This window comes from Lycium barbarum, chromosome 3 (genome assembly GCF_019175385.1).
Source record: "Lycium barbarum isolate Lr01 chromosome 3, ASM1917538v2, whole genome shotgun sequence".
Taxonomy (NCBI): domain Eukaryota; kingdom Viridiplantae; phylum Streptophyta; class Magnoliopsida; order Solanales; family Solanaceae; genus Lycium; species Lycium barbarum.
The window spans coordinates 40,869,981-40,942,069 of NC_083339.1; the positions used below are offsets into that span (position 1 = coordinate 40,869,981).

The 72,089-nt window shown below is 39.1% G+C and overlaps 1 protein-coding gene and 1 long non-coding RNA gene across 2 annotated transcripts; both read right to left on the reverse strand.

Moving 5' to 3' along the window:
• Nucleotides 1-30,777: 30,777 nt before the first annotated feature.
• LOC132631047 (uncharacterized) lies at nt 30,778-34,566 on the reverse strand. Its single transcript, XR_009578806.1, has 2 exons — nt 34,328-34,566; nt 30,778-31,051 (listed from the first exon to the last, which is right to left on the reverse strand). It is a non-coding gene; the product is annotated as an uncharacterized LOC132631047 (long non-coding RNA).
• Nucleotides 34,567-38,516: 3,950 nt separating this feature from the next.
• Nucleotides 38,517-39,998, reverse strand: LOC132631048 (non-specific lipid-transfer protein 1-like). Its single transcript, XM_060346648.1, has 2 exons — nt 39,588-39,998; nt 38,517-38,777 (listed from the first exon to the last, which is right to left on the reverse strand). The coding sequence occupies exons 1-2, from the start codon at nt 39,920-39,922 to the stop codon at nt 38,768-38,770; spliced, it is 345 nt and encodes a 114-aa protein (XP_060202631.1). The 5' UTR covers nt 39,923-39,998; the 3' UTR covers nt 38,517-38,767.
• Nucleotides 39,999-72,089: the final 32,091 nt, after the last annotated feature.

Here is a 72,089-nt window from a genome sequence, read left to right on the forward strand (position 1 = left end):
GAGTTGCCACTTCTTGGTATATTCTTTTGTGCACATATTTGGGGAATAATGAGGTCCTTTCCCGTTCTTATGTTTTCCGCATTCCAGTTAGAGGCTCGTAGATACTTATGTGTGGGTAATAGGTATTATGAGACTTCTTTAACCTATACTTTGTGTATCATTTTATAGCCTTATGGGCCTATGTATGCACACATGTTTTGGGAGATATTTGCAGATCGTCTCATGATAAGTCTTGTGTTGAGAATGATATATGTTCAGGCTGAATATGATAGACAGCATGATGAGTATTGCTCGGTAGTCAGCTCCAGGTACCCATCATAGCCCACTAGTTGGGTCGTGACAAAAGTAGTATCAGAGCAGTTCCGTCCTAGGGTGTGTCTACGAGCGGTGTCCAATAGAGTCTTGTTTATGGGTGTGAAGCACGCCACACTTATAACAGGAGACTGCGGGGCATTTAGGAATAATGACCGTCTTTCTTCTCCATAGATCGTGCGATAGAGCTATGTTATAAGGTTTCCTTTTTCCCTAATTGTGCGTTATGATTTCAGCGTTGCGGTAAGGAGGAAAGCAATAGCCGCCCAGAAGGGCAAGATTGCGATAGGAAGGCGGGTTTAACAGGAGTCCCTGGTGAATATAGAACTGGGTGAGTCCCATAATGAGGCTCCATCTCGGACTTCTCATACTCCGCCTATATTTGAGGAGCATGAAGGGGTCTCTACCCCAGCTCCAGTGCCTCCAGTTCCTCCACCGGGTGCTTCTGGTCAACATATGACCGAGGCTATTCAGCTACTGACTCAGCTAGTTTCTGCTCAAGCTCAGCAGCAGAGTGGGAGTCCAGGTGACAGACCGGCTAATGCTAGAGCCCGTGATTTTATAAGTTTGAACCCGCCAGAATTTTTCGGGTCAAAGCCGGATGAAGACTCACATGATTTTATAGACGATATGTTGAGGACGCTGAGGATTATACATGCTTAAAATACAGAGTAATTGGAGTTGGCGTCCTATAGGTTGCGGGATGTAGTCGTTCTTTGGTATAATAATTGGGTATCTTTGAGGAAGGAAAATGCACTTCCCCTCGGTTGGCAGGAGTTTGTTGACGCTTTTATTCGCCATTATTTGCCACCCGAAGTCCGTTGAGCTCGAGCTGATAGGTTTCTGAATTTAAAGCAAGGAAATATGAGTGCTCGGAAGTATAGTCTTCGTTTCAATTTATTGGCCCGGTATGCTCCGACCATGCTAGCTGATATAGGAGACCGAGTACATCAATTTGTGAGTGGCTTAGGGCCACATTTGATCAAAGTTTGCTTGGCAGCTTCACTACAGGAGGGGATGGACATCTCCCATATACAGGCTCACGCTCCGAATTTAGAAGAGCAACAGCAGCTGCAAAGGGGTGAGTGTGATATGGATAGAGGGCAGAGCAAGAGGGCCAGATCTATCGGTGCGAGTAGTGAGTATAGAAGGGGTCAGCAGCAACAGTACTCCAGATATTCAGGCCAGTTTGTGACTAGTGCACCTCCTCGATATGCGGCCAGGAGATTTGATCGCCCTATTTATTCAGGACAAGGTCAAAGTTCGAGAGTTTCGGGTTCCCAGTTTGGAGGCGATCCCAGTCAGAGGAGACCACCATTACCACGATGTAGCCAGTGTGGTAGATTACATTCAGGTCAGTGTCGCCGCAGTTCAGATGCTTGCTATGCCTGTGGTCAGGTTGGGCATATGATGTGTGATCGTCCGTCAATGGGTGGTAGAGTTGGGGATCAGCCTACAAGATCAGTAGCAGGTTCTTCTTCGTCCGTGTGCCCCGTAGGGTAGACTCCCCAGGCTTCAGCAGGCCGCGGTAGAGGCAGAGGGGTAGTATCAAGTTCAAGTGTCTCTTAGCCTCATATTTATGCATTGGCCGGACGACAGGATCTTGAGTCCTCCCCTGACGTCATTATAGGTCTATTGGCCGTATCTTCTTACGGTGTTTATACATTGATTGATTCGGGTTCTACCTTGTCTTATATCACTTCTTACATTGCCGACCGTATTGGGGTGAAACTCGAGCCGATTAAACCTTTTGAAGTATCTACTCCTGTTGGCGACCCTATAGTAGCTAGATAAGTGTATAGAAATTGTGTGATTGCGGATGTGATCGTCAGACTACAGTTGATTTGATTGAGCTGGAAATGTTGGATTTTGATGTGATTATGGGCATAGATTCGTTGGCCTCTTGTTATGCTAATGTGGATTGCAGAACAAAGACGGTTCGATTCCAATTCCCGGGAGAACCAGTGCTTGAGTGGAAAGGTAATACAGCGTCTCCAAGGGGTAGGTTTATTTCTTATCTCAAAGCGAGGAAGATGATTGCAAAAGGTATATTTATCATTTTGTCCGGGTTCATGACACCGAAGCAAAGCCACCAACTCTTCAATCTGTCCCGGTAGTAAATGCGTTTCCGGATGTATTTCTAGATGAACTTCCAGGTCTTCCACCGGAGCGGGAGATTGATTTTACTATTGATGTACTGCCGGACACCGAACCTATATCTATTCCCCCTTATGGAATGGCGCCAGTGGAATTGAAAGAGCTAAAGGCACAACTGAAGGACTTGTTTAAGAAGGGATTCATTAGATCTAGTTCATCGCCATGGGTTGCACCTATCTTCTTCTTAAGAAAGAAATATGGTTCTTTGCGAATGTGTATTGATTATAGGCAGTTGAACAAGGTGACGATAAAGAAAAAGTATCCGCTCCCGAGAATCGACGATTTGTTTTATCAACTGCAGGGCGCTAAGTGGTTTTCCAAGATTGATATGAGATCGGGATATCATCAAGTGACAGTTAGAGAAGAACATATCCCGAAAACGGCTTTCAGAACCAGATATGGCCATTATGAATTTCGGGTTATGTCATTTGGCTTGACAAATTCTCCGACAGCATTCATGAATTTGATGAACAATGTGTTTAGGCCTTTCTGAGGTCTATTTGTAATTGTGTTCATCGATGACATTCTGGTATATTCTCGGTCAGAAACAGAGCATGCAGATCATTTGCGTATTGTCCTCGGAATTCTTCGGACTCGTGAGTTATATGCCAAATTTTCAAAATGTGAGCTGTGGTTGAATTTTGTAACTTTTCTAGGCCATATTATCTCAGCTGACGGCATTCGAATCGATACTTAGAAAATTGAAGCTGTGAAGACTTGGCCAAGGCCTACCACACCTACAGAGGTCCGCAGCTTTTTGGGTTTAGCAGGTTACTATAGAAGATTTGTCGAACGATTTTCTTCTATTTCTGCACCATTAACGAAGCTAACTCTAAAATCAGCAAAATTTCAGTGGATCGATGCTTGTGAGTGTAGCTTCCAGGAATTGAAAGATAGGTTGACTTCCGCCCCGGTCCTGATGCTTCCAGAAGGATTAGAAAGTTATGTTTTTTATTGTGATGCCTCTGGTGTCGGATTGGGCTGTGTGTTGATGCAGTATGGAAAGGTTATAGCCTATGCTTCCAGACAATTGAGGAAACATGAGAAGAATTACCCGACCCGTGATCTTGAATTAGCTGCGGTTATTCATGCGCTAAAGATATGGAGACATTATTTGTATGGTGTACATGTTGATATCTATACAGATCATTAGAGTCTCCAGTATATCTTTAAGAAGAAGGAGTTGAATCTGCGGCAGAGGCGATGGCTAGAGCTATTGAAGGACTATGATGTAAGTATCTTGTATCATCCTGGGAAAGCAAATGTGGTGGCCAATGCTCTTAGCCGGAAATACATGGGAATTTTATGTGATATTCAACCGGAGAAGAAGGAATTAGTTCGTGAGCTCCACTAGCTAGCCAGCCTAGGAGTTCATTTAATGGATTCAGGCAATGGAGGAGTTGTTGTTCATAATCCATCTGTTTCATTCCTAGACATGGAAGTGAAAAGGCGCCAACATGAAAATCCCCAGTTGAGTCAATATAGAGATACACTTTCTCAGAAAGAGAAGTCAACATTTGAGATTTTGGCAGATGGGATTCTCAGGTACCGAAGCAGGCTACGTGTCCCGGATGTTGGAGAACTACGTCGTCAGATTCTGGAAGAAGCTCATTACTCCCGTTATTCTGTTCATCCAGGAGAAACAAAGATGTATCATGATCTTAATTCAATATATTGGTGGGATGGAATGAAGAAAGATATAGCAGAGTTTGTAGCTCAATGCCCAAATTGTTAACAAGTTTAGATTGAGCATCAAAAGCCAGGGGGATTGTTGCAAGCTATGGAAATTCCAACCTAGAAATGGGAAGTGATCAAGATGAATTTTATTGTAGGCCTACCTCGTTCTCGGTGTAAGTTTGACTCCATATGGGTAATCGTGGACCGACTTACAAAATCAGCTCATTTCCTTCTAGTCAGAACTAGCTACTCAGTAGAAGATTATGCAAAGTTATATCTTAAAGAGGTAGTGCGAATTCATGGTTTTCCAATATCTATTATCACAGATAGAGGGGTGCAATTTATAGCTAAATTCTGGAAGTCCTTTCAAGAAGGCTTGGGTACTCAAGTGAGACTCAGCACAGCATTTCATCCACAGATCGATGGACAAGAGGAACGCACTATTCAGACCTTGGAAGATATGTTGCGGGCGTGTGTATTGGATTTCAGAGGCAATTGGGATGATCATTTGCCAGTTATTAAATTTTCCTATAACAACAGTTATCATTCTAGCATCCAGATGGCTTTGTATGAAGCTTTGTATGGAAGGAAATGTAGATCACCAATTGGATGGTTTGAAGTCGGAGAGACCCAACTGATAGGTCCAGAATTGATTCAGCAAGCGATGGAAAAGATCAAGCTCATCCGAAACCGATTGGTGACAGCTCAATGTCACAAAAAGTCTTATGCGGACAATCGCCGACGGAACTTGAAATTCTAAATCAATGATTAGGTGTTCTTAAAAGTGTCGCCAATGAAAGGCGTAATGAGATTCGATAAGAAGGGAAAGCTTAGTCCTTGATATATTGGACCCTATAAGGTTGTACGTAAGGTGGGCCAAGTGGCTTATGAACTAGATTTACCTCCAAAACTTGAATCAGTCCATCCAGTTTTTCATGTGTCGATTCTCTATAAATGTGTTGCAGACCCTTCTACAATCGTGCAAGTGGATGATGTTCAAGTTACCGAAAAGTTGTCTTATGAAGAGGTACGCATTTCCATACTAGATAGGCAACTGCGAAAACTGAGAAACAAGGAAGTAGCCTTAGTGAAGGTCTTGTGGAGAAACAATAATAGAGAGGAAATGACTTGGGAAGCAGAAAAAGATATGAAGTCCAGATATCCGCACTTATTTTCACCCCTGGAAGAGATTCAAGATGAGACATCATTGTAATAAGGTATGTAATGCTTTCTTTTACTGCTTTTGGTCGTATGTGTGGCTATGTTTTCTTGCCCCTGTTGTAGCCCTGTGAGGCGATGTTATTTTGGGTTGTTGTGACAGGATGGTAGTGCCATATTACAGGGAAAACTTTGGCGAAATTTTTGTAGAATCCCCGAGAACTTAACATTCGAGGACGAATGTTCCCAAGGGGGGGAAAGTGTTACACCTCGAAATTTCGGGTTGTTGTGCGGTGAATAGACTAACGCAAGTTAAGGTGTGTATGATGCCCCTACAAGTAAGAAGGGATACTTAATGATTCTAATTAAGATTCCAAAGACATTTGAGGCGAAAGAAGAAAGCTCGTTGGAGAAAGTTAAGGTAGAAAGTGCCTTACCCCGTGTACAAATGTACCAGCAAGTATTCTCGGTAATTTACGGGGTTAGAAGTTGAACGAATCGAATCGACTCAATCTGAACTAATTCAGGAAATTTTGCAGACACCAATTAGTGTCGATGGGCCGTCGAAATGTCGAAGGACTGTCACTTTGCACCGTCAACACGTTTCTACAATCGGTGATCTGCAGGCACAAGTCGACGGAGCAAGTCGACGGACCGTCGACTGATCATCGGCCCGCCTCTCTGGAATATTCCAGTTCCAACTATAAATAGACGACCCTTGTTCTTATTTTTCACATCCCACATTCTCCATAAGTTCAGAAAATTCTAGAATATTCCCTCCACCGTATTAACACATATCCAAGAGAAATCAAGGATTAAACACCAAGAATTGGTAGAATCAAGTGTATGGATGCTCACTAGGGTTTGTAAAGATCAAGAATTCCTTTTGTATTGAAGTTGGGGGTTTTCTTAAGGGGAGTATCTTCATCCAAGGGTCATTCCTACATAATTAAAGGTGAGTTTTCAATCTATTTCATGTTCTTACAAGTAGTGAGTGGTTGAAAGACTTGGATTAGAGAAGAAGGTAGAATATGGAGCCCAAATGTGGACATAATGACATTCTTGAATAGTAACTTGACTTGAATCATAGTTCTTGATGTGCCATGAGTATAATATTGTTGTGAAGGGCACAAATGACATTAAAGAAGTATTATATGGGAATGAATATGATGTTATGTCATAGTTGTGGATATGGATGACCTTGAAAGGGTGTTTTGAGAAGTGAATAATATTTAACTTGAAGAAGTTTATTGATTATGACGTTATGGGTATTATTATTGATGCTTAGGAGTTTTTATTATATGAAGGAAGTTGTTGAAACAAGGGAAATGCTACCCGAATTTCGTTAGCCTCCCAATTTTCGTTAGCCTTAGTCGCTTTAGCTTAGAATTAAGCGTGTTTCTAATGATCTAACCTTAGTAAAAATTCTCTTGAATGTAAAGTTGTGAGCTTGGAAGGAGAGTGCTTAGTCGTCAAGGAGACGTAAAGGTATGTAAGTGTCACGCCCCAAAACCCACCCTAGACGTGACCGGCATCCGACGTCACGAACAACATCGGAAGAACCTAAACAACACAATAATGATACTTGAACCCGCCAGGTTCAACATTCGCCTCCAACAATTTATAAATTAAATGCAACACATCATGAACACATGAATTAAATCAGCGGAAGTCTTTATAAGTCATAGTCATAAACGTGGCAAACACCCATTAAGTCGTACGAGACTTTGACAATCTACCCACAATTCTGACAACTATCTATGGAGCTTCTAAGAGACATAACAATCGTCAAACTTCGGGACGCAGCCCGGAAATCCAGAATAATAAACGAAACAGGAAGTGTCCCACGAACAAGAATGTGGGATCACCAAATCCACAGCAGTAGCAAGTCCTCTTAAGCGTCGAAAGTATCACGAACCTGCTCTTCTTCGTTACCTAACATACCATCAAAAACAACAATGGTATGCCTGAGTACTTTCGTACTCAGTGAGTGCCTCAGAGACAACAAGTGTTATGAAAATAAAATATAATAATATATAAAGAAATCAGTTCTGAAAAAGATAGCATAAAACAGTCATTCCGCTTTGTGATTCTCAATATCATTTATTAAACAGTTTACAAATCCATTAATCAATATATAAACAAGTATTCAACATATGTATCTCCATAAGAATTATCAAAACCGATTATGAAGTCTTTTGTTAAGTTACAACTTTTAATTATGGCTTTCAAGTGATCATGATTGTCAACAACAGTTCCATGAGATATTACGAATATTACACATGCCAACACAGGCCCAAGAATCAATCACATCGCGCATAGCGCACCACACATGAACATATATCATTTGTTTAACAGTTTATCAAGTCATTTCAAAATCCCAGTTGCAATTTTGCTTAGTTCCATAATAAGGATGGATATCATAACCGCCCGTATAAGCCCAAATCAATATCAACAACACTACGTAATACACTGAAATATGAATTCACGGTGGCTACTCTTCCTCCCGAATAGCAAGGCACACTGCGCAATACACCGGAGTATGGATTCACGGTGGCTACTCTTCATCCCGAATAGCAAGGCCATTAATGCACCCCAGGTAGCGAACCCAGAAGTGGCCACTCTTCCTCCCGAATGGCAAGGCAATTAATACACTAGGATCCATAGTGGCTACTCTTCCTCCCGAATAGCAAGGCAAACACATCGGAATATAAAAACCTCGGTGACCACTCATCCTCCCGAATGGCTAGGCATAAACATAACAATAAAGTCCATAGCATAGAAGCCGATTCACCAATTGTCTCAAAGCAGTCATACCGTCAATAACATTAAAGTTCATTACGCATATCGATCAACGAAAGACATATCAACTTAACTCTTTACCATTTACCATGCCAAACATTTCACTTACGAATCCAATATAACCACAAGCCACTCACAGGAAACAAGATATGAAGCAAGCCACTCATAAGCAAACTAATCAATCAATCGATACCCGGGTTAGGAAACCACAGAGGCTAATCGTCCTCTGAACTAGCACAACTTTCCCATACAGGCCCAAAAACATAAACAAAATACAAATCATGTCATATTACCAAATTATCAATCATGGCTTAGAGCTGAATCTCACTTCTCAAGTCATCTTCTCAAATAGAGGCATTTCAAGTTACAACCGATTGAGAATCTTATTCAAATATCTTATTCAATTTCACGTTTAAGAAACCCATTTTACAACAAAACAAGTTGAAGGTCCAACCTTTAGAAGATTAAGATCAATAATCCAATAATGGGGAAAAAGCGAGTTTCACAAAGTAATATAGTTCGTGTAAGGTTCGATATGGGCTTGACCCTACGCACGCATGACCTTGTTTAAAAGAAATCATCTTTATAGTCAAATTATCATTACGGACCATTATGCCATATTGAAAGGATGAGTCATTCCAACCAATGTTTGAAAACGTATAACTTCTTTACGAAGGATTTCCATGTTTTAAATCATCAATGATAATATCATTACCAACCCTTAACCATCATTATTAAACATATCTTATAGAGGAAAACATTCATAATATCACATACATATATAGGGTTTGTTAAAATCTAGGTTAAATGTGGGTTTGTCCCCTCACACACATTAACCACTATTTAAACATGAATTAGAGTTCAAGGAACATGAAAAGATTGCTTTTCCTTTCATTCATTAAAGAATCTTGAAATTTAATCCATCCTTAAATTACTCCCAAAATATCCCAATATACCTTATATGCCAATGCTTGTATACACTTTTTTATTTCCGTATATCCATAGTATAACAATAACAACAACTACAGCCAATCCCACGATAATCCAACCCACGAAACAGCTCATAACAACCACCAAACAGTCCCCAAAATATCATCACAAAACAACCACAAAAATCATATAAAACAGCCCCCCAAAATATCGTCACAAAACAGCCCGGTATACGCTTTGTATACAATATCTTCATACACTTTATTCTTCCAAATTTCAAGAACAACAACTTATAAACAATATCAATAATTATTTTATATCAATATCCAACTAATCCTACCCATTTAATCATACCAAAACAGCCCACAAATCATTTGATATCCAAAAATTATAACCGAACTTCAAATGCCATTTTCTCTATTCTAACTCGTCAAATCTATCAATGATAAGGATAAAAACATCATTAAAATCTTAGGCATACCTTATATGAGCAGATACCACGAAAACAACATCCCCCAAGTTCAATTTTTAGCTTAGAACGACGGCAACAACTTGTTCTACACTTTATCCTTCACGAGCCTCGGGTTTCGGGGCCTTGAACTTGATTGATTCACCACTTTCTCTCTCTAAATATCCTCTCTCTCTCTCTCTCTAAAAATCTGAAGTTTTGGTAGGGGAAATGTGGCTGCTAGGGCTGAACATTTCCCTTAAATACCAAGGGAAATGGGCCTGACCCGGTTTTGAATTGGGTTGGGCCAACAACTTCACCTTCCTGTCTTAAAACGCTCATATCTCCTTATCCCGATGTCACCTGGGGGCCTACGACCTATGGTTGAAAAGGTATTTCAATTATCTACAACTTTTGTTCTTTGCATTTTCCCAAATTCTCAATAAATAATGGGGTTATGGACTCCCGAAGTCAGATCAGCCAAAAACGTACTTGACGGGCCAAGTTACGGCCCAAAGGGACGGTCCGTAACACGTGTTACGGCCCGTAACTTGGCACCGTAACTTGGTGAAAATTTCCAGTGAGTTTCTGGAAATTTTTGGGACGTTAAGGCCCCAAGGGACGGTCCGTAACGCAGACCAAATTTCCAGTGCGGACAGGCTTCAGTAAAACAGTCATAACTTTTTTTATATAGCTCCGTTCAAGACCCATAATATACCGTTGGAAAGCTCTTTCAAATATCTACAACTTGTATTTGAGGAAACTTTTCCAAATCCTTAACAGATTTTCACGAAAATCGCCCAGAAGACAGACCTATCAAAACTTAGGCGAATTTAAGAGCCCTTAAGAACCTCGATTGTTGGTTTGACTTCAAAACGACCATTTTCCACCCGAAATCATCAAGAATGGGTTCATATAGATAAAATATCATCTTGACACTAGATATTTACATACTCACACCTAGTTCAAGTTTACGGGGTGTTACAGTAAGGCTAGTCTCTTCTTTCAAAGGCATGACTCCTCTACTACGATTCCTTTCTTACATTTCCATGACCTTCTTACATTCCAAAGAGGAAAGTTAAAGATTATTAAGATCTTCTTATGAAGAAGAGATAAGATATGTTCTATGATAATGATGATGAGAAAGATGCTTTCATGAATTTGATAATCCTATTTTTTTTTTTTATTTCGTTGATGTTACTTCTTGTTTTTGTCTCACCTTATGGTATTATTTCTTCCAAGGTGAGGCATAGCGATGATGATTATTCCATAATATAATCGGAGGTTCCCGACCTTACATCACTCCGATAGAGTTACAGCTTTTACTTGAGCTCACATGCATGCTTCATATTATGTATATGTAAGTTTACACAACGTCTATTTGGCCGGGAAGTCTCCATTACGATGGGCGTAGTGGGAGGCTATGATGATGATTACACCATGCTTATATGGCCGGACATACACCGCTAGTGGGCGGCTTGAGATGTTTACCCCGGACGCGAGCAAATGATAATCACACCGTACCTATATGCTCGGGCAGTTTATATATATGTATGCATGATATGATGTTTCTTGTTAGCATGCATTATCCCTCCTTAAGAGGGTATCAGTTACAGGTTATCTCTTCATCTCATGTTCTCTTACTTCTTTATTATATTGATATACATGCCTTACATACTCAGTACATTGTTTGTACTGATGTCCTTTTTCTTTTATGGACGTTGTGCTCATGCCCACAGGTAGACAGGGAGACGGCGCAGACACTTAGGAGCTTACTCAGTAGATTTGCAGGAGCACTCCACTACTCCGGAGTTGCCACTTCTTGGCATATTCTTTTGTGCACATATTTGGGGCATGGCGGCGTCCTGTCCCGTTCTTATGATTTCCGCATTCTAGTTAGAGGCTCGTAGATACTTATGTGTGGGTAATAGATGTTATGAGACTTCTTTAGCCTATACTTTGTATATCATTTTGTAGCCTTATGTGCCTTGTATGCACATATGTTTTGGGAGATATTTGGCGATTGTCTCATGATAAGTCTTATGTTGAGAATGATGTATATTCAAGCTGAGTATGATAGACAGCATGATGAGTGGTGCTAGGTAGTCAGCTCCGGTTACCCATCACGGCCCACTAGTTGGGTCATGACAACAACCACACAATTTCTATATACCCGTATAGTTATCACTGGGTCACCAACGGGTGTAGACACTTCGAGAGGTTTAACCGACTCAGGTTTTACCCCAAATTGACCGTAAATATAAGGAGTAACATATGGAAATGTAGAACCTAGGTTAATCAATGCATATACATCATGTAAAGATACTGATAATATACCTGTGATAACATTGGGGAAGACTCAAGATCCTGTTGTCCAGCCAGTGCATAGATACGGTTATGAGGACTGCTTAAAGTAGATGCTCCTTCTACCTCTACCACGACCTGCCGGTGTCTGTGAACTCTATCCCAGACGGCGTATGGATGATTAAGAACCAGCTGTTGATCCCGTGGTCGGAACTATACCTCTACCACCTCTTGATGGACAATCATGCATCATATAGTCTGGCTGACCACAGGCATAACAAGCATTCGTACCTAAACGACACTGTCTAGTATGCAACTTACCACACTGAGTACATCGTGGTAACGATGGTCTCATCAGGCCGAAACTACCCCTATACTGCGAACCCGAAGCTTTGGAACTCTGACCTGGTCCGGAATAAATAGGGCTATCAAATCTTTTGCCTGCAAACCGCAGAAGTGCACTAGCTGCTGAATGGCCTAAGTGCCTAGAATATTGCTGCCTCTGACCCCCTCTAAACTCACTAACAGCACCTAAGGATCTGGCCCTCTTACTATAACGCCTCTCATGTTCACGCTCACTCCAGAATATGAGAAATATGTATACCTTCCTGAAGTGAGGCCGTCAAATAATCATCAATCAAATGTGGCCCCAAACCATTCACAAACCGGTGGACGCGATCTCCTATATCATCTAGCATAGCTGGAGCATACCTAGACAAGGAATTAAAATGAAGGCTATACTCTCGAGCACTTATGTTCCCCTATCTGAGGTTCAGGAACCAATCAGCTCTGGCCCGTCAAACCTCTGGCAGCAAATAGTGTCGGAGAAAAGCATCTACAAACTCTTGCCTTACCGGTGGAGGTGCATTTACGCCTCTAGAAGACATCTATAAGAGGCCAACTCTACCAATTCAACATCAGAAACATACATTACCTGCAATGTCCTCAATATCTCATCTATGAAGTTTCGCGAGTCCTTGTCTTGCTTTGACCCAAAGAGTTCTAGAGGGTTCAAATTAATGAAATCACGGACTCTAGCACTGACAGCTCTATCACCACAACCCGTACCATGCTGCTGAGCCTGAGCTACTACTAACTGGGTCAGCAACTAAATAGCCTCCCTCATCTCCTAGCTTGAGGCATCCGGTGGAGGAACTGGGGGTGCTGGAACTGGAGCTGAGGCTCCTCTATGCTCCTCTGAAGCAGGCCGAGTGTGAGAGGACCGAGATGGAACCTCATTCTGGGACTCGCCCTCCTCTATATCTGTAGGCGGTACCCGCTCAGTTCTCCTTCCTACCACTGACTTTCCCTTCTGGGTCGCTGTAGTTTTTCTCTTCACAGGCATCACTGAGATCATAACACACTGAGGAGAATCCTTATAACATAGCTCTATCATACGATCTAAGAGGGGAAAGAAAGGTCAATCATTCCTAAAAGCCCCGCAGCCTCCTATTTATAAGTGTGGCGCGCTTCACACTTATAAACAAGACTCTACTAGACACGACTCATAGACACACCCTAGGATGAACTTCTCTGATACCACTTTTGTCACGACTCAACCGGAGGGCCATGACGGGTACCCGAAACTAACCTACCGAGCACCTCTTAACGTACTTCTCATAATCATACCTAGGTGGACCACATGGCTAACACATAATTATCATAACCTATAAAAGCATAAGTTCAAAGATAAAAACACACCTATGTAATCGTCAACAACTGTGCCCATATGTACGAGCCGACAAGGCTGCCAAAAATGATATACAAAGATATGAACCGATGAGGTTATAGAACATCTAACTATATACCTCTATCTACGAGCCTCTACATGAAATGCATAGAATCATAAGGATGGGACAGGACCCCGCCATGCCAAAATATGTACTAAAAAGAGCAATACCACTAGACTGCAGCTCCAAAGCAAATGGATCACTCCTGTGCAATCACTGATGAAGCACCTAGGGATCTGATCCGTCTCCCTGCCTACCTGCAGGCATGAACGCAGCGTCCACAAACAAAAAGGACGTCAGTACGAATAATGTACCGAGTATCTAAGGCATGAATAATAACATAATAAGAATATGAGAAAGCATGAGATAAGAGAGATAACCGGCACATCTCTAACTGCCTCTTGATGAGAATACCATACATGCTTAGCCTTTTAAAAAAACATTTTCATACATATATAATATAAGTGTTAGTGCTATGGAACGTGCGGCCCGGTCCATAAATTTTAGTGTTGCGGAACGTGCAGCCCGATCAATAAATCATATCATCCCACATCTGGGGCATCCCGTGTCAGGGTTATTATCATAGCCTGCTGTAACGATCCGTAATGTCGTTACCGTGATTCTTCCTTTTTTGCTCTCGTTGACCAGTTCCTAAGTCTCGTTAAAACTATTTTGACCCGAGAAGATAGTTGGCATGACTTCCTAGGCATCGTTTTGGGCTTTGGAATGTTTTCTAGAAAAAATTTGCTTTAAGCGAAAACTGTTTGATCAGGAGTTGAATTTTGGGTGAACGGATTTCATTCGGAGATCAATCAATTTCGAGAGGTTCATTGCTGATTTATGACGCATTGGTGGGACTGGTTCGGCTCCCAATGCACTCGGGTGCATTTTGGGACTTGGTTTGGGAATGGTTATTGAGGTTTGGGAGTTGACTTAGTCAACAGTATCTCCATTAGGAAATCCAAGGTCACGAGTGTGTTCGTAGAGTGTTTTTACACGTGGACGCATATTTCATTTGTTGAAATCGGACCTCGGATGATTATCAAAAATTGGGTTGGAAAGTTGGTTCTTGGCTGCTCGGGAGTTGACTTAGTAAATCGTATCTCCGTTGGGAATTTTAAGTGCGCGAATGATTTTGTAGCGCATTTTTACCTATATCTACATATTTGGTTTGTCAAAATCGAGTTCTGGATGAGCTTTCGGAGTTTCGTGGCGAAAATTGAAAAATCGGGGCATCTGGTGTCTAGTGACCGCTACAGCAGACCCTTTACCATTGGGACGGCACCGATAAAGCGCCCTTAGGACCGCTGCAGTGGTTTGACAGCTGAAGCGGTAGTGGTTGCCACTATAGTGGTAGATATCGAATTCTACTTGTTGTCCTGATTCGGATAGGATTGACATACCCGTTGTTAGTATTTGTACTTGGATATATTAATTGCGTACCCACTATTGGTATTTGAGTTATTGATATATGTTGGCATACCCACTATTGGTATTGTGATGTGATATGTTGTTGGCATACCCAGTGTGGTATTTGTGATATTGAACTCCACTGTTGGTATTGTGATGTGATACGTTGTTGGCATACCGTTGTAGTATTTGTGATATTGAACTCGACTGTTGGTGATTGACATATACATTGCACACATTCTCTCATATTTATCATGCGTGGCTGATACTCGGTGATGATCCGGTATCGTTGATGTAACGAAACTGATATTTGATAAACTCTTTTACTTGAGTGATTGTGAAAAGACCGATGTCCGAAGATCCATTTCAGAATCGTTGTTTATATGAAACTTATACTTGATAAACTCTTTTACTTGAGTGATTGTAAGGAGGCCGATGTTCGAGGTTCAATTCTGAAATCGTTGATTTGTGAAACTGATATTTGACAGACTCTTTTGAGTGATTGTGAGGAAGTCGATGTGCGATGGTATATTCGGGCATCGTTGTTGCATGGGCGATTTTGATGTTTTTCCGGAATCATTGTTAGCGCATGGACTCCGCACATCCCCCAGGGTGGTGCCGGTGAGACTCCCCCTGTGAGCAATTAGCCAGGGTCCTTTCTGTCTGTTTGGCAAAGATTCGGGATGGGTGGCACTCAGACTTCATAAGTCAAACTAGTTTGTGCTACTGAGACCTCGATATTTCCGTCCGGAGTACATGTGTACACCTCATTTGCATGGCATGGCATTGCATCCATACATTTTGCATTGCATTGGATTGCATTGATACATCTTGCATTGCATTATTGCTTGTTTGAGATGATTTGGTGTTTACTTGTGATGATTGGATTACTATTGATTTATTCAAACTTGGCACATTTGGGATTAGATGTTTTACTTGGGCAATGACGTGTATTTGGATCTGGATTTAATGATTGAACTTGTTGAGGTATCCTATAGATCGTCCGTAAGATCAGTTATATGTTTGGCCTCTATGTGATGTAGGATAATGAGTGTCTTAATGATGAGTTGACTACTAGACTGAAACGATCAATTTAAGGTTGTGTGAGTTTCGATATCGTTGTGAGCTTGACTGGTGAATTATTAGAGTGAAATTAAAGCTTAAGGGTATTGATATACAGTGTGTGGTAGATAGCCTTATAATTTGATTAGATTATTATCATGTTTATCTATGAATTCTTTTACTGATATGTATTACTAACCATTGTCGGCCTATGATGCTTACTCAGTACGCGTGGTTTGTATTGATATTGCACTTGCTAAACCCTTTTGGGGTATAGATTGTTTCACGTGATTGATCGAAGCATATGTGGAAATACGCGGTGCCTATCTAGAAGACCTCCTCCCATTTTATTTCGGGACGGAGATTGAGTCTTAAAATGTGTGGTAATCTGAAATCATTAGTCGCTCCTGTACTAGTCTAGACCAGGTCATGGGAAATTGTATCGAGTCTCAAATCATGTAATATTGTAATCACATGGATTATCTATTGATTATATTATGGAGTTCCGTAGTATTTGCTAAATATCTAATGCTTCAAACGATTTATTATTCAATCGATGTGTGATAGAAATGAGAGGGTTCACCTACCGAGGTGGGAAAGGTAGGTGCCCGCACGGTCCTAAAATGGGTCGTGACAAGTTGGTATCAGAGATTAGATTACCGGTCTACTATGTACAAAAGCAATATGTAGTAGAGCCTCATGGAATGGTATAGAGACGTCTGTACCTATCCGCGAGAGGCTATGAGGCATCTAGCAAATTCTCTTCTCTCTTTCCAATCGTGCTACTTGGGTCCAATTGGTATCTGGTTGATTCCAATTGGTATTAGTGTGCCTTGTCTTATTCTCTCTCGACTGGCGAAACTCGTGCTAAGTCTGGTGTGATCAATTTCATGCATTGTGCTGCAGTATGGTATGAGAGGGATCATCTCATTGCAAATGCGTAGTCTAGTTCGGTGTCAGCTTAGGTTTGCGATTCTATTGAGGAAATATGGTTAAGACTGTCTCATGGTATTGGTTCTTTGAGAATTAGAGGGTTGGTGATATTAGTCAAAAGGTCATCGTGTTTGTAAGTGTTGGTTTCTCGAAAATGGTTAGTATGATTAGGCTTAGTAAAGAGGATTTGCTTTATGAGAGGATTGATTGTTGGCAAAAGGTTTCAACTTCGACAAGGGTATGATAGTAAGTGTAGCACGAGTGAGTTTATGGCAGGTAAATGGTTGAACTCTTGAGAGTTGATATGCAAGAATGAGTGTGAGTTCGCTAGGGATCATGAGATTCGACGAGTATAGTGATTGTGTGTAGTAGATGAGAGGAGTTGAGAGTAAGTTCATAAAGGACGGCCTTGATGATAATAGTGTAAAGGATTAGAGTTCTTAAGATGAATGGGCATTAGTACCTGATGCGTAAATAGGACTGAGTCATGATAAACAAGAGGTGGATTGAGAATTTTGAGTACTAAGGTGGGAACAATTGGTATCTAGCAGACTTAGTGGATTATGGTTGTGTTTGATATTAGAATGATAAGGATTTTATGGATCCAAGGTATAGTTGTTTATATGGATAGATCTGCTTAAGTTCGACAATAAGGGTATTCATATTCGTGGATCAGGGATTAGGTTTTGACTTATTCAAGTAGGTGGATCTTTGAAATTCAAGATAAGGAGATGAAATGATGGAATCTTGGTAAGGTAAGTCGGTCATTGTGGACCAAATACGAACTTCGTTAGACTTAGAAGAGATTGGGTTTGAAGTTTGATGCATTGAAGGAAAATTTAATGTATAGGGTATGTGTGTGAATCTACCACCTTGATTGATTCGATTGGTTGCGGGGTCGTATGATTTCATGGCATGATTGTGTCGTAATTTGTGACTGGTATGTAGAGGACTAGTGGAATGTTAGCATAGCCAGTTGAAGCTAATATTTTAAAGTTCCTTAGAGTGGCACAGTGGAAGCGTGATGGTTTGAATGATTTCTGAGCAATAATGAAAGTGGCTTAAATGTGTTATGAAGACAGAATGATTGAGATAGGATGTCTCACTATTGATTTTGAGGATTAGAATTCATAGGTTCGAATTTTAGGCGGCACTTCTACCAAAATCGTGAATCAGTCGTGATACCCTTGTGATGGATTTTTTGTATAGACTGTGAAAGCGGTGAGTTCGGCTAAGGAATACTACTGAGTTGTACTAAGAGGTCTATAAATGAGTAATATTGATAGAACGACTTTGGACTTTATGGACTAGAAGTGGATTTATGGTACTGCATGCTCTTAGTATCGGAAAAATTCTGGTGGCATAAGATGTATGTATTGGGTGCGGTTGAGAAACTAGAGGTTGCATTCCCGAGATTTTGTTATCAGGTGCCTTAAGGATGATTCGGATAAGACTCAGCCTTTAGAATTGAGACAAATGAACTATGGTTTGCTATGCGCGGTAAGAGTGTGATGTGTTTCGGATCTTGGAATCAGTTTGTGTGATTATTGATATATTCAGAAATGGTGCGTTCATTGTGGGTCATTATGGTTTGAATGGAAATGGTTAGATCGAGTTTGTAACTCCAAGGGAACTTATGGGTTCCAAGTAAATCAATTTAAACGAATGTGATAAGGAACGCCTGATTTTTTAGGTTTGTTATTAGTAGTGCTTGTGGTATTTCACCAGAGTCAGCCTCTCGATTAGTATAATGGGTTATAACGATAATGGCTGGGCTTCGGAGAGATTCTAGGATTGTGATAAGGCTCCGTTCTGATCATTAGATGTTCGCAGATCTTGCTCTATGCAGTACTCGATGGTAAGTTCCTAGATAAGTGATTTGAAGAGTTAAGGAGACTTAAGACTGACCAAGTTGGCTACGAGAAAGACAAGTTTCGATGAAATAGCATAGAGTTTTCTGGAAGATTTAGGATTCTCTTTTGGGAAGAGTAAGTCATGGTTTCGGTTTGTATTGTGTACTTCTAAGAAATTGTGATTTAAGGAGGGACTAGCTCAGAATATCTTACCAGTTCTGAATGTTTTATGATTAGTTATGTCTAAAGATTCGTGCTATCTGATTTATCTATGAGAGATCCGTTGTGTGTTTTAGAGTCATGGTAATTGGGTCTTTTGGCTAAGTGCGAACGAATTGCGGTATGGTTTTTCTTCTTGTTGTAAGATCTTCGTATTGGTTGTGATATCATTTCATTGGTTACCATAAGATTCTCCTACTCTCGTTCTTCGCTCGAGGACGAGCAACTGCTTAATTGGTATCTGATGTAACAACCCATTTTGTCGTTATCGTAATCCTTCCGTTTTTGCCCTCGTTGACCAGCTCCTAAGTCTTGGTGGAACTATTTGACTCGAGAAGATAGTTGGCATGACTTCCTAGGCATCGTTTTGGGCATTGGAATGTTTTCTGGAAGAATTTAGCTTTAAGCGAAAATACTTTGACCGGGAATTGACTTTTGGGTGAACGAATTTCATTCAGAGATCCATCCATTCCGAGAGGTTCATAGACTGATTTATGACGCATTGGTGGGACTGGTTCGACTCCCAATGCACTCGGGTGCATTTTGGGACTTGGTTTGGGAATGGTAATTGAGGTTTGGGAGTTTACTTAGTCAATGGTATATCCGTTGGGAAATCTGAGGTCACGACTGCGTTCATAGCGTGTTTTTACATGTGGATGCATATTTCGTTTGTTGAAATCGGACCTCGGATGAGTATCGAAAATCGGGTTGGAAAGTTGGTTTTTGGCCGCTCAGGAGTTGACTTAGTCAAAGGTATCTCCGTTGGGAATTTCGAGTGTGGGAATGAGTTCGTAGCGCGTTTTTACCTATATCTACATATTTGGTTTGTCAAAATCGGGTTCCGGATGAGCTTTCGGAGTTCTGGGGCAAAAACCGAAAAATCGGGGCATCTGGTGTCTGGTGACTGCTACAGAAGACCCTTTACTGCTGGGGCAGCACCGCTACAGCGACCTTAGGACCCCTGCAGCAGTTTGACCGCCGAAGCGGTAGTGGTTGCCGCTATAGCAGTCCCGCGGAAAACTAAAGTCGGGTCCAATATAAAAACCTCATATCTCCCTCATTTTAAGTCCAAATAAGGAGATTTAAAAGCCATATTTCAAGGATATTTCATGAGAAATCCAATGGTGCCATCCAATCAGCATTTTGAGATAATAGTGGCATGAAAATTGAGGAATAACCGAGACTATGTCGGATTTGGACCTCATTTAGGATACCTTCTCTCTTGGAAGTTGGGGATGAATGGATTCATGGTTATTTCTCAATATTGTTCCTATGGGTAAGGTCTAAATCTCATGCTTAATAGTTCCCATTAATTAATCCATCATTTTGGTTTTTTAAAACCCTTCCTCTTCCAAAAATATCTCTATGCAAAACCTAGGGTTCTTCAACCCAAATCTGGGGTTTTTCATGAAAGAGTTCTACAAAACGAATTGGCTTCCTAGATTGTGAATAAATGATGTTAATGTTACTATTTATGCTAGATAATAATATATCTAGGCTTTTTAACCAATAATGTTCCGTTCTAGAGTTGAAATTCTTGAATCAAAGTTAGGGTTCTTAGACCCAAATTTGGGGGCTATCTTAACAATGATGATTTTAATAATTAATTGAGTATTCCTATGATTAGATTAATGGGTTTTTCCCTTTTGGTATTGAATTTGGTATTTTGGTCATCAAATTTCCGTTTTGCCCTTGAGACCCATTTTTCCTAAATTAAGGGTTGGAATTTGACCCGAATAGAAAGTAGCCACTATAGGTATCATTATTCATGTTTTCTTACATAGAACTCATACGTGATAGAGTTTGTTTATTTGGAGACGCTTCGAAAGACAAGGCAACGTGTGGGTTCGTGGCACCTGTTCGGCTGCCAGGTAGGTTATGGCTTCCCTTTTGGTAGACTCCGGTTAGTTTCATATATTCGTGTATTAGAAGGAACGGAGAATGCATGTATAGGAATTGGAGATTTGGGATGGAATCTTAGGATGGTAATGTTGTGTGATTTGTGTGTTCGGACTTATGGCCTGTAGACTCCTTAGGTTTTTTGATATGGTTTTTCGTTAATATCGGTGGATATATATGACTTGGAAGTAGCGGGTGAAACCGATTGTTGTGTCTAATGATGAGAAATTCCCGTAATATGTGATTTTTTTATTATGCCATTACTAGTGAACCTAGTTGCTAGATGGGAGGCTAAAATACACCAACGATTGTGATTGAGTTCTAAAACGGAGTTGTGACGAATGATTGTGAGTGTAAGGTGAGATTAATTATTCTAAGCTAATAGGCTGATTTATGGAAGTGGTAATAATGTAAATTGACCTTTGTTTGTGGGACTAGCCACCCTGTTTTGTGTGATTATTCAATTGTGCTGGCTTGATGCCATATGTAGTTGGTAGATATTGAATTCTACTTGTTGTTCGGATTCGGATAGGATTGGCATACCCATTGTTTGTATTTGTACTTGGATATATTGTTGGCGTGCCCACTATTGGTACTTGAGTTGTTGATATATGTTGGCATACCCACTGTTGGTATTGTGATGTGATACGTTGTTATCATACCTATTGTGGTATTTGTGATATTGAACTCCACTGTTGGTATTGTGATGTGATACGTTGTTGGTATACCGTTGTGTTATTTGTGATATTGAACCCGACTGTTGGTGATTGACATATACATTATTACAAGCATTCTCTCATATTTATCATGCGTGGCTGATACCCGGTGATGATCCGGTATCGTTGATATAGCGACTGATATTCGATAAACTTTTTTACTTGAGTAATTGTGAAAAGGCCGATGTCCGAAGATCCATTCCGGAATCGTTGTTTATATGAAACTGATACTTGATAAACTCTTTTACTTTAGTGATTGTAAGGAGGCCGATGTCCGAGGTTCAATTCCGGAATCGTTGATTTGTGAAACTTATATTTGACAGACTCTTTTGAGTGAATGTGAGGAGGCCGATGTCCGATAATATACTCGGGCATCGTTGTTGGATGGCCGATTATGATATTATCCCGAAATTGTTGTTAGTGCATGGACTCCGCGGGTCCCTCAGGGCGGTGCCGGTGGGCTCCCCCTGTGAGCAATTGGCCAGGGTCCCGTGTGTCTGTTTGACAAAGATCCAGGACAGGTGGCACTCAGACTTCGCGAGTCACATTGGGTTGTGCTATCGAGACGTCGATATTTCCGTCCGGAGTACATGTGTACACCTCATTTGCATGGCATGGCATTGCATGGCATTGCATTATGGCTTGTTTGAGATGATTTGGTGTTTACTTGTGATGATTGGATTTCTATTGATTTATTCAAACTTGGCACATTTGGGATTAGATGCTTTACTTAGGCAATGACGTGTACTTGGATCAAGATTTATTGATTAAACTTGTTGAGGTATCCTATAGACCGTCCGTAAGATCAGTTATATGTTTGGTCTTTATGTGATTTAGGATAACAAGTGTCTTAATGATGAGTTGACTAATAGACTGAAACGATCGATTTAAGGTTATGTGAGTTCTGATATCATTGTGAGCTTGACTTGTGAATTATTAGAGTGAAATTAATGCTTAAGGGTATTGATATACAGTGTGTGGTAGATAACTGTATGATTTGATTGGGTTGTTATCATATTTATCTATGATTTCTATTACTGATATGTGTTACTAACCATTGTCGGCCTATGATGCTTACTCAGTACGCGTGGTTTGTACTGACATTGCACTTGCTACACCCTTTTTGGGTGTAGATTGTTTCAGGTGATTGATCGAAGCATATGTGGAAATACACAGTGCCTATCTAGAAGACCTCCTCCCATTTCATTTCGGGACGGAGATTGAGTCTTAGAATGTGTGGTAATCTGAAATCATTAGTCGCTCTTGTAATATTCTAGACCAGGTCATGGGAAATTGTATCGAGTCTCAAATCATGTATTATTGTAATCACATGGATTATTTATTGATTATATTATGGAGTTCCGCTGTATTTTCTAAATATCTAATGCTTCAAACGATTTATTGTTCAATTGATGTGTGATAGAAATGAGAGGGTTCGCCTATCGATGTGGGAAAGGTAGGTGCCCGTACGGTCCTAAAATGGGTGCCCACTGCAGTAGTGTGCGCATCTACATGCTTGCCCGGCTGACCATAGCGCAACGCAATGTGAGAAAATACATACATATATATAAAGCATGCATGAGATCCCAAATAAAAGCTATAATCTATCGTAGTGACGTAAGGTCGGTAAACCTCCGATTTCTATTATGGAATCATCATCATCATCGCTATATATCACTTTGAAAGAACAACTAGCATAAGATGAGATCAACAACAATGGATAAAATCAATAATCATGGAACAAGCTCAATATTATTATAAGAACATCAAGAACTATAAGCTTTAGTATCTCTAGAAATGGAATCAACATCATCATGAAGAACATTCATTAATAATATCATAAGAACCTTGAGAATCATGAGCTTCTAGCATTTTTCGGAATAGGGATATTATGGATATCATGTGTAGGTTTACAACAAAGGAATCATGCCTTAAGAAAGAAAGAGTTAGCCTTAACATACCTTTACGTCTCCTTAACTACTTAACGTTCTCCTCTCAAGCTCGCAAATCTACATTCAAGAGGATTCATACGAAGGTTCTCATACTAAGGTTAAGTATTAGAAAGACACATAAGTTCAAACTAGAGTAACTAATGAGCTAGCGGAATTTGGCAGCACTTCCCCTATTTTATCGACTTCCACCAAATTCCAAAACAACTCCCAAACAACAATAACAACATCCACAATACGAACAATAATGTAAACAATTCCATATTTAAGAAATTATATACAATTTACACCTCAAACAATCCAAAACTTCCTTCCAAATTCCATTCATAATCAACAACTACAACACAATGTCTCATAACTTTTCCTACCACAATTGTCTTCACCTTTATGACTTACTAATATCCAAATCAACTTAATATATGGAATAAAAAGAGAACATACGTTAATCTTGAAGAACCCTAACTCACCCAACCTTGTTTGCAACCAAAACTATCACAACTTTAACTAAAGGCAAGGACCATCACCATCTATGAGCTAACTTAGGGTTTTTAAAGCTTGATTCTCACTTGACTTAGCTTAGGATGTATGTGGCTTGGTAGAGAGGGTAGAGAGATCTTAAAGAGTCTAGAGAATTATAATTTTGGTGTAAAATAATGATCCAAGTCATGGCCCATTTTATTTATAGGAGAGAGAAAATTTCCCACCGCTTGAAATTTGACGGCAGGGTCGACGGTCAGTCGACCAGTCGACGATCCATTGACTCGAAACCGTCGAATGGAGGCAGCCTCTAATTCTCAGAGAGCTATTCGACGGTGCAGGTTGACGGTCCGTCGACTTGCAGCCGTCGAGTTGCTCAGCTGTCATACTCAGTTTTCTTTGGTTCATTCAGCCTCCAATCTTTTCGGTACTTGTTGTAGATAACTTAAACTCCCGCATACGTGGAACAATCATGCAGAATCTCTTATAACCTTGACAACAACCTCACTTACTAACTTCACGTTGGCTATCTTACGACGAAACTCAGTGTATAAAATACGGGGTATAACAGGCCCTCTAGGCCTTCTCCATTTCCTCGTAATGGTCAAACTCTTTATGCCCTGGAGAGGATCCATTTGTGATGTTGGGAGTGGAGAAGGATACTTGGTGAGTGGGATGGTTAAGCGGGGCAGTGGTGGTTTGCCTAATTGGTAGGGCTGGAACACGTACTTGGTTTGCCGGGTTGATGAATACCGGTTGGCGAACCTGGTAAGAAAGGATCGAGTGAGTGGTCCCTGGGATTTGGGTGTATTTTGTTGGTGGTAGAGTGCGGCAAGAAGTACCAACGTGATTCGGGTCAGCTTGATTTAATGGAGGTGGGATGGTTCTTGGTGGGTATATAGGAAAGTGATCAGGTATTGGGGAGCTTAGTGATGGGAAAGGAGGAGGAGGCCTTTTTTCTCCAGTTGGGGTGCCTTTTTCAGCATTGGCTGCCTCATTCCTAGCCACCTTTTCTTGGAGGGCCGTGATGGCAATCAGTAATGTCGCAATCACATCTTCTTGAGACTGTACTTTCTGTTGGTCTTGGGTATCTCCCTTGCGAAGAACGAGCTCATTTCCACTATTATCCGGTGTACCAGTCATTTTTTCTTTTCTTTTGTCTGAGAAGGATGCTAACGCGGCTTTAGATCTCGTGAAGTATGCCAGCTAGTGGTACTACACTAATCGGCCTTATTCTATAAGATAATAATAACTCAACGGTAGGCAAAGTTAGTCACTTGGATATAAATATAAAAGCAAGATATCACATATCGGTATTTAGGAGCACACATAGCACATAAAGTCATATATTAAAGCTTGAATATTTTTTGATCCTTTGTTCTAAAGGTTCGGGCGTTATGGGCCTTTTATGTTTGAGTGGATCTTGGTTCAATAGGCTTTATGGTTAACTTATTATTGCAACCCTTCAACATGTTACAAAAATTAAAACAATTAGAGGGGAATTATAATTTATATTATATAGGGGTCGAGTCTTTCGCAGACTGCCTACGTATCCCACCAGGGGAAATCAAGCCCTATCGTAGTTCGTTTTGCAAAAGAAGGATATTTACTCTTTCCTAGATATCCTTTGGGCTAACTCTAACTAAAGACATTCCCATACCAGGCCCGACCAGAGCTTCCCGCCTATCCCTCCTAGGGACATCAGGTCGGCGCACTTCCTTACATATTTATGGACGGGGTGGGGGGGGGGGGGCAACTTTTATGTGCAAAAGTGGGGGACACCTAATATCTATCAAAAAATATAGCTCTGCTAGTCGCTGTCCTTACGAACTTGCTCTCTCATCTTTCCTTTCTTCTCAGTATTGTGGTGGGAGGATGACCAAAATCTCTACCATCTTAATCATATGCTCGACCTCGAGCTTGAATACATAGCATTCTTCAACGTCATGTCCCATAGCTCCAGTATGGTACAAGCAAAATTTATTCTTGTTGGGCCATCATAGCGTGGGCTAGTGGACAAGTTCCATGGGTCTGATCTTCCTTAAGGTAGCCATAGTTGAGAAGATGCAGGCGTACGATTCCTCGAAGACCATGAAATCATATCGCCAAATCTAGGTTTCAGCGGTGACCCCTTCTCCTGGGACAATAGGGTCATGGACTAGTAGGGTGTGTGGTCCCCACAAAGTCCCGACGATCCTATCATTGATCAAGCTGCAAATTCTCTTTCTTAATCCCAGGCACTCGTTCAAGGTATGACCCGCATGATTGCAGTGAAATGGGCACCTTTTGTAGGCATACACCAACTTGAGTGGTGGTAACCTGGCCCTAGTGGTGCAAGACATTCCCATAGCTATCATCATCTCGAACACATCCTTACAGGTGACGGGTTGAGGGGATACTCTGAATGAGGAAGAATAGACTTTGAAGGTTATGCCCCACCAAGCAGGTTCGGGAGGGTCTGCTCTCCCAAAATTCTCAGACGCTATAGTGGAGGTCGCAGGTACTGGCACGGATGAGGGTACATAGAAGTCAGATCCTTGTTGGTTAGGCCATAATAGTCAGATTCATCATTCATATCATCCTCTTCTTCTTGAAACTCAGGAAATATCTCAAATAGTTCCTCTTCTTCCTCGACGTCTATGTCGATAGGCTCCAATTCTTCTTCCCCCATATCTTGAGGCTTTTCTTCTTCCTTTTCTGGCTTTTCCTCTTGTATGGGTTCTTCCTCCTCAATGGGTTCGGTGGCTTCCTGTTGAGTTTCCAACTTTTCTTGTGGGTCTGATTCCATCACCCACGGGTCTAACCTAGCCCCTTGGTCTTCATTCACTCCTTCTGGAGTCCCTTTTCTAGGTGTCACAGGCCTTCTCTCTAAGGGTATATAATTCAGCACCAATTATCTCACTTATTCCGGGACATTCCCATAGTATTGCTCTTAGGGTATGCCTTCTGACGGATTCCCAACCATATCCAGCAACCTGTCTACCTCCTCAATTTTCTTTCCTATTTCCTGGAGATGTTTTTCTATTTGTAGCACCTTATCCCGCAGTTTCTCAGCTGTCTCTCCTAAAGTTCGCGCGTCCTGCTCTCCTTGATTAAGTCAACCTTTAGTGGAGATAAATTCGGGTAAGTTTTAAGTCTCATGGTTTTTCTTCTGGTTATGTGGTTTAGATCATCAAACCAATTGTACTCAAGCTTTCATGTATGATAACACAGGTAGCAAGTAAGCATGTGAAGCACGTAGCAAGCAATCACGTAATTTGCAAATATTTATACTACTCATGTTCCTAAGGCCTTTTTGAGCTAAGGTTTTCTTAATCGTTTGAAACATGCAAGTGTCATTTGTGAAGATGAACTATTGCCCCGAAAATCATTATTAGTTAATAAATAATAAAAATATCTTCCCCGAAGGGATTACAAAGATGATGAAGCCGACATGGGGCTTATAATAAAGCAATAAATCAATAGGGTCCTCCTCCAGCGGCTGATGTCGAGGCTTGGCTTGTCTTGGCCTTCTTGACCCTCCGAAGGGTGGTCTAAATACGAAGGCATGTCTGATACAGCTCCATTCTAACTATCACCGGGTCTGTTTTTTCAAAAATCTTGGCCATGTGCCCATTTGTGCTTTCCAAACATTCTTTCAAACGTTCTTCTTCTCGGGCATCATGATGAAGTGTGGGCCCTGGGGCGGATGCACGGGCTAAGTTTCCCTGTAACCACTCATAATACCCTGGGTCACACCCTGCTCCAAACCTGTCTGGAGCTAAAGTATCTGGACCCCAACTCACACGACCATTCCACTCCCTGCGGATTGTACCAGCATTCTTAATTTTCTGTTCGGTATGCTCGATAATAAATTGTTTGGGGTTCCCTATTTAGGGCATCACTTGCCTTCTACCAAATTCCCTTAAAACCCGAGATGGATAATAAGGACAAATTCCCAGAACCCAACTAATGGCACAAATGGGCAATTTTTGCCCCGAACTACTATGGTTTCAGATGTTCAGTCAGGGAACATCCACTGGCTCCTATCTTTAGTCAACTCGGCGAAAAAATTAGCCCAACCAGTTTTGCACACAAATTCGAGAGTTGGACAGTAATCTACGAGGCGGTCTATCCTGTTCTGTCGACTCCAACCCTAAACCTTTTTGTCCATGTTGAGGTGTTTGATAATCCACCACTACCGTACCATATTACATCCTTGGAAATATCATAAATAACTCTGGCATTTGTCTAAAGCCCGAAAAATATCTGCCAGAATGATGGGTGCCAAGTCGAAATACTTGGTTTCCTGATCCCTGGTTATGTCGTAGAAGATAGCATGGGCCAAGTAGATCACTCGAGTGTCTGTGGCTAGTGACTCATCCTTCGGGAATACCATAGTGCTTAGTAAGGCTATGGCAAACGCCAAAGGTCGAACAGCTTCCTATTCTTCTCTACTTTTGAACTCCCTCTAATATAGAGTATTCCCGGTGACATCCCCGAACCTCTAGTATAGATCTCTAAAGGCTACAGTAGATCCTTGTGCCCAGGGAGCCTCATTTAAGGAAAGAAACTTCAGGATTTGGCTGACGGTGGGCCTTTGTGGGAATGACAGATTGTGATTTGGCTTGTGTCGCCTGCTTAGACAGGTTCCATTGTTGTCTATGACATCCCTAATTTCCTTTAGGGTCGGAGTAATCTCGATATTACCAAAATGGAACAACATTTCTTTTTCGTCCCAATACTTAATACCTCTATTAGCTCCGGGTGACCCTTCATTGTCATGATAGAGGGTAGATGACCTAGAGTGCAACTAATTGTCCTTCGATGAGCATCACCTAACCATTCCCACCAAGCTCTCAATAAGTCTGGAGCTACGGTAACTATGTCGAAATGGATTCTGCATTCCATCTACAAAACAAAACACAGTTAAGATTTCCCCCGTCCCCATAGGATCAATGATTCATCACATAGGCACAAACATGCTTCCACATAGCACATAAATGAAATGCGGTATTTTTCGGGTCATAGACCGTCCGAACACAAGGTTGTCTCTCTTAATGAGCCTTAGGTAGGTCTGAGATACCCAAGGCTCGTCTAAGGATACATGCTCTAGTTCAGTAGGGATTTGTCTTAGCTCTATCTTAGTTTTCACTAGAGTGGATCTTTCACAAAAGACCGGGAACCCGAGCGGATGACTGGGGCTGAATCATTAGGGTTGTTGGACGATCGCGAACCAACCCCGCCTCATAATGGTTCCAAAAGAAATATTTTGGTTTTATACTGAAGGAACGACCGCTTGCTCCGCGAAGTATCCCTTGGAACAAAGTGTAAAATAAATGCCAGGAGTGGCGGAATTATGATATGCATGATTTGACAGTTAATAATTACGAAAAAGTAAACACATAAACAGTTAAAGCACGTATACTGATATTATATTGGAATCCTTATGGTTAGAACCTTTAAGTTCCTAGCAGAGTCGCCATCTGTAGCGGTTCACATTTAGCGGGCGAGGTTAGCGCTCGGAGAGCTACTTCGAACTTGTTGGTGCTCTTTCGGACTTTGTTTTAAAAAGGGCCACCTAATTTTTAGAAAATTAGAAAAATCAATTCGAAAGATTTATTCATATACAGTGAAAAGCCTTCGTAATCCAAAGTTCTAGGTAAAGGTTCTGGTGATCCCCCGGGAAGGTGTTAGCGCTCGGAGAGCTACTTCGAACTTGTTAGTGCTCTTTCGGACTTTGTTTTAAAAAGGGCCACCTAATTTTTAGAAAATTAGAAAAATCAATTCGAAAGATTTATTCATATACAGTGAAAAGCCTTCGTAATCCAAAGTTCTAGGTAAAGGTTCTGGTGATCCCCCGGGAAGGTGTTAGGCACCCTAGTATTAAGGATTCGTACTATACGGTTGACCTTCGAATTTCAATGTATGAGTGTTTACATGAACTGTTTATTTAGTGTTTATTCCTGTAAAAATCTTGTCATTTGTATATCATTTTTTGGAAAAAAAAAATTGAATATATCCCCTTTATATATAGGGTATTAAATTTCGAATTTATACTATCCGGATAAAAATAACCTCCTTTTAAGAAAAATGCATTTTGGTTTATAAAATGCCTTAATTTTGATAAGTATATGTCCTTTTTTTTTTGGCTCATGCTTATCCTCTTACTTAGTTTCGGATCAATCCGTATATACGTTAGAACACCTCATTCCAAAACTCGATACGAACATTTTACTATTCACAGAAACTTGGTTTAAAAACAGACTTGTTTTTATTATACAGATTCCATGGATGAATGTATAAAACCTTGTTTTAACGTTGGGAATTTAAGAGCAATTCAACTTTTAAAAATAACGATTTCTAACTTTTCAGGCTCAGCCTAGATTTTGCCTTTTTCGAAATTCAGTTGGGCCTAGCCCATTTTTGTCTCAAATCATTTTTTCTGAAACAAGGATCAGTGGGCTTTTGGCTCAAAAACTTTTAAATTCTCTTGTTATTTGGGACTTGGTCAAAAACGTTTCATTTATTTATTTGGATTCAGAAAAATGGATTAGTTTTGCTTTCATAAAAGAAAATATCCTTTGATTTTTGCTTTATTCAAAAATATGGTAGTGTTATTAAATTCCCCTTTTCTTATCCTTTTAATTTGTGTCAAGTTTAATTAGCTTGTCATTTCGTTTGACAAAACTACTACACTAAGTTCCGGTTTTGAAAATTGTTTTTAGAGACCTAAAGTCGAACTAAACGGCGAAGGCACTGTTTTCCTAAGATGGCTAGTTCGTAATCATAAAGATTCCACTATAATAGAGTTTTACAATTTCTTACAAGTATGAATACAACTTTACAACATAAAAGGAAAGCATAAATAACTAATTAAAAAAGGAAAGGGAAGGCTAGGGGCGTACCAAACCCCTAGTTGGCCATTTTCACCCATGGCTGGGCCTTCTACGCGTTTAATACATATGTTAGCTTCCCTTTTTTTTTTTTCTCGGACTCGATGATGCAAAAGAATTGCAAAGGCCCAACAGGTTGGCTTGGCTCCAAGTGGCCCATGCAGTGGAGGGAGAAAAGAAAAGACGGACCCAGTTAGTTTCAATCTACTGAACTTATCATACACACACACACACACACACACACACACACACACACACACATATATATATATATATATATAATTCATTCACAAGTCATGCAGTTAAAGTGTTTGTATATATGCTATTGAGCTCCACTGGTAGGTATATAGACAATAAAAGGGGGGAGGGAAGGCCATCACCATCCGTATTCCTGATGCCACACAAGATCCAAGAGGTTTCATGAATCTCAGGCATAGCAGGACATTAGGGGAAGGCTAAGACCCGACCTCAAAATTACCTCATCCTCCCAACCAATACAGCCATAGGAGAAATAATATAATTCCACAATCATGTATAGGTATTGTATAGGTTGATACGTGTGGACATAGTATAACCAGAGGCAAACTGGAACAAATAGGCAATGTATGATGGGAGGGAATTGACACACACAAATATAGTATAGTCAAGGGCAAAACTGAAACAAATAGGCATAGTATGGGCAGAAGCAGATTGCAACATGGATGTAGCATAACTAAAGGAAAAACTGAAGCAAATAGGCATGATATGAACAGGAGCATATTGCAGCATAGATGTAGTATAACCAAGGTAAAACTGAAACAAGTAGGCATGGTATGATCCTAAGAAAATTGACTTGCACAGATGTAGCATAATTGATGGCATAGTTGTGTCCTCAAATCAAAGACTCAGTCAACATCAGAAGGAAGCAAGTTCTAAGATACCAGATGCAGATGAACAGATTGTAGTTTTATGCAAAAGAAGTGGCACCAAAAATAGGATTTCATTAAACTCTAAAATTCAGAAATAGCATAGAGGTGGCAAAGATAGGGCTCGTTCAGGTTCAGTAATAAAGATGCACAAGAAAGGTATGCAGATTTCACAGAGGCTATGGCTTGAGTAAGATGACAAAAGAAGAAAAGAACAACCATGCATTTCAATCTCAGCAGGCTTCTTAAAAGAAAGGTGTCACACTAGCAATTCAGGCAGTCCAAATGGCATTCATAGTTTAGTATTTCATCAAAAATAGATATTAGTATTTAAGTCTTAGTGTTTAGTCAAAACTCTTCTCCCTTTGCACAGAATCCCTCAATTACACATTCACAGTTTAACCATTTACTTTTAGCTAAAGGGAAACAAATTAAACAAAGATTTGGCCTTAGTCCTTACTCCCCTGTGTCAAATGATGGAATTTATGAGATCACAATGCACTTATGTAGCAAACATACACCCCATAGGCTCAAAGAAGTGCCATGGTGTCTCTTATTTGGAGGACAAATATTATGAACCAAGTGGTATTTAGTTCCCCTTGATCCTCCCCTAAGGCACCTTTAAAAAGGCTCCTCCGCATGCCATGTGATCTTTAGTATGCTTCACAAGTCCACACGATTACACAAGATTCTTATCATTTAATCATTCCCAACTAAGTGCTTATCAAAAACATTAATGTAGATGGACTCTTCTGTTATCTTACTATTAGCCTACAATCCCTGAACCATTTCAAGACTTCCTTCACTCAAGAAATTTAGATGACCGTGCATACTAATCTTCAAGACTAGTTAAGCTATGGGTATGTGTCCAATTTCATTTTGTATTTCATCATAACCAAAATAAATGTCAAATGTCATTTCTAAAAAAAAAAAAAAAACAAGTTCTGCACAAACTTGACTATCCGGGTCAGGAAAGATGCACAAGAGCAGGACCCTTATGGACACACAGACCTCAAACTCAAGATCCAGATACCTTCTTCTGAAGTTCACCTATTCTTTCATGGTAACTGTATATTACCTCTCTACTCATGGACACTCAGCAAATGAAATACCATTTTTAGATTATCCTTAGTCCGCTTAAGATGAGAATCAATCTATCTTTTTACTTTAAACTCACATGGTTCAAACTGGGACCCTTTACCCGTTTCAGGCTTATCATATACCAGCTAGATTGCATTAAGGCCATCCTTGTGCCATTTCAATAGAATCTATCAGATTTAGGTACACTCAGTTAGATTTACACACATTTAGAAGCAATTTGACCTTATTCAATAACGTTCAAGCACCTTGATCACATCTTAAGGCTTGTATAAGCATGTTTAGACATCATTAAATCCTGTTTGGACCAACTATAACTCTTTACTTAATCTAGCTATGACCTATACACTCAGCATGATAAGAGAGTAAGCATGTTTAGATCAAAGTTGGATTAAAATTCTCAAATCAGTGTACTTGAACCAATAAACCAACAAATCTTCTAAGTCAACTCAAATAAGTTACCACAATTTCATCTAATTTAAATCAGTAAAGTCTTGTAATCCAAGCATCAGTGATTAAAGGGTTCAAACAAGATTAAACAGTACCACTGCCATTTATTTTGGGTCTCACAGTTAAGCATCACTCACATTAGGTAATTGAGCTATGATTAAAGCAACATTTAAAAGAGACATTAAGTTAAAAATACCCTCATTCGCAGATTACACAACCCAAGTTAGTACTCAAACAATCATGTGGAATTCCATTGGTAATCTACACAACTAAAACAAGTCTCCTATTTAAGTGTACTGTCTAGAATAAACCATATTAATCTTCCATAAACTTGAAACACATGCCAGGACAATAATCATGCTTAAGCAACTAATATTTTAAACTAAACACCTATTAATTGAACACACTACATCACAGTTAAGAAAGATATAAACTAAAAGAGCAAAAATAAGATAAAATGTTACCTTTTTTGTGGGCAACCGTGTCAAGAATCGAATTTGGAGCCTTTGACACTTCCGATCCCAAACTCAGCAGCACAGATAGAGTAAATAAAATTTAGAAACTGAGAGACTCAACTCTTAAAAGAAAGTTTAAGTCTAAAATTATACTATTGAGCTTAAATTTCAAGTCGGACTTAATATTCTAACTTTTTAGGCGGTCCCAAAACTTCTTCAAATGGTGAAGATTAGAACCCCAAAGCTATGGAAAAAAAAACCCAAAACTAACGATGTGGTACAAATAGATTTCTAGGCGAAAAACATTCACTTTACGAAATTAACGGCTGAGATTCAAAGTAAAACAACATATACGACCAGATTCCTCCCATCCTGGGTCGATCTGAGTCAACATCCAAGGGCCAATAAGAAATCATGAAAATAATAAAACAATACAACATTAAAACTACAGAAAATCGCAGGTTTGACACAAAATCTAAAGAAAAGAGTAAAAAGAGGGATTTATTACCTCATTTGGGACGAATTTGAGTGAAATCAGGTTGAAACATTAATTGTTTCACTCTTTGGTTTATGCAAAGACTGTCAAAAGTCTGAGAGTTCTGTGTCTTTGCCATATCTGGCATGAGAGAGGGAAAACGAAGGAGCGGCGCCTTAGCATTTTTAGGGGAAAGGGATGAGAGAGAGGGAGTATAAGGTGGCGTTTGGTATGAAGAAATCTGAGGAGTAGGGGTTTTGTCCCTCTTTAAACTTGACTTTGGCCGGGTCTGATCCGTTAAGAGGACTGGGCCTGGTCTTTGATTTAAAAAGAAAGAGGGGTGCCCCTATGTACATATATCATACATGTATATTCGCGTATATTAGATGTATATACGTGCATAAGGGGTAAAATGGGTAGACGAAATAAAAAATGGAAATGCTAAGATATTGATTATTGATCATATTATAGTAACTTGGACATGATTAACATTTTTAATTAATTTAAAAAGACGACCAATGATGTAACTAGACCGAGTCTGAGACCTATTTGGCCTAATTAAATCATCAAAGTTAAATTACACTAATGGCCTTAATTAATTTGAGCCAATGGATTTGGTCATCTTAATTAAAATCACTAGATGGCTAATTTTGCAAAATGACCCCTATTGCCTGAGCCATCATGAATTGGCTAATTCCATTGTGGCCATAATGTAAATAATTAAATGATTAAAAACCAATTTTGCAATAATGCTCCTCTAATTGATTAAATAGCCTAATTAAACATTATAGACAATTATGATTAATGTTAACAAATAATGCAGTTACACAAAATTAAAGATGGAGGGGTAAAATAGTTAACTCTTTTAATTATTCAAATTCCTTGGATTAAAGGGAATAAATCATTTGTTAACTTTGACTCTTTGATAACTTAAACAATTAGATAAATAATTATCCAAAAATTGTTTTGCTTTGGTTAATTCTAACAAATATAAATGTTATAAAATGCATCAATTAATTCCTAAATAACTTGTAATTATTTTGTTGATTTAAAAGAGCAGGGTATTGACCTACTAAATTTTATGAAAATCATTTTGACCCTTTAAAATGCCTGACTCACTTTATCTATTATCCAAAGATTCTGAGTAATTAAAATAAATTACGGAGGTAAAAAATTAGGTGTCAACCTAACTACTTTCAGAAAATTACATAAATACAATTTATTCTAATTTTTAACCTTTTAATTACATTGTGTACAACTTTTCATATATCCCTTAAATATATCTACGAAATGGATTAAAATGGAAAACTTGGCTTCCCTAAAATTCTAATTATGTATGGATTACCATTAAAATAGGATTTTAATTAATAATTGACTCCCCACCACATAAAAACTTGGCTTACTTTCTGTCATCACATACTTATTATTCTATTTCTCTCTCTCTTCCATGAAATAGGAAAATTAACTCAGTTAAATTTAAATTTGTATATATTTAATATAGTATACAATACATACCTAATATATGAATACTATAGTGTGTTTTTTCAATATACCTGATATATGAATGCAATAATATATGTGCTCAAATATATATATATACATGATAATAACTTTTGTGTAATATACATAAGAAATAAAATTATATATAGTATATAGTAATAGTTATATACATAACAAATAATATCATATATAGTATACTAGTGTAATATATATACTTGTTAAAAGAATTGTATACACACATATAAAATAAAAAGTAATATACTTGTTTATGGATTTATAAAATCATATATATATATATATATATATATTTCATGAATAGGGAAAACAACACCAAATACCCTTAAAATGCAAAATATTTACCCGCCCCTGCCTCTTCTAAACTAATTTCGCTTCTTACCCAACCAGTCGAAAATATTTACCCGAGTACCCCCTCCCTCAAAATCCTTCCTCCATGATGCCATCGCAGTATATTTATATGTCATGATGGTATCATAGAGGACTAAGAAAAGGATTGAAGCAGTCCTTCATGACACCATCTCAGTATGTCTATATACCACGATGATATCACGGAGGACTTAGGAGTGTCTCATTGAAGGATTAAAGCAGTCCTCCATGATACCATCAAAATATATGTATATAAGATAATGGTATCATAGAATTGTTTTTTGAGAAAAGTGTGTCTTTTGAATAAATGAACACGAACCATCTCAGTTTATTTATATAACATGTTGATATCAGAATTTTGGGGGCATGAAAGTAAAAGAGGTATGAGCGGGTAATTTTTTTTTTTCTTTCAGGGGGCATCAACGTTCTTTCCCCAAATAAATATTGAGCTCTGGATCAGCCATGTTAGATCAATATACCGAAATTGGGCTGATGAGCTGGGGAGCTCTTAATGTTTCCTTAATTATTTCTCCCCTGAAAGCATGCAGATCATCTGGAGTATCTTTTTAGTTTATTTCTCGCCCATTTAAGGAAAATATTATATACTAGGTATCATTTATTAAGTTGCCCCTGTTTATTACATGTTTTTTGAGAATTGAGCAATATTAAGAAGAAGTAGTTCTTTTATATAAGGATATAGTTAAAAAAATAATATTATTATCTTGAATTCCTAAAGCAATAATTATTTCAAATAAAATTTCTTTTGCTAAAACGACACTTGTTTTGGAACAGAGGGAGTATGGTTTGGGAAGAAGACACTACATGACACATTGGAAATAAATAAGAAAATTTTAGCCCTTCTTTGTAAAAAGTACCCGAAATACACTCTCCCAAAATAAAACAAATTTAGCCACCGGATGCAACACTCTCTGTCTATTTCCTCGCTCGTAGAGATTTTAATCGCCGACTCAATCATCACAGGACCAGTTACCGCCGACCCAAATCATCACAGGACCGGTTGCAAAGCTCTCATTTTCTGCCGCCGACTCAATCCAGTACTCATAAAATGCTAAATAGATCAAATCTCCATAAGCAAAAAAGAGGACAGTTTGTTCGTATAATTGAAATACAAACAAGGAAAGTACTAGAGGTAATTAATCCACTACATACCGGCGAACACGAGAGATTTGTGAGCTTCCAAAACATATCAGTATGTGTATAGAATATGTATAGAGAATATGTATCCCTATAGTATGCGTGTAGAAAATATATCATTGTTGTCTAATTTGTGTATAATAAATGTATAATCAATGTCTAATGTATACGCACTAATGATACACATATTATACAGTTATTATACACTAGTTATACACATACAAGGATTATCAGAGAAAAATTGGAGACTGTAGGAAAAGTTTATCCGGCCAGATCTGTACCAAACGACCATAGATCTAATGATTTCACGGCGTTTACATAAACTCCGGTGAAAGCACGTTCTTCGACAAAGCAACAAAACCCATGCGACATAGATCTAGTCGGAGGAGTTCGAAGATCTTGTCCTCCGGTGCATAACTTGTGCACCGTCGGGTTTAGAAACTGTTTCATCGTCGACGATTTTCTCGAGCTTTTCGTTGTCGGCGGTGGTTTGTCTAGGTTCCGTTGGACTTGGCTACGTCAGCGAGAGCGTTGGCATAGCTTCCGGCGGTGGAAAATGAAATTAGTTTATAAAGGCTAAAAAAGTCTATTAAGTTTTTTTGAGTCATCCGGTGTCAATAGTTTCACCCTGATGGCTATTTATGTCATTATCCCTTTTCTCTAGATAGATTACTATGTGCGTCATTATGCTTGTCCGAGTAGTCGCTCTATAAAACTAAAATGAGCAAAGGTAAGATGATCTTATAAATTTCATACTTTCTGACTGCTTTTTCAAATGTTATTAGCAGAACATGAAGCAATCGTATCTTAGAAAATTCTCAATCCAGTGGATTGCCAGTCGTTTTTCTAATTCTACTACTAAGATCACTTATTCTAGCAGTACCACTTAAATGTAACCAAAAAAAAAAAAAACACTTTAACATGATGTCCCGATCCGCCTAGTCATTAATTGATTTTCCCATTACATTTGTGACATAGCATGTGGGTATTAATTGTTCAATTCGAAATAGGTCAAATATATCCTCTATTATGTTTGTTGCTTAAAAATGCCCTTGTCTCTAGTTTCTTGTTAAAAATACCCTTCTTACTAACAACAACTCCAAAATAAAAGAATAATGATGAAATTTAAATCAGATTGAAATACCAATAAAATGATGATGAAAGAAAAATGCGAGAAAAGTAATAACGATGAAATTCAACTAAAATAGATTTATGGATCCATAATACAACCGCCAATTTATGACACAATAGTAATGGACTAGACTCGACTATAACTCCAAAGGGACATACAAAAAGAAAGGAAAAAAGAGACAACAATGGAAACAAAATACAAATTGATCCATAAGTAGGATCAAACACAACCACATCTTATTCTTCTCCTCATTATTGCATTTCTACCAAATTGTGCGGTGTAAATTTGACTATTCATCAGTCTTAACGGACCCTGCATCACAAAATGAAAAACATCAATACACATGCTAGATGTCACGTACCACTTTATAAATTATCTTCATTATCATGTGCTTTATTCTGTCTCCAGTACTCTAAATTGAAGAAAATTGACCAAAGTTTTTACTTTACACAATTATCCACAGTTCTTTATATAATAGAGCTCCTTCAAAACGGTCCTCTTTCAAATTTGAGATGACAATCAATAATAGGTTAATACTACATTTTTCTATTTTTAATCATAAACATGGTATTGACTAGAAAAATACTTAAGAGTAAAATCTTCAATTTATATTGGTAAAATAGGAAGAAACTAGTTAAAGCTTAATCCCTCAAGCTGTCTCATATTTTTACCTCCATTTCACTATTGAATGGTCAGTTTTAGTCCATCTCGTGATATCGTTCTATTGTTAACAAACATGATAAGTAAATTAGCCCGAAATGAATAGTAATGCAGTTTGTTTGGAAAGAACAACAAGATAATACTCTTTCGATTTCATTTTATATGACAGTGTTTGATAGAACTCAAAATTTAAGAAAGAAAGAATCATTTTTTGCACACCCATAAGTACCTTAGAATTTTGAACATGCCTAACATTTCTATGCCTATAAGAACATATTATTAAGTGTAAAATGAAAAAATCGAAGAAATAAAATTTTCATATCTTGAAAGATATCATTCTTTTGAAAACAATTAAAAACAACCATATAAAATGGATTAGAGAGAGAGAGAGAGAGCGCAAGTCAGAATATAATGATAGCATAAGAGAGAAATTAAATTAAAGAAGGTGAAGTATATATATACGTGGAGCAGTCAGTGGAAGGGCTGATCTTGTAAGGAATATTGACACCACAAACGCCAGGAAGACCAGCAGCTTTGCTGTAATTGATTCCAGAAATAGCACCCGCTGCTGATTTCAGGCAATTGCATGCAGTTTGACGATCAGGTGTGGTCCTTGCGGCGTTCGCCAAATTCTTAACGCCACCACAACAACCTCCCATTGGTCCAGCGTTTCTAAGGTAAGGAATACAAGGAGCCAAACTGGATGTAACTTGGCCACAGGTTAGGGCTTCTGCATGGGGTGCAACTACCACGATGCACAATACAATAAAACATGCAATTTTTCCAGCCATTTCCATTGTTTTGGGAATTAAAAAAGATGAAGCTGTTGAAATAATGTGAAGATGTAGGAGCTAGTGTTGGGTACAAAAAACTCTTGGGACCTTAGGGTTTTTATAGGGAGAAAATTTGAATTTGATAGGGGTATTTATTAGTTGGTAGTTGGTAGTTGGGTTCTGTTCAATGCATTGAAATTAGGCGAATGTATCAACTAGCGTTGAAGGGCAGAAGCTGACATATATCACCCTGATTATTTACTGGGAGTATGGGTAACGTGACTATTAGTAGTGCTTTTGACTATTGCTGTTGTAACTTGTAAATAAAAGCCTTCCTGTTCCGAGATACAGAGAGGTAAAACAATATCATTGTTTATATCTTGATTACTCATGTATTAGCGCTAGTACTATATTTTGTTTTCATCTCACTCTTTCAATTTTGCAGCATCTTTCTCAAACAACTAATAGAATTACCAAACCATTAATATTCATTCGTTTGACTAATGTTACCATTTAGTGTTAACATAATTTTTCTGTTAAATAGTTAAGAAAAGAAAGTCAGAATAGATCTGGACCTTCCTCAACTTTGACGATTTATATTTAGTGTATACCTGCATTTTACGTTGACATAATTACTTTCTTGAATATGATATTTCACTATCCTTGACCGGCCTCTACATGATCTAAGCCCAGGAAGTGTGATACACGCTTGCCACATGAATTTTTTGGACCACATAGCATTTTCTAAGAATGAGAGATGTATTTTTACCTTTTTATGCTCACTAATTATGTGAATAACCTTTCTCATGCCAAATCTGTAAAGTACTTGAAACAACATTATTTTGACTACAGTTTTTTATTTGACTGCTGATAATGATATTCTTATTAAGTTATTTATACATATTTATGGCTAGGAAAACAAGAAATATAAAACTAGAACAAATAAACTTTCATCTATAGAAGAAATAAGAAGAAAATACCAGTTGGAAACTCCATTAGCCAAGAAAAGTTTTTGGTTAAAAAATAAAGAAATTCCAACCAAATATTTTACAAATTTCAAACGGTATAAATGCACAGTTGAAACAAATAGCAATTGCATGAAAAGATGAGATACATGTTTTTTATCTCTAGAAAATACAATGTTTAATATTTTAGCTAGATCTTCTTTTTATTTAGCTAAAATAATGGAATTTCAACAAAGGTTTGCATATTTGACTCCAAAAAAGAGGAAGAAATACTTTAATTGGGGATCAAAATATGCATTGTATTTAAAGAGGAAAAAAAAAACAGTTGGGATAAAATATACGAATAGATATTAAGAAGGATACTTAAGAAATACAGTTGGAACAATAAATCATTGCATATTAGAGTATTTGACAACTAATAGTTGGGAAATACCCAACTTAAAAGTTGATTTTTATTTTTTTTTTTCAACGCGCCTAAAAGAGTGTATTCACGATTTTTATTACATCTGCGAAGTTGAGAAGATATTCAAGTCAATTCCTACTCAAAAGCGGAAAGAAATAAAAGGAAACTTTTTTCTTTGTTGGTTTTCGAGTGTTATTGGGATTTAGATCTTTTCTAGGAAATGATTAGACCTAGTAGTATAAATACATGCTAGCTAGGATTTATTAAATAGGACAGAACATAGAAACTAAGAGTATTCAATCTTGTAACTTACTTTCTCCCTTGATATTAATAAAAGTGTCGCCCGTTCTCCGTGGACTAGGATCACATCGATCCAAACCACGTTAATTACTGTGTTTTTATCGTTTCCGCGCTAACAATTGGTATCAGAGTCTACTGGTCATGAGATCTAAGAGACGAGGAGACTATGGTATCAATGAAGTAATAGCTTCAACATCTGGAAGATCAAGATCACGGCGTTGTTACGGAAAGAAGGATCAGTCTATGCTTTGGACGACTCGTATCCCGAAAATACGAAAGAGGCCGAGAAGCAGAAGATTGAGATGGATGCGTTTAACACGATTTAATTATCCTTATTAGACAGTGTGTTATGTGAAGTCAGTACCGAGAAAACAGCTGCGAGTTTGTGGAAGAAACTTGAAGATCTCTACCAGAAGAAATAACAACTAGAATGTTGTTAAGGCAGCGTTTACACACCTTCAAGATGAAGACAGGTACAACTTTACAGGATCATCTTGATGTTTTTAATAAATTGGCTATGGATCTTACTCATGCTGATATTAAAGTAGGAGATGAAGAACTAGCGTGCACTCTACTATTTTCATTATCACCGGCGTACAAAGACATAGTTAATTTAATGATGTACAGTAAGGAGGTGGTCACGTTACAGATGGTAAGACATGCATTGAATTTAGATGAATTAAGAAACCATATCAACAATGGTGAGAAAGAGGACCATGGTGAGGGTTCGACGGTTAGAGGTCGCTCGAGCCAAAGAGGGAGAGGCAAATCACTAACTAGGTCAAAGTCAAGGAAAAGGGTGAGTAGGAAGGATGCTGAATGTTGGGGTTGTCATCAAAAGGGTCACTTTGAGAGGGATTGCCCGAATAAGAAGATTGATAAAATAACAACCAGTGCATCTTGTCACGACCTAATTAGAGGGCCACGACGGGCACCCGGAGCTAACCTACCGAGTTCCTCTAAACATACATCTCTTAATCATTTCTAGGTACGCCATAAGCTAGATCATGTGTGTCATACTCTGTAAGGACATGTATCACAAGATAATGGCACATCTTTATGTAATCATCAATAACCATGCCCATAAACATAAGCCAACAAGGCGGTCTAAATACTATACAACAATATGCACTGATAAGGATATGGAATATCTAGGTATATGTATCTGTCTACGAGCCTCTATGTATAGAATACAGGAATCCATAAGGACGGGGCAGGACTCCTCCGTGCCCAAGTATATACACAAAAGAGAAGTACCAATAAGCTGCAGCTCCGGGATGATTAGAGCCTTTCTGAATCTCCGCTAATAAAGCTTCTAAGGATCAGGTCCGTCTACCTGCGAGCATGAACGTAGCGTCCACAAGAAAAGGACGTCAGTACGAACAATGTACTGAGTATGTAAGGCATGAATAATAACATAACACGAGTAACAGAACATAACATAAGGTAAGGAGATAACTTGTACGTCTAATTACCTCTTAAGGCGGATATCATGCATGCTCAACTTTTTAAAGAAAACACTTTTCATACATATGTGATATATCCATATATCATCATTAGCCTGTGTCCGGGGTAATCATCGCACGCCGCCCACTAGTGGTGCTGCCCGGCCATATAGGCACGGTGTTATTAAAATACATACATACATACATACATACACACACACACACACACACACACACACACACACACACACACACATATATATATATATATATATATATATATCAAGCATGCATGAGAGCCCAATTAAAAGCTATAATTCTATCGGAGTGACGTAAGGTCAGTAACCTCCGATTATCTCATGGAACAATCATCATCGCTATGTCTCACCTTGAAGGAACAATTATCATAAGGTGAGATAAAAAACAATGAATAAAATCAAGAAAATCATGGAATAAGCTCAATAACCTCATAATAGCATCAAAACCATAAACTTGGAATCTCTAGAATGGGATCATCATTATCATTGTAATTGTAGAAAACATCTATCTTTAGTATCATAGAAACTTTGAGAATCATGAACTTCAAACTTTTGAGAATAAGGATGTTACGGAAATTATGTATGGAATCATAACATAGGAATCATGCCTTTTGAAATAAAGGGACTAGAAAGCACGAAGAATAGCATAAGATAAAAAGAACCATTTATACCTCGTGATACCCTTTAAGACATCCATCATGCTTACTTAACCTTTTTCTAGATGAAACCTTTCACATATCCACATACATACCTATACAATATCGGTACCCGGACATAGTAGGACTCGGTAATATCTGTACCCGGCCCCTTCGGGACTTGGTTATATCTGTACCCGGCCCTTTCGGGACTCCATCATATCTGTACCCGGCCCTTTCGAGACTCGGTCATATCTGTACCCATCCCTTTTGGGACTCGGTGACACACATGACTATATATATACATATATAAGAGTACATAAATAAAAACACATCATCATCATTATCATTATCACCATATCTTTCCTTAAAGGATCAACTATCATAAGATGAGATTGATAGTGTCATAAGAGTATCAAGATCGATGAACTTGGATAGCATTGGAAATGGAATTATCATCATCGCTATATCTCACCTCGAAGGAACAAGTATTAGGAGGCGAGATCAACAACAATGGATAAAATCAAGGAAATCATGAAATAAGCTCAATAATCTCATAATAGCATCACATCCATAAGCTTTGGAATCTCCAAAAATAGAATCATCATCATCATCATGATGGAACATACTTACCTTTAGCATCATAAGAAACTCTAAGAATCATGAACTTCTAATTTTTGGGAATAAGAATAATATGGAAAACATGTATGGGTTCATAAGAAAAGAATCATGCTTTTAGAAAGAAAGGGACTAGCCTTAACATACCTTTTTGGTCTCCTACTACTTAAAGCTTATCCTCCCAAGCTCATAAATCTACATTCAAGAGAATTTATACTATCGTTAGGCTTATCGTCATATGCTTATCTTAAGTCTTCAAATTAAACCCCTTTAGAATTTGCCAAAATTCGAGCAGCATCTCCCCTGTTTATATCCCTAGTCCAAAATCATAATGCCAACAACCAACACAACAACAACAACTCTAATGCCAATGACATCATCATCCATGCCAAAAATATTCCATAAAACATCTCACACGATGTTTATCCAATTACTCAACCCACAAATTAGTTATAAGATTATTTAATAACTTTATCTCCGTAAATAAACATAAATCAATATCAATAAGGAAAGATTCATACCTTGCTCTCGCTAGAACCGAAATATCTTCAATATTCACCATGATATCAAGCCCAGATTTCTTACAATACGATAATATAATAGCAACTCTACTCTGTTCGAACCTAAACCCGAAGATTCCACTTAATTCGTACTAAAATTTTATAACCGAAAGTTGGGGGAAAGTTCCAGAGAGTTTGGGGGTATTGAGAGGTGTTTGGATGAAAAATGAGGGGGTAAGCCCCCTTTTATAATGTTTTAGAGTCAGGTTGCTGTTATATCCCGTATTTTTGAACCTCGGAGCATCTGCTGGGGTGGGGCCCACATACCGAGATTTTTTTTGGAACATCTGAAAAGTCATATGAATCACATATGTAAAGTTAAACACAACTCATGAAGTACCTTTGGACCAAATCAAAGTGGAAACCCTCCAAACGAATATTTTTAAGAAAACGTTTTCGGGTGACCTGACTTTGGGGGGCAAAAACTGTATTGTAAGTTTGGAATTTCGAAAATACCTTGAAATAGAAGTTGTAGATAATTGAATTAGCTTTCCATCCATAGGTCGTGGGTTCCCAGGTGACGTCGGTACAAGGAGATATGAACGTTTTAAGGTCGAAAGGTCAGTGGGCTAGGCCCAACTCGGGACCAACCGAGTTGGCCCAAAAAAATGAAAAAAAAAATTCAGGCCCAAGTGAGGAGCCATTCGGCCATGGTCCATAAAAAGGATCCAAGCCCATGGAATTAAGTCATGTGGTCAATGAATAAAAGACCACTTAATCATCCAAATTCCATAGAACTTTCAAGAGAAAGAATAGGAGGAAAAACAAGAGAAAAACAAGAACAAAAAGAGCGCATTTCGGGTTTGGCCATAGAAAAATCACCCCTCAAAATCTTGCCTCTAAAATTATTTTCTTGTTGAATTCCTACTAAATTAAGTGTCCTCTACAACTTGGTGTAATTGTTTTGGAAGAAGGAGCACTTATTTCTTCAAGTTGACAACTTGTTCAAGTGAAGAAGTTTGTAGAAAAAGGTAAGAATCAATTCCTTTTTCTTATGTTATGAAGGTTTGTTTATGTTGTGGTATGTGGAAATGAGTAGAAATTATGGAAATAAGGAAGTTTGCAAAGTGGGTATGTATATATATATGTAGCCATGGGTGTATATATGTTGTATACATATATGAGTTGAATTTTATGTTGCATTCTAGTTGTGGTTATGATGGAAATTATATTGGGAATGAAAGTTGAATGAATTTTGGTTGAAGTTGGAATGTAGATGATTATGTCACTTTAGAATAATTTTGTGATATTATGGAAATGAAGTTGTTAAGATGTGAATTATGATTATGGTTGATGAATTTGGAAGTTGGAAACTTGTTATGAAGTTGTATGCCAAAGATTTGATGTTTTGCATAAGTTATGATTTTGGCGGAAGATTGTATATCATGTATATCGAGTGTATATCTTAAGGAAAACGATATGAAATGTTTCTAGAACTATATGGTGATGATCATGATGGTTGTTGAATATGAAATTATTGATCTTAGTTGAAAGTTGGGTTGAATTGAAGATTATGTCAACTTGTGAGAAAAATGACTAGTTGAAGGATATTTGTGTTTTTAATGTTCATTGTTGATATTGTTGTTGTCGTTTGGGTTGTTGTTGATGATTTATAGCCGAGTTGAATTCTCGGGGTGTCATATGTATAGGGGAAGTGCTGCCGAAATTTCGGTAGCCAAATATGCTTAAAGTTGAAATAATGGCATTAATAATTCACAATTGGTAAACTTGACCAATTGCAGTTTTTCGACGAAACGGGAAGTGAGTTTGGAAAGGCTTAAGGAGCGCGAAAGGTATGTAAAGCAACCCCAATTCTTCCCTTGGCATGCCCCTAGTGTGTTAGGGTCGGATCCGGGCCTCGAAGGACCTCTTGGCCCTCGGAATCCGCAAGACAAAATTTCAGTTTTTCCTTCAGTAGAATTGAACCATTTTGATACGCTTTTTCTGAAATTATGCAATTTTGTTCTAAATTATTCAGAAAGTCATAGAATGTTTGTATAACCTTTTTCGGTGATACTATATGCTTAGAGGGCACAATTTGAGCCCGCCGCCTTGTTTGTCCCAAGGCGGGCCCGCTATTTACGGTTTTGCCCCTAATGTGTTAAAGCTTCCTTTTTAAGCGATTTTTGAAAGAAATGTTTTAATTACCCTACTAATCGCTTAACGAATATTATTTTAAATATTCTGTTAAATATTATAAATTATTTTGACACTCGGAATGACTTCGGGAAAGTTATACTTCTGTAATTTATTATGATATCCGAAATACATTTATTATGATTCCGTCCGACCCCATTGGATTTGTTTGTCTTTGATACGCTTCATCGAGTCTTTGAAAACATTTATTATATTTTTAAATTGCATTAGTCTCTCACTACTCCATTCGTGGATGTCCCAATGTTTCCCACACTGAGCCCGGGCCAGGATATGTTGTCAAGCGTAATTCTCTGCATTGTTCGCCGCGTCCCGATGTGAGGGGGTAGGTATACGCGTACATGGGTCTGTGGAGTATGATGTGCCATGTCCACCTATTCTGATCTGATCTGTATGGCCATTTTGATATGACATTATATGATACGGGTCCACGCCCCTTTTTCTGATTCCTCTGTATAGTGGCACCAGCGTCGGGAGGGTGGCCACATTCTGTCTGCCGAGTCCCGTGTCAGGGACCGGATATGATATGATATGACATATGTTTCTGTACGCATTCTGTCTGTTTTGGAAATATGCATTTGACACTCTGGATTCTGTACTCATTTTCTGTAACCATTATGATTTGACTTCTGTGATTCCGCTTTACATATTTAGTACATATTTCGTACTGACCCCCTTTCTTCGGGGGCTGCGTTTTCATGCCGCGCAGGTACTGACGACAGGTTCGCTGATCCACACGTTTAGGATCCTATTTCTGCTATTTGGGGCGCTCTCTTCTACAGAGCCCATCTTTTGGTACAGTCTGTCACTGCTATCTGGATATGTACTTTGTTCAGGGTATGACGGGGCCATGTCCCGTCTTATGATTGCGATATGTTCTGTAGAGGTCTGTGGATACATCTGTGTGGGTTCTGTACATATGTTTGGGATATTCTGTTCTGTGATGGCCTTATCGGCCTATGTGTGCCAAGTCTGCTTTTCTGCTAAGTTCTGTAGCGACCACTAATATTATTATTATATTATTATTCTGTTAATATGCTAATTTGGGGTATCGAGTACGTATAGGTGCCCAGCTCGGGCACTGGTCGCGGCCCACGGGGTTGGGTCGTGACAAAAGTGGTATCAGAGCGGTTCGTCCTCGGAATGTCCACAGACCGTGTCTAGCAGAGTCTTGTTTATCGGTGTGTTGTGCACCACATCTATAAACAGGAGGCTACAGGGAATTTAGGATACTACCCTTCTTTCTGTCTTAGATCGTGCGATAGAGCTGTGTTATCAGGATGACCCCTTCCTAACGAGTGGCTATATTTGCAGATATGCCTCCAAAAAAGGCGACAGCGGCCCAAAAGGCCAAGTCAGTTGCCGTAGGAGAGACTAGCCGGGTCCAGAGGACTACCAGGGCCCAGGTATATATTGCTCCGGAGACTTTGCCCCAGACAGAGGGTTCTTCTACACTGCCACTCGTGGAGGAGATTGGGGCAGCCGTAGCTGCAGATCGGGGGACGGCTCCACTGCCAGCTCCCGCAGTTCCAGTACCTGAGCCTCCAGCTCCACGGCCAGGCACTGAGGATCAGTCTATGAGGGAGGCAGTCCAGTTGCTGACTAGACTTGTGGCAGGGCAGGTTCAGGGGCATGGACTGGGAGGTGACCGGGCAGTCAGGCGTGATAGTTCGAGAGCCCGTGAGTTTTTGACTTGTAACCCTCCAGAGTTCTTCGGGACAAATCCCGAAGAGGATCCTGAGGAGTTTATCAGGAAGATGCGACACACTCTAGATTTGATTAATGCTTCCGAGACAGAGTCAGTCGCGTTAGCTTCGTACCGGTTATATGATGTGGCGGCAAACTGGTACGAGTCATGGGGGCTATCCAGGGGGGACGACGCTCCTCCAGCAGTTTGGGGCGATTTTTCTCAGGCATTTCTTGGACACTTTCTGCCCCCAGAGTTGCGACGAGCCAGATCTGATAGATTCTTATTATTGAGGCAGAAGGGCCGCAGTATTCGGGACTATAGTTTGGAGTTTGATTCCTTGGCCCGATATGCACCTACTGTGGTGGCTACTATGGCGGACCGGATGCATAGATATATTATGGGGCTGGATCGGTATTTTGTTGATAGCTGCTTAGTATTGGCTGCTCAGCCCGGTATGGACATTGCCCGTATCCAGGCCCATGCCCAGGGCATGGAGGATCGGGGCAGAGGAGGACACCAGCCTGACAGGGGCCAGGATCGGAGACAGCCCAAGAGGGCCAGGTCATCTGGAGACTTTCGGGGCAGACAGCCCCAACAGCCGCAGCAGCCTAGCAGATTTTCATCTCAGCCGGCGCAGAGCGCGCCTCCCCAGCCTGCAGGTCACAGATTCGATAGCCCATGGTATTCAGGAGCAGGCCAGAGCTCCAGGGCTTCAGGTTCGCGGACAGATAGGGGTTCTGGTCAGATGAGGCCACCCAGGGTTCAGTGTTCTTTTTGCGGCAGATACCATACGGGAGAGTGCTACAGAGCCACCGGTGCATGCTTTTCTTGTGGCCGTCAGGGCCATTCTGTGAGAGATTGCCCGTATAAGGGTAGTTCGGGTGGTGCAGCGCAGCCTACCGGATCAGCCGCTGGGTCTTCATCTTCGTCAGTGGCTATGCGCCCTACGGGGCAGGGTATTTCGGCACCAGCGGGTCGCGGCAGAGGCCGTGGTGGAGCTTCTGGTATTAGCGGTCCTTCGAACCGTATTTATGCTTTGGCCAGCCGCCAGGATCAGGAGGCATCTCCTAATGTCGTTACAGGTACTTTATTGGTCTTCTCTCGGTCTGTGTATGCATTAATTGATCCAGGTTCAACTTTATCATATATTTCACCTCTTGTTGCCGGTAAAATTGGTATTATGTCTGAACCTATAGAGCCATTTGAGGTAGCCACACAGATAGGGGACTTTATTGTAGCGAAACAGGTTTATAAAGACTGTTCTGTGATTGTATGTGGCCGTGATACTAAGGCAGATCTGGTAGAGTTAGATATGACTGAATTTGATGTTATTATGGGTATGGACTGGCTAGCTTCCTGTTATGCTAATGTTGACTGCCAGAATAAGGTGGTTCGCTTCCCGTTTCCCGGGGAGCCAGTTTTAGATTGGGCTGGAAATACAGCATCGCCGAAAGGTAAGTTTATTTCATACCTTAAGGCAAAGAAAATGATTAGAAAGGGTTATATCTATCATCTGGTACGGGTGCAAGACTTGGACGCAGAGACGCCGACACTTTAGTCAGTCCCCGTGGTTAATGAGTTTCCAGATGTTTTCCCCGACGAGCTTCCAGGTCTTCCTCCAGAGCGGGAGATAGATTTCTCTATTGATTTACTCCCAGACACTCAGCCTATCTCTATTCCTCCGTATAGAATGGCGCCTGCTGAATTAAAGGAGTTGAAGGAGCAGCTGAAAGATTTGTTGGATAAGGGCTTCATCAGACCCAGTACTTCGCCTTGGGGAGCCCCGGTATTATTTGTGCGTAAGAAGGACGGGTCGCTGCGTATGTGTATTGATTATCGGCAGCTGAATAAGGTAACTATAAAGAATAAATACCCCCTCCCCAGGATTGATGATTTGTTTGATCAGCTGCAGGGCGCTAAGTGTTTTTCGAAGATAGATCTTCGATCCGGTTACCACCAGGTGCGAGTACGAGAGGCCGATATCCCTAAGACAGCTTTCCGGACCCGATATGGGCATTACGAGTTCAGGGTTATGTCTTTTGGGCTTACTAATGCCCCCGCAGTATTCATGGATTTGATGAACCGGGTATTCAGGCCATTCTTGGATATGTTTGTAATTGTATTCATTGATGATATCCTGGTTTTTTCCCGGTCTGAGGCGGAGCACGCAGATCATCTGAGATCGGTATTAGGGGTACTCCGGCATCAGAAATTATATGCGAAATTTTCTAAGTGTGAATTTTGGCTGTCTTCAGTGGCTTTCTTGGGGCATGTTATTGCAGCTGATGGTGTCCGGGTGGACACACAGAAGATTGAGGCCGTGAAGAATTGGCCCAGACCTACGACGCCCACAGAGGTACGCAGTTTCCTGGGGTTAGCAGGCTATTACAGGAGATTTGTGGAGAAGTTTGCTTCGATTTCAGCGCCTTTGACAAGGTTGACTCAGAAGGGAGCTAAGTTCCTGTGGTCTGACGCTTGTGAACGGAGCTTCCAGTTGCTGAAGGAGAAGCTGACTACAGCCCCAGTTCTGACTCTTCCAGAGGGACCGGACGGGTATGTTATTTATTGTGACGCTTCTGGCATGGGGTTGGGCTGTGTATTGATGCAGCATGGCAGAGTTATAGCGTATGCTTCCCGGCAGCTCAAGCAGCATGAGAAGAATTATCCTACCCACGATCTGGAGCTCGCAGCGGTAATTCATGCTCTGAAGATATGGAGACACTATTTATATGGCGTTCATGTGGATATCTATACTGATCATAAGAGTCTCCAGTATATTTTCAGGCAGAGAGAGCTTAATTTGCGACAGCGGAGGTGGCTGGAGCTTCTGAAAGATTATGACGTGGATATTCTGTATCATCCGGGTAAGGCTAATGTTGTTGCCGATGCGCTCAGTCGGAAGTCTATGGGCAGTTTGGCCGATTTACAGCCAGACAGGAGAGAGATAGCCCGTGATATTCAGCAGTTGGCTAGTCTCGGGGTTCGTCTGGCCGATTCTGGAGATACACGGATTTCTGTTCGAGGGGTTTCTGAGTCATCCCTCAGGGACGATATTAAGCGGCGTCAATACGAAGATCCTGTCTTAGCTCAGTACAGGGACACAGCCTATGATAAGGAGAGGACTCCGTTCGAGTTTTCACCGGACGGTACTTTGTTATACAGAGGCAGGTTGTGTGTACCTGATATTGCAGGCCTTCGGCAGCAGGTTATGAGCGAGGCACATTATGCTCACTATTCGGTCCATCTTGGGTCTACGAAGATGTACCATGATCTCCGATGCTTATACTGGTGGGACGGCATGAAGCGGGATATTGCAGAGTTCGTCGCCCAGTGCCCTAATTGTCAGCAGGTCAAGATTGAGCATCAGAAGCCGGGTGGACTGTTGCAGGAGATGGAAATCCCGACTTGGAAGTGGGAGGTTATTAATATGGACTTCATTACAGGTTTGCCTCGCACTCCACGGAAGTATGATTCCATCTGGGTCGTTGTTGATAGGCTGACGAAATCAGCCCATTTTCTTCCCGTCAGGACTACTTATTCCGCCGAGGATTATGCCAGGCTCTATATTAGAGAGATTGTGAAGCTTCACGGAGTTCCTATATCTATTATTTCTGACAGAGGCGCCCAGTTTACAGCGCGTTTCTGGAGGTCGTTTCAGGAGGGTCTAGGGACTCAGGTGAGTCTGAGCACAGCCTTTCATCCTCAGAGCGACGGACAGGCCGAGCGCACTATACAGACGCTGGGGGATATGTTGCGGGCCTGCGTTATTGATTTCAGAGGCAGCTGGGATGATCACTTGCCATTGATTGAGTTTGCATATAATAACAGTTACCATTCCAGCATCCAGATGGCTCCGTACGAGGCTCTATATGGCAGGAAATGCAGATCGCCGATTGGCTGGTTTGATATTGGCGAGTCAGAGTTGATTGGCCCAGATATGGTCCAGCAGGCCGTGGACAAGGTAAAACTTATTCGGGAGCGACTGTTGGCAGCCCAGAGCCGACAGAAGTCATACGCGGATAAACGGCGTCGACCGTTGGAGTTTCAGGTAGGCGATTGGGTATTCCTGAAGGTATCGCCTATGAAAGGCGTGATGCGGTTCGGCAGAAAGGGTAAGCTCAGTCCGCGTTATATTGGGCCTTATCAGATTGTTCGAAAAACTGGAAATGTCGCCTATGAGCTAGATTTTCCATCTGATTTGGAAGCGGTACATCCGGTATTTCATGTCTCTATGCTTCGTAAATGCGTCGGTGACCATTCTAGAATATTTCCTGCTGATGATATTCAGGTGACGGAGCAACTATCGTACGAGGAGCAGCCCGTATCTATTTTGGATCGTCAGGTAAGGAGGCTTCGGAATAAGGATGTAGCCTCTGTTAAGGTACTGTGGCGGAACGATAATAGGGAGGAAATGACATGGGAGGCCGAAGAGGAAATGAAGAAGAAATATCCTCATTTGTTCTCTATACCCACAGGTAACCTTAAATCCCTGCTTTAATTTATTCCAATATCAATCGTGTGTCATATGTGATGTCTGTAAACATGAACTCCCCCAAAGTATTTTCAAACCCTATGAGATTAATTTAACATTCGAGGACGAATGTTCTAAAGGGGGGGAGGATGTTATATCCCGTATTTTTGAACCTCGGAGCATCTGCTGGGGTGGGGCCCACATACCGAGATTTTTTTTGGAACATCTGAAAAGTCATATGAATCACATATGTAAAGTTAAACACAACTCATGAAGTACCTTTGGACCAAATCAAAGTGGAAACCCTCCAAACGAATATTTTTAAGAAAACGTTTTCGGGTGACCTGACTTTGGGGGGCAAAAACTGTATTGTAAGTTTGGAATTTCGAAAATACCTTAAAATAGAAGTTGTAGATAATTGAATTAGCTTTCCATCCATAGGTCGTGGGTTCCCAGGTGACGTCGGTACAAGGAGATATGAACGTTTTAAGGTCGAAAGGTCAGTGGGCTAGGCCCAACTCGGGACCAACCGAGTTGGCCCAAAAAAATGAAAAAAAAAAAATTCAGGCCCAAGTGAGGAGCCATTCGGCCATGGTCCATAAAAAGGATCCAAGCCCATGGAATTAAGTCATGTGGTCAATGAATAAAAGACCACTTAATCATCCAAATTCCATAGAACTTTCAAGAGAAAGAATAGGAGGAAAAACAAGAGAAAAACAAGAACAAAAAGAGCGCATTTCGGGTTTGGCCATAGAAAAATCACCCCTCAAAATCTTGCCTCTAAAATTATTTTCTTGTTGAATTCCTACTAAATTAAGTGTCCTCTACAACTTGGTGTAATTGTTTTGGAAGAAGGAGCACTTATTTCTTCAAGTTGACAACTTGTTCAAGTGAAGAAGTTTGTAGAAAAAGGTAAGAATCAATTCCTTTTTCTTATGTTATGAAGGTTTGTTTATGTTGTGGTATGTGGAAATGAGTAGAAATTATGGAAATAAGGAAGTTTGCAAAGTGGGTATGTATATATATATGTAGCCATGGGTGTATATATGTTGTATACATATATGAGTTGAATTTTATGTTGCATTCTAGTTGTGGTTATGATGGAAATTATATTGGGAATGAAAGTTGAATGAATTTTGGTTGAAGTTGGAATGTAGATGATTATGTCACTTTAGAATAATTTTGTGATATTATGGAAATGAAGTTGTTAAGATGTGAATTATGATTATGGTTGATGAATTTGGAAGTTGGAAACTTGTTATGAAGTTGTATGCCAAAGATTTGATGTTTTGCATAAGTTATGATTTTGGCGGAAGATTGTATATCATGTATATCGAGTGTATATCTTAAGGAAAACGATATGAAATGTTTCTAGAACTATATGGTGATGATCATGATGGTTGTTGAATATGAAATTATTGATCTTAGTTGAAAGTTGGGTTGAATTGAAGATTATGTCAACTTGTGAGAAAAATGACTAGTTGAAGGATATTTGTGTTTTTAATGTTCATTGTTGATATTGTTGTTGTCGTTTGGGTTGTTGTTGATGATTTATAGCCGAGTTGAATTCTCGGGGTGTCATATGTATAGGGGAAGTGCTGCCGAAATTTCGGTAGCCAAATATGCTTAAAGTTGAAATAATGGCATTAATAATTCACAATTGGTAAACTTGACCAATTGCAGTTTTTCGACGAAACGGGAAGTGAGTTTGGAAAGGCTTAAGGAGCGCGAAAGGTATGTAAAGCAACCCCAATTCTTCCCTTGGCATGCCCCTAGTGTGTTAGGGTCGGATCCGGGCCTCGAAGGACCTCTTGGCCCTCGGAATCCGCAAGACAAAATTTCAGTTTTTCCTTCAGTAGAATTGAACCATTTTGATACGCTTTTTCTGAAATTATGCAATTTTGTTCTAAATTATTCAGAAAGTCATAGAATGTTTGTATAACCTTTTTCGGTGATACTATATGCTTAGAGGGCACAATTTGAGCCCGCCGCCTTGTTTGTCCCAAGGCGGGCCCGCTATTTACGGTTTTGCCCCTAATGTGTTAAAGCTTCCTTTTTAAGCGATTTTTGAAAGAAATGTTTTAATTACCCTACTAATCGCTTAACGAATATTATTTTAAATATTCTGTTAAATATTATAAATTATTTTGACACTCGGAATGACTTCGGGAAAGTTATACTTCTGTAATTTATTATGATATCCGAAATACATTTATTATGATTCCGTCCGACCCCATTGGATTTGTTTGTCTTTGATACGCTTCATCGAGTCTTTGAAAACATTTATTATATTTTTAAATTGCATTAGTCTCTCACTACTCCATTCGTGGATGTCCCAATGTTTCCCACACTGAGCCCGGGCCAGGATATGTTGTCAAGCGTAATTCTCTGCATTGTTCGCCGCGTCCTGATGTGAGGGGGCAGGTATACGCGTACATGGGTCTGTGGAGTATGATGTGCCATGTCCGCCTATTCTGATCTGATCTGTATGGCCATTTTGATATGACATTATATGATACGGGGCCACGCCCCTTTTTCCGATTCCTCTGTATAGTGGCACCAGCGTCGGGAGGGTGGCCACATTCTGTCTGCCGAGTCCCGTGTCAGGGACCGGATATGATATGATATGACATATGTTTCTGTACGCATTCTGTCTGTTTTGGAAATATGCATTTGACACTCTGGATTCTGTACTCATTTTCTGTAACCATTATGATTTGACTTCTGTGATTCCGCTTTACATATTCAGTACATATTTCGTACTGACCCCCTTTCTTCGGGGGCTGCGTTTTCATGCCGCGCAGGTACTGACGACAGGTTCGCTGATCCACACGTTTAGGATCCTATTTCTGCTATTTGGGGCGCTCTCTTCTACAGAGCCCATCTTTTGGTACAGTCTGTCACTGCTATCTGGATATGTACTTTGTTCAGAGTATGACGGGGCCCTGTCCCGTCTTATGATTGCGATATGTTCTGTAGAGGTCTGTGGATACATCTGTGTGGGTTCTGTACATATGTTTGGGATATTCTGTTCTGTGATGGCCTTATCGGCCTATGTGTGCCAAGTCTGCTTTTCTGCTAAGTTCTGTAGCGACCACTAATATTATTATTATATTATTATTCTGTTAATATGCTAATTTGGGGTATCGGGTACGTATAGGTGCCCAGCTCGGGCACTGGTCGCGGCCCACGGGGTTGGGTCGTGACAGTTGCACCGACCTAGAATTTGCTTAGCGCGTTCGCGCCACCTTGGGGCTCGTTCGCGCTGAGTTAACCCTTACTGCTCTGCGCGTTCGCACCACTTCCAGGCGCGTTTGAGCAGAGTTAATCCCTGCTCTGGCAGGCTGTCTTAAAATGCTCATAACATTTGATTCTAATATCGGATTGATACGCGGTTTGTTGCATTGGAAACTAGATTTGCTCCTGAACTTCAATTTAGGGTTTTACTTTATCTCAAAACTCTTCATATGCTAAAAGATATTCTTTCCCCAAGTTAGACCAAAATTATCGTATAAAATCTTGCCTAACTTTTCTCCAAAGTTCCAAAAACTTAATCTCCTTGATTCACTCGGTCTCCAATCCTTCCATAACTTATTGCATGAGCTCAAACCCTTATAATCATAAGATAGGCACATATAATCTCATATATCCTCGACAGTAACTCCAATGTCCACAATGGAACAACTAACACCTAGCAAATCTCAACGTACCAAACTACGAGGTGTAACATTCGTCCCCCCTTAGGAACATTCGTCCTCGAATGTTAAGCTCTTAGGAATTTTTACGAAAATTTTGCCAGAGTTTCCCCTGTAATTGTACCACTACCATCCTGTCACAACAACCCAAAATATACAATGCCTCATAGGGCTACAACATCAATATCTGTATTGGCCACGCACGACCAAGAAATTCTTCAAAGGAGCATTACATACCTGAGGGTGCTGGTGTCTCTGTCTGGAGATCTTCTGGGGGTGGAAATAGATACGGATAACTTGACTTCATATTTTCCTCTGCTTCCCAAGTCATTTCCTCTCTATTATTGTTTCTCCATAGAACTTTAACTGAGACTACGTCATTAGTTTTGAGTCTCCGAGCTTGCCTATCTAGAATGGCAATGGGTACTTATTCATAGGATAATTTCTCAGTAACTTGGACATCATCTACAGGAACAATTCTGGAAGGATCTCCCTCGCACTTTCGAAGTATTGACATATGAAAAACTGGGTGAACTGACTCTAAGTCCAAAGGTAGATCTAACTCATAAGCCATATGGCCTACGTTGCGCACAATCTTGTAAGACCCGATATATCGGGGACTAAGCTTGCCCTTCTTGCCAAATCTCTACACCTTTCATCGGAGACACTTTCAAGAATACCCAATCATTAAATTTGAATTCCAAGTCTCATCGACGATTGTCCGCATAGGACTTTTGTCGACTTTGGGCTATTAATAACTGCTCTTGAATAATCTTGATCTTCTCCACCGCTTGCTGGACCAAGTCTGGGCCCACTAACTTTGTCTCTTCTACTTTGAACCATCTAACTTTCGATCAACACTTACTTCCATATAGAGCTTCATATGGGGCCATCTGGATACTGGAATGGTAGCTATTATTGTATGCAAACTCAATAAGAGGCAAATGGTTATCCCAATTTCCTCCAGAATCTCACACACATGCCCTTAACATATTTTCAAGGGTCTGAATAGGACGCTCAGCTTACAATCTAGGACCTCATTGTCGTTAATGGATGGGGAACTATTATATGATCCTTCTAAATATCACAGTATAGTCGGAGCATTACAGTACTTGCCTATGATTAGTCTCGATATATTTTATACAGTGAATGTTATTTCTCAGTTCATGCATGCCCCTCGTACTATTCACTTTCTTGTTGTGCAGCATATGTTTAGGTATCTACAGGGTACAGAAAATCATGGTCTTATGTTGATGCGAGCAAAGCATCTTTCTATGGTGGTGGCTTGTTCAAATGCTGATTGGGCTGGGTGTTGTTACGTTTCGCTTTTACGTGGGTTAAGGCATAAAAGTTATACGAGGTTGTTAGTACTCTAATTGGACTTTATATTTTTTTTAGAGTCGCCACCTAATTTATTCAAAAGGAAAATTAGGAAAAATCGGGTTTAAAGAGTTTTTTTTCAAACTGAGAAAAAGTCTTTTGGACTAGAGTTCGAGGTAAGGGTTCTGGTGATCCCCTATGGAAGGTCTTAAGCATCCTAGTATTAAGGATCCGTAGAATACGGTTGACCTACAAGCTTCGCTGTAAGGTTTATTCATTTGTTTATGTGTTAAAGTTTTCCGCAAACATATAGCATTTATATCATCATTTCCAAAAAATTCGGCAAAAATTTCCCTTATAAATAAGGGGTTTTGGTTTAGAAAAAATCCGCGTAAGTATTCAACCCACTTTGTTTCTGGACTAGGACACACCCGGAATCGCTCCCGAGTAGAGTCACTACTATTCTAGTCCTAACGAAATGTGTTTAGTAATTACGGTTTTTATACTTATGAAAATATGGGATATATTCCCGTTATATATATATATAAGTCCATTTTATAAAGCCCATTTTCATTGAAGCCCAATATGTCCACACTATATTCCACATAACCAGATCTGTTCAACCTTGAACCAGGCCCAAAATCCATTTTGTTCAATCCAGTCAAATTCGGTTCATCAAAATGTCACAACATTTCAGCGCAAGGGACTGGCTTTCAAAAATCATTCCTCACGTAAAGCCCATTTTTCAATTTCAGTCCAAAGAGTCCCGTTTTTTAGCCCAAATTCCTCAAGTTCAACAAATCTAAAACGTGCCTTATTTTAAGAAGAGCGGCTCAAACGTTCCTTTTCAAATGGTTTTGGTCCAAATTATGGCGGACTTCCAGGTCCAAAATGAATCATCCATTAAAAATGCATTTTGTATCAAAGGACTATGACTTGGTTGGAGAGACCATTTAAATTCAAAGCCATCAACCAATTTTATTTTACGAAATTAATTTGAAAAAATGCCTTTCCATTGCTGAAATAATCCACTTATCCCAGTTTCAAGGCTATGTTTTAACAAATCTTCACCGTTTTTACATCCCAAAATTGTTCAAAGGCCAAGTAAGCGAAACATTTTTCTTTTTTCTATAAACCGAGATTTTGTTAGAAAAAAAAGGTTTGCGCCCATTTAAAATAATGACCTACTTAGTTAAGTGTTAATCCTAGTCTATATTCATGAGGTTTTCACTAATAGTAGAGGTTTAATTTTACAAAAACCACAACAAAAAAATACATCAACATGATCAAGCAAGAGAGGGCAAAGAAATTTAGTTAATGGGCTATTCGCACCCACTAACACTATTCTCACCCATAGTTGGGCCTTCCCAGCTCTTACCCATGTTGGGCCTTCGCAAAAATAAAATAAAATATAGCTTCCCTTGCAAAAGCGAATTTCGACTCTGGCAGAAGTAGGATTTGGCCTCAGCCCAATCCTTGTATTTGTAGAGAAATGACCCAGAAATGCAAAGAAAGGATTCCCAAATGAAAAGATAAAGAATCAATATCATGTATACACACTTAGACCAATATTTAAACAAACCATTAAATTCAAATAGAAAGAACTTCAAAAAACAGTACAAAATTCAAGTAAACATTCAATCTTTAAACCAAAACAGAGATGGAATATATCTATATATATCCATAGTATACATGATCACACACATCCATAGAGATTTTTGAATGGTCAATTATAGGAAAGCTCTTACCCCCATTATTCCCGATGTCGCACAAGATCCAAGGGATTTCTTTAAACCCCAGGCATGACAAACACCGGGGAGGGCTTAAGCTTGATCCTTAATGACCACTCAAAGATCCGAATTAATGCATTAGATAAGGGTATACTAGATGATACACAAATATACATGCCAACTGCCTTGGTTAACTTTTAGAAAAGAAAGGAACACTTAGAACTGATAATGCCAAACAATGCATAGAGGTCAAACAATGCATATAGGATCAACACATAGACATCTTAAGATCATGATATATCATCATTTCACAGCAAAAACTTAAACAGGGGACAAACATGACCCTTCAATGAGTTGCTACAAAACAGTGTAGGAGAGGAAATACAGGTTATGTTGCTTAAATGTAGACATGGTCTTAATCAAGAGGAAGACAACACTCAAACAACTAGCATGAAGTTTAAACAATGATGAAACTACATCCCATATACCAGAATCTACATTTTTAAAGACTAAGTCAAATTCCAACTTAGCACAAGTCAACACCATTTGAAGAATTTAACTAGAGCCAAACCTTGTATTAATCAAGCTTAGTTGCAAATAGGACTTAAATTTACCATTATGATGTTGCTCTTTTAAAAAGTTGAACAATAGCATATAGTGACCAACTCACCATACTCAAAATAACTGACATCTTGGTAGCAGATTAAATACATAACAAACTAGTGTTAAGTTAGTTTCCCTATTGCCACCTAAGGTAAGTTCTCATTAAGTCCCCTATGTCATTTGTAGTTTAAGATTAACACATAATAAGACAGATTATGGCTCAAGATTAACATATAACAGGACATACTCTAGTTCAAGGTCAACATATAACAGGACAGATTATAGCCAAACTTAGAATTTTTGGAACCAAACAACAAAAAGATAATCAAACATTCTTTCTATACTTAAGTTAAATGTCTTACTTGTCTTTGATAAGCATCCTATAAGAAGCAAGTTTAAGCCTTTATAGTCAAACACAGACTAGGCCTATTCACTCAAGAAGAGTAAGGAAGAGAAAAATAAATATGTTAATATTGAATTTAAACAGACCAAGAGTGATACAAATAACCTCTTTAATGTCACACCTCATAAACTAAGTCAACAACAACATGATATGTCCATTATAGATCAACCAGACCAACACAAGACTAGACTAGCAGGATTCGCATTTTTAGACTGCTTATGAGACCAACAACATACCAGGACTGATAAACAATATACTAAAACACAATCATCCAGCAGACCAAAGTAAAACCACATAAACAAGATAGAACATCCTAATAATTCCTACAACCAATTACAACAATAAGATACAATAAAGAACAACATAGCACATAATGTATAAACAGAACCAGAAAAAGAAAGGGAAATTACCTTTCTAAGGCACAACCTCGAAGAGATCGAACTTGGAAATCTACTTCAAATACTTCAAGCCAACAAGAACACTCAAGAGAAGATTTTACAGAAAAACTTTAAACTTACCGAGAATTTAAAGGGTTTCAAGCAAAAGCTCAAAAAACCACTGAGATTCTCACTATTTATGCAAACTAAAGAAAATTTTTCGATTCCAGGTTGCCCCCCTTTTTCTAAAAAATAAGACTCTAATTATAGAATTCCCCAGACCCTTAAAATCTCAAATCACCCGATGTGGGACAATCCTCCAAGTTGGGGATTTTCCTCACACTTTCGGGTTTGAAGGGTCAAGATTGGGTCAACTATGCATCAAGGGTCAATATTCGACCAACTAAACTCAGTTCTGAAAAGTTCATTGCGAACCAATGTGATCTCAAAATTCAAAATCGCAAAAAAACAAAAACAAAAACCATTAAAGGATTGCAGTGCTAGACCATTGAACACATAATAAAAATATCAAAAATCAAGTAAATAAGCTTGTTAACAACCCGTTTGGTTGATTCGTGGTGGTAACGGGTCAAAGCATTAAATGCTTTACCCGTTGAGGCCATACAAAGACTGTAAAAAGGCAAAAGGCCTCTGCAACTTTGCCAAAAATGGCTTCGATGTCGATGAGAGAGAAGAAAACCATGGAGGCGGCTAGGGTTTGAAAAGGGCAAGGGGAAGAGACGAGTAAAGGCTCGTTTGGATTCTGATTTTTATGAATGGGGTTTAACCCCTTTCATTTACTTGCACTTGGGCTGGGTCAAGCTGTTGTTGGGATGGACTCGGCCCCTCTGAAAAGGGCAGCCCACATGTATATATATGTACATATTATATATCATACTAATACAACAAAAGAAAAAGTAAAAGAATTAATGGCTAAATAAATAAATAAATAAAAAAGGACAATTTAAGAGATTGATTTGCTATTAAATTGAAATTAAAAACACGACTAAAATAATAAATTTAAGGGATGGCCTTAATTGAGTTGAAGCATGAATTTGCTATATCCAATTGCGGTCCTATTTTGGCTAATTAATTGATTATTTCAATTGTAGCCGTAATTAACATATCATAAGAAAACTTACAAACATAACCATAATTAGTTACCCAAACCAATTATGATTAATTTTGAAAATTATCAATATGACTTGATATTGCAGAAATTAAAATTTGAGCTGCAAAAGATAATTTATTTTAATTAATCAACCTCCTTGAATATAGAGTGAAATGCCTAATAATGTGATAATTTAAACTATTAAGTAGATAATTGTTGTAACGTATTTTCTCTTGGATAAATTTAGCAAAAAATCATAATTATAAAATACTTAGATTAATTTAAACTATTATTGAAATTACTTTATCAAGCAAAAATTGGCTAAATAATTTTATAAAATTATTTTGGCTTATAAAAAAAATACATATTTCACTCTGTGTGACCTTCAAGGACCCTGGGTAATCAAAACAAATTATGCGGGGTCAAAAATTAGGTGCAACAGGTGTCCTGACACTTCTCAGTCCACTACTGGTTTTGCAGTCTTCGTGGGTCCAAATTTGATTTGGTGGCGTTCTAAGAAGCAACCAACAGTCTCAAAATCCTCTACTGAAGTTGAATACCGTGCTGCTGCTTACACAATAACCGAGACATTATGAATTTGGTATCTTTAAATGAATTAGGTGTGACTATTCATCAACCTGTGAAGGTCCTAGGGGACAATATCTCTGCTACTTATATTGCTGCCCATCCAGTTCTCCATGGTCATAGTAAGCACATCAAGGTTGTTATCAAATATCGTGCTGTTGCTTACACAATGACTGAGACATTATGAATTCGGTATCTTTAAATGAATTAGGTGTGACTATTCATCAACCTGTGAAGGTCCTAGGGGACAATGTCTCTGCTATTTATATTGTTGTCAATCCAGTTCTCCATGGTCGTAGTAAGCACATCAAGGTTATTATCATCACTTTGTCGGAGAACGTGTCTCCCACGGTGATCTAGTTGTTCATTATTGTTATGTCCCGTATATTCATACGTCGGGACGTTTTAAAATAAGCGCGACAAGTTAAAGGCAAGACTATCTTAAGATATGAAGTAGAGATTTTAACTTCCGGTTTCGTGTCGAGTCACAATTTATTCACAATTCACGTGTGGCATTAAACTAGTAATGGAAAATTGGGATTAAACTAACCATAATTGGATTAATAAATGGGATTGGAAAGACCAAAAATCAGTCCATTTAAATGGACATAGCTAGCCGTGCACTATAGTGCCTTGGTCAAAGAATATTGACCCATGTTAGTGTGATACACATGTCCAAAGCATTGAGGGAGTGTATATACAAAATAATCTGATTCATATCTCACTACATTACACCATTTCAACACTACAAAGTGAGAGAACACTTAGAGAGAGAGAGGGAAACTCTCGGCCAAGAGCTAGCCGAGAGTGAGGTCCAAAAATCTGCCCAGAAATTCCAGTTTTTCTCCATCAAAACTATCCCTCATCTAGTGTGTAAGAAAGTGTATTAGTTGTTGAAGAGAAACAAGAAAGTGAAGCACTCAATAGAGTTGGAAATTCGGCCAAGTGAAGCACAAGATTGAAAGGTAAGAATGTTTGTTGTTTCTTGTGTTGCATGATGATTTGAATGTATAGTTCATGCATGGTGTTGTTGGATTGTGGTTGTAGTTGAAGTAGAGAGTGAGCCGTGTGTGAGGTGAGTTTATGACTGATTTCATTGTGCATGTATTGTTAGTGAATTGAATATGTATCAACATATGTAAATGAACAAAGATTGTGGGAGTTTGGTTGTGATGTTGCATGTTGGCTATTGGACTGTTTTTGCTCGAATTTAAAATGAATCATGTGTTGAAGATTCTGATGAAGTCATGCTTAATCTTGTTGAACATATATTGGAAATGAATTGAATGCATTGTAGTTGGATAAACGAATGAAAATCATGAAGTTGGAGTAGTTGTGATGAAACCGGGTAGGGGGCTGTTTTGGACGAATTCATGGACTGTTTTGGGCTATAATTTGATTGTTGTTGTTGTGTACATTGTAGTGTATTGTATGCATGTTGAATATGTAAATTAAGGTGTTCAAGAAACGAATTATGTTGAGGGGTAGGGGCAGTCCAAAAACCGTGGACAGTTTTAGGGATTAGAAGTGAAATTGTGTGTGTTGAATGTTGGTTTTTGTTGCAAACATGTAGTGAATGTAAAATGCCATGATTCAAGTTAAAACTGAACTGATTGTGGGCTGTTGTAAGAGTGAAGATGATGCTAAAACAGTTCCAAGATTTCATGAAAGTAAAGTCATGAAAAGTGTTGTGTTGTTGCAAGTTAAAACTGGAAAATTGCTAAGTAAGAATGGAAATGATGTGTGTGTTGGGTTGCCGTGTGTATGAGACTATTTTGGGTGGTGTAGGGACTGCCCAAGTTCCCTAAGTCATGCTTAAACAAGTTTTGATCAATATATGAAAGAACGACTAGCCATGTTAGCTTGTAACGCTAGTTGGGTTAAATGCAAACGAAACGTCGTTTAATTGTTAGAAAGGAGTTGTGAATGTCACAATACGTGTTGAATGCCCTTGTAGACTAATTGTAGTTCTTCACATCTTGATATAGGATAAGTATTGTTGGGCAGCAAGTACAAGTTAGAATACAACTAAACGCAAAAGGTATGTAAAGCCTATTCCTTCTTTCTTTTGGCATGTCCTAGACGTAAGAATGAAACGATATGAATTTTGGGGTAAATTCTATTCTCTAGTTCATGTATGGCTTATGAATCTATATTTCACTAATGTTATTGTCATGTACCTACAGTATGAGTGACTAATGAACGATGCATGAAAGTTCCTATACTTAAAGAATTGCACAACTAAAGACATACTTGACTTCCAAAAGCTATACCATATTAAAGTGACATATGTACATGAAGTCTAAAACGTTTCTTGTAATAGTTTGTTATGAGACTTGAAATGAACTGAAGGTGAACATTATTTTGACACTTAGAGCGGGTTAGTTGCTTATCCCTTGAGTCTAAAAAGATGATTTGCATATATGTGGTTGCTTATTATTCTGCTCGTGCTTACCGCTATATCCTTCACTGAGTCCGGGGCCAGGGTACGTTTTCGTGCGCACATTTATTATATTAATCACCGAGCCCCTCACTAGAGGGCCGGGGCACGTTATGTATATATATATGATGATGATATGATGATGTGATGATGTGATGATATGATGATATGATGATATGGAGATGATGGTGGCCAGGAGGGCATATTCCTTATTACCGAGTCCCTCAGGAAAGGGCCGGGACACGTCTATGTTTATGTTATGATGCTATGATTTTAAATTACGGAGTCCCTCATAAAAAGGGCCGGGACACGTCATGTATGTTTTATACAGAATGATTATGCAGCTTTGACTACAAAACTCTATAATAGCAATGATATGAGAATGATACAGATGAAATATGTTCAAAGGCAAGTTTTATGAAATTCTGTTGTTGCAATGCATCCTATGTACCGTGTCTCAATATAAGTCTATACTATGTTTCAAGCTTTACATATTCAGTACATATTCCGTACTGACCCCCTTCCTTCGGGGGGCTGCGTTCATGCCCGCAGGTACAGATGCTCGCTTTGGAGATCCGCCAGCTTAGATCATCCTTCAGCTATTTTGGGCTGCTCCTTTGTTCCGGAGCTAGCTTGTGGTATAACCTCCTTATGTTGTGTCCGTATGTGTTTATTTGGGTACGGCGGGGCCCTGTCCCGCCACATAATACGGTCGTTACTCTTAGAAGTCTGTGGACATCGGTGTGGGTCTGTTTACAGTTGTTGATGCGTTTTATGTTTTGACTTAAGTTTGGGGCGTACCCAGTCGTAATGGCAGCCTTGTCGGCTTGCATATGTGTGTATGTTTGGTATTTTGTATATCGTGGCAGCCTTGTCGGCTTGCTTAGGAATATATATAAATGTGGTTGTTTGATAAGTGCAACTCCTCGGGAGATGGATGACTAAGGCATACAGAACTTGACAAATCTAAATAACTCACTATCTTCTTACATACAAATGAGATCATGACATGCTAATTATAAATTATTAGAGTTAACAGATAAATATGAGTGTCCAATTCGGGCACAAGTCACGGCCTACGGGGTTGGGTCGTGACAATTATATTCCTACTCAGCTTCAGTTCGCAGATATTTTTACAAGGTCATTGTCGAAAACTAAATTCTTGTTTTTTAAAAGTAATCTGTCTGTGCATTTGTCCCTACAGATTGACGGGATGTGATAAAAGATATTTTAGAATCCTTCTTATATATATATATATATATATATATATATATATAGGTTATAAAATTCTCTATTATTTATATGACAGCCAGGGCTCCCAATTGGTAGAATCTTCCAATCATCTTTGACTCTGTCACATGTACAAATAAGATTCCCCTTCGTTATATGATTTCTTATATCTCAATTCAATTAACGATGTAAAATTAATAGACAATAGTTAACGGGAGTATATATGTGTCTGTAACTACTATTATAATGGTTGTGTAAACTTAAATTAAAGAAAATTATTTTGATATGAGAAAAGCATCAAAATTAAAGTACAAACATAAATTAATGAAAAAATAGAAGTGGAAAAAGAGAGTGAGTTAAATTATTAAACTAGTAGAATCGAAAAGAGCATATCCATCTGCTTCTATCGGGACCAAATAAAACTTGTATCATCCGTCGCTTACAAACCCTATTTAATTAGGTGCAAAATTTTAAAAAATTTTAATACATATTTCTAAAATCTATTAGTTTTAATATGTTATAAAAGCTTGTCATTAAAATTAAAATAGATAAACATAAATTAAATGATTTTCATATTAAAAAAAAAGTTATATAAAGTAGTATTCCCTCTGTCCCAATTATAATTTATATGGCAGTTGGAATTTCGTGAAAACCAAGATTTTACCGTAATTTCTTTATATGACTTTTAAATGTTTTAAGTTGTTAATTATTTTAATTTATAGTACTTTTTACATAGGTTCGAAATAAACAAATTTTATTTCAAAAGCCTTAAAGCTTTTCTATCCGAATTCACGATTAAAGTTTAGAAATTTGAATCTCTAAATTTAAATCGTGCCACACAAATTGAGACAAAGGAGTAATAAATTTCTATTTTGTTTTTCTCCCCTTCTCTTCCCTAATTGCCAAGCAAAAGAATATCATTCTCACTTGGCAGAAAAATTATAAAGGCAATCTAATAAGAGGAGACAAAAAGGGAAGGTCCACACAGTACGACCAATTCATCGATAGATTATTGCAGCTGTACGTTGTGCTACCTCAATTAATGAATATTGCCGTCCTCGCCCCTTTATATTTTATACCACTCCATCTGTCGGTGCTTGGCCCCAACTGCTTAATTTCTACTTCCTTTCTAGTTAGGTTTTGTAATTTTCATTGAGAAAATCTGTCCTTTCTCCATTCTTCCACCATTTTTGTTTGGTAGCTAGTGAGAGACTTCATTGCACTTATGTAGTGGATGCTTTGATAAACTAATTAACTGGATACCGAAAAGGTTTTCTTTTTCAGTTTACACCTTCAAAAGAAATTAGTTTCTTCTATAGATATCGCGAACTTCGACAGTGGAGATTCAAATATTCTATTTTTTTAGGCAAATATACCACTAGACATCAGTCAACTGGCTATAATATATAAGGCAAAACAAAAGAGTCTTACATCAAAAAAGAAAATAAAAACTAACTACAAGCGAGAGAAAAGAAAACCTTTTATCTAACAGCTTATCATCCATCAGACAGTAAAATTGTCACTACACATTTTAGAATCGCACGGGCACAAACCATTCCCACCTCAGTAAGTGAACCCCTTAAAACACAATCGTGGCTCATTTCCAATCATAAAACAGGATCCATTCAATATTAAGTCATAAACATAATCAAGCGGAAATAACTGTTTTCATAGATAAACGAAATTAATTACAAAAGTGGCTTAAACATAACAACCTTCCCAAAAACCTGATCTAGATTAGTACAAGAGTGACTAATATTTTGAAGGTACAATACTCAGTACAAATAAATAAAACTCAACCTCCATCTAGGAATGAAGATGATTGAGGTCTTCAAGATAGGCACCGCACATCTTCCGGGAACTCTCGAATCAAGCTATCAACTTGTATGACTCTATAGCCCGAATGGGATATAGCAAGAGTAGTATCAGTACCACACTAGTACCAGTAAGCATCATAGGCCGATAATGGTTAGAATAGCATAACGACAATTAGATATCACAAATTAACATGGTAGGCAGGTTCTAAGTCCAACTATGTGTATCTAGAAAAGAAGCTTCATCTTAGCTCAATTTGATTCACAATTTAACAAGTAGTTCGAGGTATTTAGTTTCCCTAACACCAACAATTTATGAGATTCTCCCACATTTAACAAATACGCCCCAAGGACGACCTTTCCAAATCCCCACATCGTTTACTAATGCCCTTAAGGAGGCTCATATACTAACCACTCACAAGTCAACATACTATTCGATATGATTGGCTAACAAGGAACGACATACCATCTCACCATTCAAATACTCGAACACAATCACGCCCACTAGGTCATTTCCACATATCATGAACAATCTAGTAAAACACTTAATAAATAAAAAATCACAACCTATGGTTATAGCAACTAAACCCAATCGTTACAAGTCTCAGAGAAGTACAATCACAAATCCATATAAAAATTCAAGCATGAGAGATGACAAGATATAATGCATCATGTATATGGTATGAATACAATGCATGTGCAATGATACACACACGCTTCGAGCGGAATATCTCGTCGGCTCGACAATCATGACCCATGGTGGACCGCTAAGTCCATGTACCTGCTGCGGAACACACAGCCCGATCCAATAGTGAGTATTGCGGAACGTGCAACCCGATCCTAGTTAGTGTTGCTGCGCGCAACCCAATACTAACAATATATATATGAACGAGTAAATGCATGATAACAATGCCAGCAAGAATATATATCAATGGTGCGACGCATGGACACAAGTCTCACTCACAATAACAAGTCATAATCTTTACTTCCTTTCCAACAACCTCATTATAACAAATATGCTTTCCAATCCACAATAATCACTAAGCATCAACTCTCTAAAATAAATCACGTGGCGGCGAGCCAATAACTCACAATAGCAACAACATAAGGGAACACAAAAAGGCAACAAGCCATAAATCTCAACAATACCAACCGAAGTCTTTCATCCCGGCTTCATACCCGAAGGTTTACATGCTTCCTCCAACAATCACTAACTATACATATAATCCGCTAACCGAAGTCTATTACTACCGTACCAACGAATATTGCAAGAGATAATTTGATACAACAATACCAACCTAATATAACTATCCTGACATCCGTGTCCACAGACCTAGTGTTACACCTCGGAAAAAAAAAAAAAAAATCTTCCGTTGGTACGCAAGTGAATGAACTAGCGAAATACGAGTATCGGGTTAATGATGACTTAAGGGCATTTTGGGAAAGAGTTATAACGTCCCTTAGATTAGTATTGAAGTGTTGAACAAGTGTTAAGAAGGTTCCATGAGGATCGGAGATCAAACGAAGTGGCGAAACTAAGTTCAGTGACTGATGAGTTCTACGGCTCATTATACGGACCGTATAATGTTATACGGACCGTATAGTGGACCGTAAAACCATCACAGTGAAGGTTGGTTGCTGGTGGAATTTTATGGTCAGTTATACGGACCGTATAAAATTTATACGGACCGTATAACGAACCGTCGAATGGTCACAGTGAAAGGTTGCTCACTGGTAACGTTTTACGGTCAGTTATACGGACCGTAAAACTGTTTTACGGACCGTATAACGGACCGTCAAGTAGTCACAGTGAAGGGGTGCTGGGCAGACCCATTTCACGGTCTATTATACGGACCGTATAACCATTATACGGACCGTATAATGGACCGTATAATGGAACCCGACAGTTCGGTGATGATTTAATAAATAAAGACCAAGTTCATGAAAATCATTTCCACATTTCCTCTCTCTCTCTAAAACATCTCTCTACAACTTTTGTACAAGTTTTCAAGGGTATTAATCCATCAACCACATTAAACAAGTAAATCCAAGGTAGAAACCCATCAAGGATCATCTAAAGTCAAGAAACCCAAATGGAGAAAAACTAGGGTTTTACTCAAAGTGGAGTATTATCAACAAAAGCTTGTCCCTACAACTTCTAAGGTAAGATTCATGATTTTTATATGATGTTTACGGTATTGGAGAATTAAAATGCATGGATTGTAGAAAACATGGTCCACTAGGACATGAATGATGAATAGTGACGTTTTTGAGACATAGTTTGAATTGAATCATGATTGTTGTTGTATTGTGATATGAGTGTGTTATAAATGACGTTAAGATCATGAAATAAACATTGTATATGGATGAACGAAGTTGGGTGTTGTGACCATAAATAGGGACAAATGGAAGTGAATTGAGAATGTGGATAATGTAGATGATTAATGGCCATGGAAATGATATTATAAATGTGTTGTTGACGTTTGGGGTTGAATTATGATATGGACAAATGTTGTATAGATAAAGGAGATGCTGTCCAATTTTCTCTAGTTCTAGCCATGTGCACTAGTTATCGATACTAATGATAGTATGGCCTTAATGAAGGTAGAAACGTGAGCATCGAAGGAGTACGTGCAAGTGTAGAATAATTCGACAAAGAGGTATGTAAGGCTAACCCTTCTTTCATAAGGCATGGTTCTTTGGCCAAACTCCTAATCCCTCTATATGAGCATGTTGACTACAAATGTTTCACATTCCGAGCTCATAAGCTCACTATCCTTGATTGGTACTACGAATGCGCTACGCACCTCAGGTGACGAGTAAGACTACGATATAGAAGTAACAATAACGATAATGATAGTAATGATGATGGTGATAATAATGATGCTAAAGGTGCCTATGGGCTGTTATACTCATACGTGCCTATGAAGGGCTATAATGAAACCCCGAGCTTATAACGCCGGGTAGAATATATGTGTATGAATATGTATAGAATATGTATACGATTACGAAACGCGCGCACACATCTGCAGATGGTACGGATAACCCTGAAGCCTTGGTAGGGCCAGGTATGAGTAACATTGAGCCTTGGTTGGCCAAGTATGTATATGAAATACTGATCCAATGAGGTCGGGTACGTTATGTAAATGCCATGTATACGAAATGATTATGTATGTATATATTATGTAAAAGAATGTGATGAGACTATGTATAAGAATACGAATGAGGACATGTACACTAATACGAGCACAAGCATGGTACGAGTTTTATTATGGGGCACGAATGACGATGTGAGTAAGTAAGCGACATGATGATGATGATATTATTGTCTCCCCTCCTATGCGATTCCATATATTGTTCATTATGTTGTATATCAATGTTAATCATGCTTTACATACTCAGTACATTCTTCGTACTGACGTCCTTTTGTTTGTGGACGCTGCGTCATGCCCGCAGGTGCACAGGGAGACAGATTTGACCCATAGCTGCCTATTTGAAGATTTCATAGAGAGCTCCATTTCCTTCGGAGCCATATCTTTTGGGTACTCATTCTTTTGTGTATATAATTATGGGCATAGCGGGGTCCTGTCCCGCTCATGAAATG

Coding starts and splice junctions, on each gene's coding strand:
- LOC132631048 (XM_060346648.1), bottom strand. CDS start 39,922: ATGGAAATGGCTGGAAAAATTGCATGTTTTATTGTATTGTGCATCGTG.